General features: G+C 36.5%; 1 long non-coding RNA gene across 2 annotated transcripts; it reads right to left on the bottom strand.

Annotated features, from left to right (window-relative positions):
* Positions 1-50174: 50174 nt before the first annotated feature.
* Positions 50175-61335, bottom strand: LOC129145319 (uncharacterized). Of its 2 annotated transcripts, none has more exons than XR_008550738.1 (3): positions 61248-61335; positions 55810-55957; positions 50175-50195 (listed from the first exon to the last, which is right to left on the bottom strand). It is a non-coding gene; the product is annotated as an uncharacterized LOC129145319 (long non-coding RNA). The 2 variants fall into 2 exon arrangements; XR_008550736.1 differs by lacking the exon at positions 50175-50195 and adding an exon at positions 55644-55695.
* Between the last annotated feature and the right edge of the window lie 10754 nt (positions 61336-72089).

Here is a 72089-nt window from a genome sequence, read left to right as displayed (position 1 = left end):
TTCTTGGGATACAAGGAACATACCTCAACATCATAAAGGCCATCTATGACAAGCCAACAGCCAGTATCATTTTCAATGGTGAAAAGCTGAAAGCATTTCCATTAAGATCTGGAACAAGACAAGGATGTCCACTCTCACCACTGCCTTTCAATATAATACTGGAAGTCCTAGCCAGAGCAATAAGACAAGAGAAAGACATACAATGAATCCAAATAGGAAAAGAAGAAGTCAAACTATCACTATTTGCAGATGATATGATAATCTACATAGGGAACCCCAAAAACTCCATAGAAAAACTAATTAAACTCATCAATCAGTTCAGCAAAGTGGCAGGATACAAAATCAACACGCAAAAGTCAGTAGCCTTCCTATACACAAACAATAAATCTGAAGAAGAAGAATAAAAAAAATCATCCCTTTTATTATTGAAACAAAAAAAATCAAATATTTGGGAATAAATCTAACAAAAGAGGTAAAGGACCTATACAAACAAAACTATAAAACACTGTTAAAAGAAATAGAAGAAGACACAAAGAAATGGAAAGACATCCCCTGCTCAAGGACTGGAAGAATAAACATTATTAAAATGGCCATCCTACCAAAAGCAATATACAGATTCAATGCTATTCCAGTCAAAATTTCAATGTCATTCTTCCAAGAAATAGAACAATTATTGATGAAATTCATATGGAATCACAAAAAACCCCGCATTGCCAAAGCTCTCCTGAAAAAGAAAGAAGGGAATGGAGGCATCACACTCCCAGACTTCAAACTATACTACAAAGCCATAATCATCAAAACTGCATGGTAATGGAACAAGAACAGACACACAGACCAGTGGAATCGAATAGAAAATCCAGAAATAAACCCACAGATTTATGGTCAACTAATCTTTGACAAAGGAGCAAAGAATATGCATTGGAGCAAAGAAAGTTTGTTCAATAAATGGTGCTGGGAAATCTGGGTCGCTACATGCAAAAGAATGAAGCTTGACCACTACCTCACACCATACACAAAAATCAACTCAAAATGGATTAAAGAACTAGACATAAGACCTGAAACCATAAAATACATAGAAGAAAATATAGGTAAACACTACGTGATTTGCACATCAAAGACATCTTTACAGACACATCACCCAAAGCAGTGATAGTGAAGGCAAAGATAAACAGCTGGGACTACATCAAATTAAAGAGCTTCTGCACAGCAAAAGAGACAATAACAAAAACAAAGAGAAACCCCACCAACTGGGAGAACATTTTTGCACCCAACACTAATGATAAAGGACTGATCACAAAAATCTGCAAAGAGCTGATGAGACTCAACAACAACAAAGAAAATAATCCTGTCAAAAAATGGGCAGAAGAGCTAAAAAGAAACTTCTCTGAAGAGGAAATACAAATGGACAACAGGCATATGAAAAAATGTTCACCATCACTCGTAATCAGGGAAATGCAAATCAAAACTACCGTGAGATACCATCTTACACCAATGAGAATAGCACATATTAAAAAAACTAGCAACAACAAATATTGGCAAGGTTATGGAGAAAAAGGAACTCTCCTGCACTGTTGGTGGTAGTGAAAACTGGTCCAACCACTATGGAGAGCTGTGTGGAGATTTCTTGACCTACTAAATATAGAGCTTCCATATGATCCAGCAATTCCACTCCTAGGTATTTACCCAAATGACACAGAAACATCAACTCCAAAGAGCACCTGCACCCCTATGTTTATAGAAGCACTGTTTACAATAGCTAAGCTTTGGAATCAACCCAAATGCCCAAAAATAGATGACTGGATCAAGAAGATGTGGTACATATACACCATGGATTATTACTCAGCATTCAAAAAAGATAAACACGTGCAATTTGCTGCAACATGGATGGCGCTGGAAGGGATCATGCTCAGCGAAATAAGCCAGAAAGAAAAAGAAAAATACCGGATGGTCTCACTCATAGCAGGAATCTAGAAAACTTAAATAAGGGACCAGGAAAATGAATATAAGAAAGTGAAAATCATAATCAACAAACAACTATGAACCAGAGACACTCTATGAGGGGTGGGGGGTGGGGGGGAAGGGATTGCGATCAAAATAAGGGGGTTACAATTGTATGGGGAATATAAAAATAAAATTAAAAAAATAAAAAATAAATAAAATTCAGAATATGATTAACAGGTAATAACTAGACCTGAGGCTACATCTGCTAAGTCTAAAGTGATGTTTTAGTTTCAACAAACAGTACTATCCATGGCAGTATTCATTTTATTAATTTCACATTTTAAAGTTTGATAGATATTTTATTTGTACTTGGCTTTAGCATTCTGGTGACATACAGCTGTAATGTTTGAGTGTTTAGAACTGGTCTTTATGAGTATACATATGTTAATATTTTGACAAAAGTGACTTAGGTAAAACCTGGGACCATTGGAAATCTTTTCCTTCAAAAGTGATTTCTATGTAGTTGCAGCATTTTGAATTGTGTATCCCAAAGACTCTGTGATAGAAGTTTGAATCTCCAAAAGAAAGACAGCAGCCCCAATGCTTGACTTCACAAACCTTGGCTGCCATAGTTTCAACCTGAAAACAACTTAAAGTAGCAATATCAAAACTGCCTCTTTTCAACAACAATATCCCCCAGACTCCAAGAGCACCTTTGGAATGACCAGCTTCCAGCAAAGATTCATCCTGGCCTGTCTTCCAAGATAAACAACATTTAATATGTTGGCCTATATTATTGAATAAGGCGAGCTCTCAGTGGCATTCAACATTCGATTGTATTTGATTAAAACAAACTTATTGATTACAAAAAATATATATTTATTTTATTTATTTATGCACACAAGAACTCGGTTGTAGGCCAGAGGTGCTGGGGGTAAGAGGATTCACCAGAGATCGAGTTGGGAGCAGAACAGGCAGAGCTACTGAAATACACTGCTGAGGGGAGCAGCTGGCAAGGCAGGAGAGGTCTGCTGTGCCATGTGGGTCAGCTCCCCTGCTAGGGAAGCCTGGGAAGGAAGTCATGCTCCAGTGACTGCTGATAGTTTCTTAGTGCTGAGACCTAACCCCTTGTGCTACCAGGGAGGCGCTTTGTGTGTAATCTTAAAGGAAAGGCTTTTAGTTTCTCACTCTTTAATATATTAGCTGTGGTTTGTCATAAATGGCCTTATGTTCAGTTATGGTCTTTCTATCAAATCGCTGTTGAATTTTGTCAGAGGTTTTCTCTGCATCTGTTGATATGATCATATGATTTTTATCTTTCCATTTTTTGTGTGGTTGGTTACACCAATCGATTTTCAGATGTTGAACCATCCTTGTGTCGCTGGGATAAATGCTGCTTGGTCGTGATATATAATCCTTTCAATGTATTGTTGAATTCATTTTGCTAAGATTTTGTTGAGGGTTTTAGCATATAATTTGGCATATATATATATGCTACATCAAACCTATATATACATATATATATATACACATACACACATACATACTGGGACTGTTGGTTTGTGGTTTCTTTTTTCTGGTGATGCTTTGTCTGCTTTTGGATCAGAGTAATGTTGGCCTCATAAATGTGATTGGAAGCACTTCCACTTTCTTCAATATTTTGGAAGAGTTTGAGGAAAATATTAAATCATCTATGAAGGCTTAGTAGAACTGACTAATGAAACTATTTGGTTGCAAACTTCTGTTGTTTGGAAGACATTTGATTACTCTTTCAGTTTCTTTGCTTGTGATGCGTCTTTTCAGGTTTTTTATTTGTTCACTCTTGGAAGGTTTCAGACTTCCAAGAATTTACACATTTTTTTTCTAGAATTCATATTGTTGGCACATGAATGTTTGTAGTAATCTTTTTTTTTTTTTTTGAAGATTAATTCATGCATACAAGAACTGGGGTATAGGCTAGAGGTGAGGGGAGTGAGAGGATTCACCAGAGACAGAGTAGGGAACAGAACAGGCAGACTGACTGAAATAAACTGCTGAGAAGAGCAGTAGGCGAGACAGGCGAGGTCTGCTGAGCCATGTGGGTTGCTCACTGGCCGGCCAGGGATTGAACTCCATGCTGCAGAGGTCGCTGATAGCTTCATCATGCTGTGCTTAACCCCTTGCGCCACCAGGGAGGTCCATTAGTAATCTCTTATGAGCCTCTGTATTAGCGTTTCCTTCCTTTTTTGATGAGCCTAGCCAGAAGTATGCCTATTTTTTTTTTTCAAATAACCAGCAGATATTGGTTTCATTGATCTTTTGGACTGTCTTTTTGATATTTCTATTTTATTGATACAACTATTACATTTTTCTTTTACTTATGTTGTTTATGTCTTAATTCCACAAAAATCACTGAAAATTTTTGTTAGGGAAGAGGAGAGTTTCCTGCCCTTAGTCCAAATAATATCCATAATTTACATGTTGGGGTTCAATGTTTTCTACTTGAATGGTAACCTCGAAGTCAGAAAGCCCTTAAGATAAAATACCACAGAAGAGTTTTCTCTTTTGAAGGAAATGTAGCTTATTTTGATATTTATTCAAAAATACTGAGTTTTTACTCTTTGCAAGAAACTGAATCATGCTGAAGGATACAAAGGAGAGTTTTAAATAATTATTATTACATTATTCTTAGAGTTTTTATAATTACTGGTCTAGAGTACTGTAGTATGCCTTTTTAACTTTCTAGGGCTTTTAAAAAATGTTATCAAGCTAACTGTAAAATTATTTGGAAGTTTCGAGAGGAAAAGCTTAGTCCCTCAAAGCAACAAGAACATTCATAGAGGAAAGTAACTATTTAAATAAGATCCATATGTCCTTTTCAATATGACCTTATTATACCAAAGAGATAGACCTTTAACTCTATACATCAAACCAATGGATTTTTTTTCCAGGCAGGTTAAGGTGCATACCAAATTTACCGTAGTGAAACCTAGAGAACAGGCTTTCCTACATCAAGAACTTATATGCCATAAAATAATCATCAAAACATCTCCATTTTTAGAGTAAATAATGTCACAATTTCTTTCAACTTAATATTGGCTTCAAAATAAGTTTGTACTTTGTGGTGATTGTTAAAAATTAGTAAGATCTATAAAAGTCATACTCTATTGTATTTGTATATTGGGGTTTCTTGGGATTTTTATATTTAAATCAATATGAATTCTCTTACACAATACTTGTTTGCAGCAGGAGTTATAAAACATTTGAACAGTTATTTTCCTCAATGAAAATTCTTGTTTCTTTCAGGACCTAGGATTTTCCTCTTGAACCTTGTAAATCTTTAGAAAGAATATCAACCTCTGTTAATAGCATCTCTAAAACTATGATTAGGAAAAATGACTTTTATATCCTAATATGGTAAGAATACTCTAGCAATATAGAACTAATAAGAAAAAGAGAAAAAACAATCTCTAAGAATTGGCAGAACATACAGAAAACATAGCAATATGATACTTAAATCCTACCCTATCAGTAGTTACATTAAATGTAAACATTCTATGTATACAATTATCAGAAAACATTGGTCTAATTGAATATAAAGGTAAGTCAGACCTATATGATAATTACAGGAGACACAATTTAAGTATAAAGATATAAATAGATTAAAAGCAAATGGATAGAAACAGATGCCCAGTGCTAGCACTAACCAAAAGAAAGCTGGAATGGCTATATATTTAGACAAATTAGATTTCAGAGCAAAAATGTAATCACAACCAAATAAATCTGTTTCATAAAGATGATACAATACATTAAGATGACAATAGCAACTCGAAAAATTTGTCATCTCATAACAGCACTCCATATTACATGAAGGAAAAATCCTGTTGAACTACAGAAAAATAAAGACATCACGATTATAGTCAGATAGGTCAATTTTACATTCTCACAAAGAGATTGGAAAGGTAAAAATTGGTAGATTTTTTTTTTGGTATTTTTATAACCCTCCACGAAATAACAGCAGAATATACTTATTTTCTCCTGGTATGCAGGTAACATTTATAGATCATCTAGGCTATAAAACAAGTCTCAGTAAACGTAAAAATTTTCAAGATATACAAAATACATACTTTAAACAATATAATTAACATTTTTGACTGCTCAAAGACATTTTATGTTTTTTATTTTTATTTTTTTTAATTTAAACTACAATCTTAAACTACCAAACTATACTAGATATTATGAGGTGAGGCATCTATGGGGCATTCCGTGGGAGCAGGGAGACAGCTCACGGGATGGGGTGTCAGTAGCTGGAGGGGGCCCCACTCCCAGGCCCCAGGAAAGCCCCTGGCAGCGCAGGGCCTCTAGGGAGGAGCCCCAGGAGCACCAGGCTGACGTGGAGAAAGACCGTATTTGCCCTCCCATCTGGCCAGCTCCTGCCTGACGTGTCGTTGCTCACTTTGAGCTTCTGGAGCTCCATCTGCTTGGCCATGGCAGCCTCCAGGCTCTCCCGAGCCCTCTGCTCCCAGCGGCGGAGCTCTCGCCGGTGGCAGGCAGTGGCTCTCCGCAGGGCTGTGGTCTGGGAGTGGACGATGTTCTGGTACAGGTCCCGGGCCTGAAGAGCGGAGTCCAGGCCCTGGCAGGCGCCGAGCAGCAGCTTTACGATGGTCAGGTACTGCTGCTCCTCCTCCGCTCTCCTGCCCTCCAGCGCCAGGACCCGTTGATGGTAGGACTCCAGCTCCTCCTGCAGCTGCCCCTGCAGCTGCTGCATCTGGCCGTCCAGGTGGGCGTTCACGGCCTGCAGGTGAGCCTTGCGATTCTGGAGACCGAGGATTCCCAGAGTCATTTTCAGGATGCCCAGGTCGATGGTAGGTTCCTTAGGAGGCGCGGGGTCCGCGTCTGGTTCCTGGAGGGCTTCAGGGACCGCTGTCTCCTGGCTGGTCTTAGGGCCTTGCTCAGGGTACGTGTCAAAAGACGGTTGAGTTCCCAAAGGTCCTTGCCCTCTGCTCAAAATCTGTCTGATTTTGAATGTAAAGCCCAACAGGGCAAAGTAAAAGAGTGACTGCCAGGCAGTTGCCAGTGCTCCTGGAACCTCTGCCACGCAGTCAAGAAACACCAGCAGGGCAGCCCACAGCTGCTGCAGCAGCATCATGCCACACATGGCCATCACGGCAGGCTGTCAGTGGTTGGCCACCAACTGCCAGTATCTGTGGGCCTCACGGACCACACAGAACACAGTGGAAGGATCTGTCTCCAAAACTAACAGCTGCCTGGCAACAGGGCTCATCACCTTTGGCCTGGGGGAGGGGCAGCCAGTGGGTACTAGCCACCCCTGTCCACTCTTGCGCTGCTCATGCACAGAGAGAACACACATTGCTCGCTCTGTGCAGTGAGGAAGGGGCCCAGGACCATGGCTACTCTGGGCCACGTGGCTCACAGATCACCTGCAGTCAGTCAGGCCCTGCCGTTCCTTCTCTGCAGGAGAGCATGGTGCCTGTGATATCTCTTTATCAGCTGAAGCCCACAGCGTGCAGTTGGGGTCACTCCTGTGTGCACTGTCAGAGGGTTGTACCTAGGCCTCATCACCTTCTCCCCAGAACTCTGTCACACAGAACACTTTCACTCCCTAAATCACCTGTTTCAACCTCATCTCCTTTCCTGAGCCCTGAATTTTGTGCTCCCTGTCTCTGTCTGATAGGATATTAATGTGCATGTCCTGGTAACAACAGAGAGTTGTGGTTTGTGTATTTATTACTTTTTGTTCTGCAGTCTGTCTTTGAATTCATTTATTTACACCATGATGAGTAACTGATTCTGGATATATTTAGATTCATATCTACTTTATTTGTTAAAGTTCCACCAGTTGTCCTGTCCTCTCTACTTTTCTTGTCTAACGCTCTATGCCTTGTCAAGTTTAGTTTGTGTGGAAGGTTCTTTCTGATACATATTTTCAGTCAAAAAATATAGAAGTTGGGTGATGTGGAAAACAAAGCCTACAAAGTAAAATAGATTGCATTGCCCTCCTACATTTCACTGATTTCTTTTTCTTCTCTTTTCTAATTTTTTTTATTTTTTTACATCATTGTTCATTTTTAAACACTATTTGCTTCCCCCCACTCCCTCAAGTGTAATCACCATAGTTTCCTTCACCAATGCACCTATGCACTGTCATCTCAGTTCTCTCTCCCTCCTCCTCCCCTGCAGTATGTCTCTGATTTATAATTTTCTGTTTTTGCTTTGTTGTATGTTGTACTGTTATTTTTTTTATACTGATGTCTTATTTGGTTTCTCTATATTCCTGCTATAAGTGAAGCCATCTGATATTTTTCTTTTTCCTTCTGACTGATTTCACTGAGCATTATTCTTTCTGGCTCCATCCATGTTGCTGCGAATGGCATGAATATATCTTTTTTGATTGCTGAATAGTACTCCATTGTGTGTGTGTGTGTGTGTGTGTGTGTGTGTGTGTGTATATATATATATATATATATATATATATATATATACACATACACTAAATTTTCTTAATCCAGTCATCCATTTTGGGGCATTTGGGTTGTTTCCAGGTTTTACCTATTGTAAATAGTGCTGCAATAAACATAGGGGTACAGGTGTTCTTTTGAATCAATGTTTTTGTGTCCTTTGGGTAGATCCCTAGGGGTGGAATTGCCTGGTCATATGGTAGCTCCATTTTTAGTAGACTGAGGAACCTCCAGACAGCTTTCCATAGTGGTTCGACCAGTTTGCACTCCCACCAGCAATTTAGGAGTGATCCTTTTTCACCACTGCCTCACCAACATTTGTTTTTGCTATTGAGTTGTGTGAATTCTTTGTATATCTTTGTGATCAGTCCCTTATCATTTGGATGGAGTGCAAAAATTTTTTCCCAGTCAGTGGGGTGGGGGTGTCTCTCCATTTTGGTTAATGTTGCTTTTGCTGTGCAGAAGCTTTTCAGTTTGATGTAATCCCAGGTGTTTATCTTTACCTTGACTGTCTTTGCTTTGGGTGATGAGTCTTTAAAGATGTTACTGAGATGTATGTCTTTTAGTGTTTTACCTATATTTTCTTGTATATATTTTATGGTTTCAGGTTTTATGTCCAGTTCCTTCATCCATTTTGAGTGGTCTAGTTTCAGTTTTTTGCATGTGATTGTAGGGTAAATGACTTTCAGGCTTTTCTGCCCTCCCACCATTAGGATTGCATGCCTGATGGTGGGCACCTGCATTTGTTACATTGTTATAAGTTATGTTATTTACTTCTGTGGGTCATAGCCTCAGTATTGAGATATTCTACAAGAGAAGCAGAGGCAGGAGAAAGAGAGGAGGAGAGAAAGAACCTGAAGGAAACCCAGAGTGAAGACTTGCTGGGGGCATGGAGGCCTCCTGGCCTCCTTGCACCCCTGCCTGGCTTGTACCTTGTTGCTGCAATACATGTAAAAGCTCAATAAAAGCCTGAGAAAGCCACCAAGGGCTCCAGGACTCTCCTTTATCGTCTGCATAGGATCTTAGAAAACCTGCTCAGTGGCCCATCCTGCCACTACAATGGAGGTCCAGTTTTCCCAGCACTATTTATTGAACAAACTGTCCATGTTCCATTGCATATTCTTTGCTCCTTTGTCAAAGATTAGTTGTCCATATAAGTGTGGCTTTATTTCTGGGCTCTCTATTCGGTTCCATTGGTCTATTTGTCTGTTTTTGTTCTGATACCAACGATTTTAATTCTTATGGCTTTGTAATAAAGCTTAAAGTTTGGAAGTGTGATACCTCCTTTCTCCTTTGTTTTCATCAGTAGGGCTTTGGTTATTCACAGGTTTTTGTGGTTCCATATGAATTTCATCAGTATTTATTCTATTTCTTTGAAGAATGTCATTGAGATTTTTATTAGAATAGCGTTGAATCTGTAAATTGCTTTTGGGAGGATGGACATTTTAATAATGTTAATTCTTCCAATCCATGAGCAGGGGATGTCTTTCCATTTCTTTGTGTCTTCTTCTATTTCTTTTAACAGTGTTTTAAATTTTCTTTGTATAGGTCCTTCACCTCTCTTGTTAGGTTTATTCCCAAGTATTTGAATTTTTTTGTTTCAATTATAAAAGGGAAGGTTTTCTTGATTTTTTGTGCTTCAGATCGATTGATTGTGTGTTGATTTTTGTATCCTGCTACTTTACTAAACTGGTTGATTATTTTGAGTAGTTTTTAGGATTCTCTATGTATATTATCATATTGTCTGCAAACAATGGTAGTTTTACTTCTTTCCTTATCTGGATTCCTTGTATGTTTTTTTCTTGTCTTATTGCCCTGGCTAGGACCTCCAGAATTATATTGAAGAGCAGTGGTGAGAGAGGACATCCTTGTCTTGTTTCTGATCTTAAAGGAAAGGCCTTCAGCTTTTTGCCATTGAGAATAATATTGTCAGTGGGTTTGCTGTATATGGCTTTCATCATGTTAAGGTATGTTCCTTCTATGCCAAGAATTTCAAGGGCCTTCATCATAAATGGATGTTGGACTTTGTCAAATGCTTTCTTGGCATCTATTAATATGATCATTTGGTTTTTATTTTTCTTTTTGTTGATGTGTTGAATTACGCGGATCAATTTTTGTATGTTGAACCATACTTGTGCCCCTGGGATGAATCCCACTTGATCGTGGCGTATTATCCCTTTGATACATTGTTCGATTCTGTTGGCAAGGATTCTGTTGAGGATTTTTGCATCAGTGTTCATTAGGGAGATTGGCCTGTAATTTTCTTTTTTTGTGCTGTCTTTGTTTGGTTTTGGTACAAGTGTAATGTTGGCTTCGTAGAACGTATTTGGTAGTATTCCCTCTTTTTCAATTTTTTGAAAGAGTTTGTGTGGGATAGGCACTTAATTCACTGCTGAACATTTGGTTGAATTCATTTGTGAAGCCATCTGGACCTGGGCTTTTGAACAAATGTTTTTAATTTTGATATTTATTTTTCTTTTTTTTCCTGTTGTTGCTTTTCCTTTGCTGTACATAAAAGAAACTATTGTTTTAATCACAAAAATGTATGTCTCTGGTTTATCCTAAAGTTGTTGTAGTTTTACCTTACATCTAGATCTTTGATTCATTGAGTTTATTTCTGATTATGATATGCCAGATAGGGATCCAGCATCATTCTATTGCATTTGTCTATCCAGTTACACCAGCAACATTTCAATATTAATACAAATTTCCAGAAGTCCTCTTGGTAATTCTGACACATGTTAAGGTTTGAGGAATATTGCACTATGTATGCTAAATTTCTTTTCAGTTACTAAGAATAGGATGCTCTATGACAGAAAATTACCTATTCTCTTGGAAAATCCTATAATAATCAAGTGATTCACTGTAACTCTATTATGTATATTCAGTAAGGGAAACTATTCGATGTGCAATTGAGATTTTTTTTCTTCAAAGCTAAGCTAGAGAGTTATATATTGCCATATTCTGAATTATTTGTTTGCCATTGTTATTAATGTACATAGGAGCTCCATGCCCAGCTGCCCCTGTTAAGAAATGGGCTTAACATTTTGCATCAGCAAAGCCATCTTATTAGACCGTGTCAAGACTGTTCATGCATAGAGGTTAGGCCTAGGCAAAAAATCCAGTTAGTTGTATATTTCTGGAATCAAAAGAATCTTCATGAGACAGAAGATCTACCATTTTACAAGTGAGGCACTATAATTACCCAAAGTCCCCCAACTAGAGATTAATAAGATTTGAGCAAAGATTCTACACACTCCATAGGTCTAGTTCTTCTGGTTGAACTATAGAGTTTCACATATGTGTGTGTATATGTGTGTGTGCACACCTATATATACTTATGTGTGTGTGTGTGTATGTATATGCAATATTATAAACTAGAAATGTGGGGGGGGGATAAGCTTAGAAATATAGGATCTTCTTTAAAGAAATCATAAATTCTTTTACATAGTATGGTATATAGATGTTCATTCAAAGGACAAAGTTACTAGGTAAATATAGCTGTATATGTAATTTTAAATATAAACAAAGCACATAATTTTGAAACTTATAGTGATAGGTAAAATAAAAAAAAATATTTGTTTCTAGATAAGAGATGAACATATATTCCATTTGTTTGCTTAGGACAGTATTAGTTTATTTCTTTTGTGCAGCATGGTTAATAGCTTCTCCTTTATTCTGTACAGTGTCCTGTTGTATCCAGTATGATGTGTGGTTCCTTTACAACATGACTGCTACATGCTACCCATATGGTACAGTGTTTCTCATATAGTTCTAAGTCGTTATTAAGTTAATTCAATGCATCTTAAGTCTTTTCCTTCCACCAGCTTACTACAGAATGAATAATACACCATTATAATTATTTCTTCATGTCAACATAGTGGATCACCAAGATGGCCTGTACTGGCAATAACATGGGGTAGAAATCTGTTGTCAAGTGCTGCTTCGTTAGTATGGATTACTGATCAGTACACCAAATAACTGTGAAAACTGAGGAATAGGACTAGTGGCTGAAAAGCAAAGGGCTTTTCACTGAGATTCCCTGCTAGTTTTCATTTTGTCAAAAGAAACTGAAACTTGATTAATTAGAGGAGTAGGAAAAAAGAATGGCTTGAGTCTGAATTAGTGAGTGTCAAAGACTGATGTTCTTTAAATGTAACTCTCAAATCCAATATCACCTGTAATATTAGTTTATTTGATAACATTGAAGCATTTCTTCAAATGTTAAGTAAATTGAAATAGAAATCAACTTCCTTTTAGAAAATGGATCACTTCTATTTGGATTTACTGATCAAGCTGATTTCCCATCTCTGAATCTGATTTTAACCACCAATAGCTGGCCTGGAGAGCCATTCCTATGTTCCCAGAGAAATATTTTGTTTGCCACCATGAATAAGGACTGTTAGGGCTGAATCCACTCAGAGGAGGTTATAATTATGCACATAATACAAGAAAAAAATCAATGTGATAAAAAATATTCTTGCTTTCTGGTAGCTAAGAAAAATAAAGTTGATTTTAATGGAGGTTCAATGACACAGCACCACTAGCTTATTATACATCCACCTTGTAAGATTAAGTCAAGGTATCTGATTTCCTGTTTTTTAAAATTCCAAACATTTCTTCTAAATTAAGCCAATTTATAATACTTTGGATGGGTGGGGAGAGCACAGTATTTAGCCTTGGCTTTCTGCAAGGCAACTTAGGTCAAACTTACAAAATTCCAGAAAACTGTCCTTTGACATTCTCTTGCTTCCCCTCCCTGCTGATTATCTGCAGAAATCATCCAACAGAAGAAATTAGAAGACCTCACAATGTTATGTATTCCTCCCAGTGTCATGGGGCTCTTTTCTGTGTGCTCCTTCCTTTTCAGAGATGTTCCTTAACAATCAGAAGAAGACTTGTCCACTCATAGTTTAATGATCCCCATTCCATGCCCATGTACCTCTCAGGAAAAAGGGGAAATTTTTTAACTCAGCTCATATTAGTTCATTTCTTACTTTTTCACTATCACTCCCATAAATTCACCAAGTATTCAACTTCTTTCAAAAGGTCAGATGAATTTCTTTGTCTATATACTGTTCTGGTTTTCTTTTCTCACCCTGTATCTTGCCCTGTTAAACAAAGTACATCTCTCCTTCTGCCTTATCACCTCCTCTATACTTGTTACTTATTCCTTATAGCACCCCTTAGGAACTGGATAACCATCTTTCAGTATTAATATGAGATACAGTGGTGCTCTCCCACTCAAAGTTATCTAAAGTTACCAGGATGATCTTTGGACAACTGCTCAGCTCTAAGACTTTATCATAAAAATAGTTAATTTGACAATTTCTATAAGCAATAAGATTCTGACTGCTTTGCATATATTAATATCTGTCATTTCATAACAGCCAATGAATAAGCTGAAACCATCCCCAAGTTATAGACAGATTTGACACTCAGCAAATAAGTGCTTTGTCTAAGGTCTTAGAGGCAATAAGATATAGGGCTGGGCATGTACCCCAAGCAATCTAATTCAGTGGTGTGCCCTGCCAGCCTCACACTGTATCTATCACTAAGAGTATGATTCACATGAAACCTGAGCTTAACAAGTTATACCACTGTTAAATACTGTGCCTCACCATGAGGACTTTTTCTTCAGCTCTTAACTGGCTAATAGAGGAAAGAATAATAAAATTTCCTAATATTACCATATGAATCATAATACAAACACCAGAACAGATGGCACCCATCTAGGCTGCAAGATCAAGTCATTTTATCTACAAAGACAAAGACTTATTTCATGTATTTCATATAAGTGTCACTATTGGAATTTAAATTTTACACTATGCCTTTCTTCTGATCAACAGTTGCCCATGTTCCTTTTCCTAAGTAATATTGCTTAACATAATATTACTCCCTCCCTTCCATTAATCAGTCTGCCTATGTCTCATACAAAGAAAACGGTCTTATTGAAAAGGGATACACAGAAAAAAATCAAAAGTCTTTTATGTTATCATTTTATCAAATTTATGTTACCATTTTAACAAATTTGGCTGAATGGTTACTTTTTTAATTTCAACACTTCTTATAACAGTAATAATCAAATCTATTCAAACACTAATAGTATTTCAAATACATGGGATTTATTCCTGAATTAATTTATTTGATCAAATCTAAAAAGAATGCCAGTTATGTAGGTAATTTTATAAAGACTAAAAATTTTACAATAACACATGGTTTTATTATTCAATGTCTGAACACCATCACCCCCCTCACTGGATTCTACTTCTTTCCATATCAATGAATCCAAAAGGATGACATGCTCCCATAGTAACTCAAAGATCAACCAAATTTAAGTTTCCCTCAAAGCTCAAGCAAGTGAAGGACCTGACAGTTTTGTGTGTGACATTAATGCACAGAATACCCCTCAAAGAATACTTTCATAATTTGTCCTAAATTTATAGCTGTAAATATAGAGCTTTGGATAATTTAAGTTCACACAGTATGTATTTAAACTAAAAATCCTGTGTACTTTCTAATATGCTGCCTGGAATTTCCTCAAAGTCATATAGCTCCTATCCTAGGAAGATTCAAAAGTTTTAGCAGACCTCTGGGAAGACTTTCTCTGAGATCAGTCATTAGGAAGTATCTGAAATAATTTACCATCTGCCAGTAAAAACTAGGGAAAGTTATATGAGTCATTTTATGTGTCATGGGGCCACACATACTTTGAATATATAAATGGTTATGTTTCACTACATTTTTTTACCCTGTTTTTCTCACATATTAAACTGACTAAGTACAGGCATAATAGCAACATGAACCTGCTATTTTAACTTCAGTATCTATAAACAGTAACAAAATGTAGTTAGCTGGAAGTTTGGTGATTTCTCAGTAACTACAATAATGTCTTGAAAGATGGCCAATGTGTTTTGCCTCACCTAGCTTTCCCTAAACTGAGGACATGATCCAAATATAAGCCTCAATATTCTACAAGCAGAGACCTGAAATAGAAATATGAGTAACAGAAAATGTGTAAGAAGTGACTCCTACAAATATCATTAATGGTTCTAAAGAATGCTCCATTTAGAAAGATAAATAATGTCATTTCATTCAAATGTGATTAAATAAATGAATGAATAAAACAAAGTACTTTTTGACTATAAGAAGAAGAAAATAGTGGTTACCAGAAAGGAAGGGTAAAAAGGATCAATTATATGGGGATAGATGGAAACATGACTTTTTAGGGCAAACAACATAGTATAAATAATGTTGATTTATAAGGTTTATAACCTATAAATATTATAATCCAATGTTACTTGATAAAAATAGAAGCAGCAGCAGCAGCCCCCCAATAGAACTCTCCATTTGTCAATTAAAGCATTAATAAATTGTTTCAGAATGACATGTCACATCTCTGGGATAGCATCTGAATGAAGCAAGAGGAGTTGGATTTAGATGCACATGTGGAATGACAGTCATTCATACCACATTATGTGGCATAAACAAATAATAAGATCCAGCTCCTGTCCTGGGGAAACTCCTAGTGGAAAGAAAGAAATTTGACTTAACACAACGTGATCATTATCATTATGAACTAATTAATAGAGGATGTGCAATAGTAAAAATTGCCTACAGATATTGGAGAAACCTCTACAATTTAAACGTGTTATACAGGCGTGATGGAACATGCTACCACAGGAAGAAGGGTAAGACAATAGCAAATGCAAAGGTACCAAGATGAAAGGCCAGAGTGTAATCAGATAAATGGTCTCAGTGAGCAAGAGAAGAGGAAGAATAGATGAAAGTGCTAAAAATTTGGGGACAGTTCATTCCTATGAAGTCTTGATGCAAATCCAAGGATTGGTCGTAAACACATCTGAGGCATATGCCAGGGTAGTGAATTTAATACATTAAAAATATATGAAATTTGTGAGGATTAAATTAAGGATTAGGAAATAGAGACTTTAAATCTGAAGTGGGGGGCAAATCTGCTTTCAGTCAACCCAGGGGTGATTTTTTTTATATTTATATTTTATTTTATGTAATTCTTAAATCATTTTTCCTCTTTGCACAATGTATGCATTTTCATTTTGGTTATATTCCCCATACAATTCCCACCCCCCTTATTTTGACGCTAATCCCTCCCCTCCTCCCCCCCACCTCATAGTGTGTCTCTGGTTTATAGTTGCTGGGATTTTGATTTTTTCTTTATTATAATTAGTCTTTTTCCTGGTCCCTTATTTATGTTTTCTAAATTCCTGCTATGAGTGAGACCATCCAGTATTTTTCTTTTTCTTTCTGGCTTATTTTGCTGAGCATGATCCCATCTAGCTCCATCCACTTTGCTGCAAATTGCAACAAAATTAACCTACTAAAGATGGAGCTTCCATATGATCCAGCATTTCCACTCCTAGGTATTTACCCAAAGGACACAGAAACATTAATTTAAAAGGGCACCTGCACCCCTAGGTTTATAGCAGCACTATTTACAATAGGTAAAACCTGAAAACAACCTAAATGCCCCAAAATAGATGACTGGATCAAGATGATGTGGTACATATACACAGTGGAATATTACTCAGCAACCAAGGGTGATCTTGATGCAAATGACTGCAGGGTGTACTCTGAGAAACATCATCCTGAAGTTTCAAGGTAGAAGAGACAGACTCTGAGGCTCCCAGGCTCTGAAGGAGTACAAAGACCAGCATAGTTCCCAACAATAGTGGAAAACAGATCCCATTTCATCACTAACCACAGAGAACAGATTCAAGAGCTTTGAAGATTACCTCTTCCTGCTGTGAAAACAAAATTGCACCATCTATTAGAACAGTAATTTTCAAATGTCAGTACACATAATCACTCAGATGTGTTTAAAAATGCAGGTGACTTAATTTCTCACTTCCTGAGTTCTTGATTCAGTAGGTCTGGGTAAGGCCAGGGACTCTCTGCATTTTAAATAAAAAGTGACATCAGTAACTCTAATTGTGAGTGATCCTCAGAAGACACTGGGAAACTGTGCTACAAAGGGAGCTTTATAAGCATTTTATAAAAATGATCTCATATCAACTGATTATTAGGCATCTTATCTGATTTATAGCAGGTCCACCCTGATTTATTTAGGCCTTGAGTAGCTACACACATTTAAAATTGCCAGATAAAACAGATAATATATTAATTTATCAGATTTGATTATCCCTGACTATCATTATTATGATGATCACTTAATTATAATGCTGAAGAGGCAAAGCATTTATACATTTTATATCTAAGGGGTCATTTTCTTGACCACTGTCCTTCAAGATTGTCAGGTACTGAAATGTGGGAAACCTATTATTATGTAGCATGGTTGCTTTTAGTGAGAATCATGAACTCTAGCGAGTTAGAAATTTGTTTCATTTAGATGAATGGGTGTCAATTAAGGAATACATGTCAATATTTGAGATGCTAATTCCCGATTAAAAATTATAAAATAAGAAAATCATTGCACACTTCAATAACTCAATTATACAGAAGTTTACAACATAATTAAATTAGTCTACTGGGGAAAGATTTTGAAGGATAGATTTCTCAATAGCAAGACTTGTATTTGCTATTACTGTGTTGGATCAGAAGATAGTTTTAAAGTGTACTATATTCGCTCAACAAATTATGTATTAAGAGACCCAGAATGAGAACTAAGGTCTGCTCCCACTGCAGAGGTGGTTGTATTTGGGCAGTCATGATGGCAACCCGGCAAGGGGATGAGAATTCCTTCTTCTGCCAGGAAGTCCTGCTGACCTCAGTGTCTCTATCTATGACTCCAGTAAATACCACAAAAACAGAGATCATATCTGTCTTGTTGATACTCTATCCCCAGCATCTAACAATGAGCCTGACACATAAGAAGTATTTCATAAAGTTGTTGGATCAAACCCTCCTCCCACACAACTGAGAAACTATGAAGACCCTTTGATCTCTCAGACAATGTACCTGATGAAGCAGCATCTCTTTCTCTGGTATGGGATCAGAATACACAAGAATAATCAAGATATTGCTTCAAGAACAGAATAAGATATTAGTGGTCATGGGGAGTTAACCCCTGCCCTGAAGCTTAGAGAAACAAGAATTTTATTTTCAATGGATTTCACTAGAAAAAATTTGTACCAATTATGGCTTTAAAGGTTCATTTAGATGGGGTGTTTACTAATGTTTTTTCTTCCCGCCCCCCCACTAACCTTCAAAATAATTTATTTTAGACTTGCTTATTTAAAAAATGGTTCTTATGCTGGAGTAAGATTGTGGTAACAAAAATATCACAGTTAAATCTTCTGCTCCAAGTCCTTTTTCCATAACACCAAAGTGGACTTTTAATAGTGCATGAAAAACAATAATAATCATGTGTAAAGCTTGATAAAGTACAATGATCACAAATGCTCCAGAAACAAATTTTTCATCAAATTGAAAGAAAAATAAACTTTTAAGAAATATAAATTTATTTATTTATTTATTTTTTTGGTGGGACCCTCGCCGGTGGCTGGGGAACGAACCGGTGCTGCAGAGGCTGCAGGCAGCCTCGCAGCCCAGCGCTCAACCGCTGCGCCACCAGGGGAGGCCCAAGAAATATAAATTTTAAAAAGGAAAGATGCTTACAAAAAGTTAATTCAGATGGAATATTAGGCATTATATATTATATCAGGCATATATATATGTATATATATATGTGTGTGTGTGTGTGTGTTTGTGTGTGTGTGTGTAGTAACAATGGCTTACATCATTGTTTGTGTATTAGTAGTCAGGCTCTCCCTGCTCAGGTGTTGTTACCACACCACATCCACCACCAGGACACCCATAGTCCACTACCACAGTCCACTGTGCTCCCTCCCCACCTTCCTATAGGCCCCACCCTCTCCTGCCCCTCTAGAATCCTCGGTTCTATAGTCAGCTTTCTGGGGTTAGTTTGAGTTTGATTTTCTCTCACCTTTTGTTTCCTTTCTCTGTATTCCACATGTAAATGACACCACCTGGTATTTATCTTTCTCCTTCTAACTTACAGACATTATATTTATAGCCTTTTTGTGTCTATGGAATAAAAACTATGTATCATTCCTAATTAACTGGTCCACTGTGTGTACTTTATTTTCTTCTCTAAGATTTTGAGTGGATATATAAATTTCCCTGGGTTGATAGAGAAAATAAGACTTCAGTTCTTCTACAGTGGTCTGTTTTAGAGTTGGGAAAATGAGGCAATTGTCCAAGATATACTGTCCTAAAAACTAGAAATCAAACCATATCATACCTCTCCTCCTTGCCAAGTGGTTTTCTTAAACTGACCCCTGCTCTTGCAAAACACCAGGGGAAGCAATTAATTTTCAGGTTTTAATAATGGAGTATAAAGGTTGAAGGCAGAAAAGATTTTTTTTTATCTATTTCTCTTCTTTTCCTCTCTTTCCACCTAGGAAACAAAATCAATATACTTGAATAAAAAATGAATTTCAGTTTGATTATGCTTAAGAATGGAAAGAGGTATATAACTCATATTAAGATCATGAGTGAATTATCAATATTTCCCAAGGGGATTGAACCACCACTTCATTTCTTTATAAAACTTGAATAATTTAGATGAACCTGTAATTCAATATACAAATATTGACAAGTTTTCTTAAATTGAATGGAAAGAAGCAAGATTTAGGCTTAATAAGTGTATCACTACAAATTGATGATTTATTTTATTTCAAACCCAAATATAAGATATGATACAATTCAAAAGTGTTATTTGAAAAAAAAAAAGTTGATAACCAAATGTAACAAACAAACAGACCCCTAATGTGAAGATTTGCTAAAACATACACAAATCGTAACAGTACCTGTTCTTAAAAGCACATTTCCCTTTGAATGGTCTGAAAGATGAGATAAGATGAATAAGTAAAGGTTTTGCTCTTTCCTTATCTAAAATGATACATAATGAAAATGACACCTGACTTCCATTTGCCTCACACAATTAGCTTATTATAGTCCAAAAAGTGTTTACACAGTATCTCATTCTGGGTTCCAAGAAGAAAAAAATACAACAGTGAACTAGAACAGAATATCATGATGCCCATTTGGACATGTAGTAAGTGAAGATAAGAAAGTAACAGCTTGTTAAAAGCAAGCCTCAGGTTACCAGCATTTAGTCTTCCACGGAAATGTAGTAACTACTTGTTACAGTCACTATAGAGTTAGGCTCTCTGTAAGAACAAAATCAAAAAGCAAACTTGGCCTTCAATAAACCCTCAGCAACTTCCAGTCCACTTTCCTCTTTCCTCTTGTCCATGTGTACCCCACTCCAAACAAGACATATCAATAGCTACTAATGTGCATGACCCAAAGTCTGTTTGTCATTCAATTTTTGAAAAGTGGTACTATTTCAAAATCCATTTACACATTGTCATTTCTTAAGTCAAAAAATCTGAATACCATAAAAAAAATAGGATTCCAGTATAATTTTTTTAAATTTATTTTTATTTTTATACAAGAACTGGGGTATAGACCAGAGGCGCAGGAGGGTGAGAGGATTCACCAGAGACAAAGAGGGAAGCAGAACAGACAGACTGACCGAAATACACACTGAGGAGAGCAGCAGGCAAGACAGAAGTCTGCCACACCATGTGGGTATCTCCCTGGCCGGCCGGGAATCAAACCCACACTGCAGAGGCTGTGGACAGCTTCACAGCACTGCACTCAACCCACTGCACCACCAAGGAGGCCCATTCCAGTACAATTTACTAGGGGAAATATTCATTGAGATGATTATGAAGATTGGACCTTAAAAGATGTGAACCATATCATTAAATGTCTTAATAAAAAAATAGAATAGCTAGTGTTCTAAAAGTACACTAAGTCATGACATTTGCAAAACTGAAATTATCCTTTGGTTCAATTCAATAGGAAATGGCCATGCACAACGTTTCATTTCTACAAATAATATTTAGAAATCTTTATAATTTCCTTCTCAAATTCTACAAATAGAACTGGATTTGTTAAAAAATCATTTGAATAGACTTGTAAAGTGTAAGCATTTAAGAAATCACAGCATGTTTGTTATTAAGAGATCTACATTGAGTGTCCCAGTTTAATCATGATCAAACAATTCCCAGTAAGCTTATTTTTAAGAGTAAGATACATTGTCCTGCAAGTAAATTAACTATTTCCTGTATAATATTAAGTAAATTGTGTTTCACTGTCAATTCTCATGCTCTTTCAACAAGGAAAATCCACCTCCATTCACAGACAACACAGAAATCTCTTCAAAATTCCTAGAGATTTAAGAATATACTGGAGTGCAACAAAATAGCACACTAAGGAAGAGAAACTAGCTAAACTGTGTTTTGAACAAAATACAATTTTGTAAAACACAGCTTCTGAAATAGTTCACCTCATTCCTGTGACCATGTAGATAACTCATCCCTATTATTCAAATTGGGAAAGAAAAATGGTTATTAAAAGACATTCTGATATCCACAATGGCATATGGGCTTACCCTCACTTGCCTACTATGCCTGAGGGATAGTGGTTGCCCACAGTCAAGCTGAGAATTTTGACGGCACTTAAGTTCAGTCACAGTGAGTGTCCTGAATGCTTATGAATTTGCCTATCAGGGTGTGAAACAGAGGGTCCTATGTCAGGTATGTGAAGAACATGTCTTAAATAATATGGATATACCTTTTGCATTAATCAGACTTACTAAAAATACAAAGTCTTAATTTCATATTATATATTTTGGAGGTCAGTATTACTAAAATAAATAACTTTCCACAAACTTTCAAACTACTGTTTGAAAGATATATGCAATAGTTGGTATTTAAAAAAGGTACAGAAATCATACAAATAAGCCACAAATTTAATATTTAGGCATATAAAAACCTCATAATGATTAAAGGGAACTATAGGGAGACTACTTTTCTCCCAAAATATGAGGCTTAAATTGTTAACAACAAATAAAATTCTTCCTGGAATTTATTGTCACTAATTAACAACTATTAAACATTCTTTTTTTAAATATGATTTTTGAAAGTTTAAAAATATGAGATGTAACATGCATAAATGTGTCTGAATTCATTGTCAATTTTTCTGCATTTAAATTCTCCCAGATAACAAATATGGTTATGGTGTTATATAATTCCAACAGTCTGTGTTAAAATCAGATATATAAATACAATTTAAGGAGACAATGAATGATTAGAGATTTACACGCAATTTGAATTATGTTTCTTAGCAAAATCTATGTTGAAATTGTAAATACCTAAATAATGCAAACCCAGAAAATTTGACTTTGTGTCATTTAAAGTAGGAAATGATATATAACCTACTTACATAGTCATGATAAATAACCTTGTCTTTTTAATCAGTGGCTGTACATGGCTAATTATTAGTTTTACTTTAATCTAAATAAAAGTATTTGTGGGCAGGGTAAAGATTATGAACATTCATTTACTAACTATTTCCAGCATAGGCAAATCATTACTGTAAGTATGACTAGGTATGATAGTGGGGGGAAATACAGAAGATAAAAGAGAACCAAAAAATGGAATAAAATTAAAAGTTTACAGTACCTACATACCTTAGTTACAAGATAGTTACATAAGTAGCAGTATTTAAAGTTTGCATGTTGATAGTCTTAAGATTATACACATTATTTTTCTTTTTTAGAAAATATAAGCTACTTATTTTTTAAAGTTTTGAAATATAATTCACATGTGATTTAATCCATTCAGAGTACAATTTCATGTTTTTTATTATATTCACAGATATAAGCAACTATCACCTCAGTCATTTTAGAATATTTTCATCACCTCAAAAAAAAACAAACAAACATATTTTTAGCTTTCATTCCTCTTCCCTGTCCCTATTTTTGTTTATGAGTCTAAAAATTTCCCTACTACGGATATTCATATTAATGAAAGCATATTAATGAAAGCATATATTAATGAAAGCTTCTTTCACTTGGCATATTTTAAGGTTCGTTCACATTGTAGTATACATCAGTACTTTTTTTTTTTTAAAGATTTATTTATTTATTTATACAAGCACTGGGTACAATCAGAAGCGCGGGAGGGTGAGAGAGTTCACCAGAGCCAGAGCAGGGAGCAGAACAGGCAGATGGGCAAAGTACACTGCTGAGGGGAGCAGTGGGCGGCAGGAGAGGTCTGTGCGCCATGTGGGACCCTCCCTCGGCCGCCGCTGGATATTGAACGGCAGCAGGGGATTGAATGGGTGCTGCAGAGGCTGCGGGCAGCTTCCCAACCCAGCGCTCAACTGCTGCGCCACCGGAGAGGCCCTACATCAGTACTTCTTTTTGTTGAATACTTTTCAACTATGAGGATACACCACACTTTGTTTTTCTTTTTTTTCTATTGCTAGGTATTTGGGTAATTCGAAACCTTTCAGCTATTTTGAGTAATTTTACTATAACTATACATGCCCAAATAGGCCCACGATTCTGTTTCATTTTTCTTAGATATGTACCCTTAGCTATAGATTGTTGAGCAATAAGGTAACTATTTCTAATCAAGTGAGGAAGTACAGACCACTTTCTAAATAGGCCATAGCATGTTACATTGCCACCACTATGTGTAAGTGTTTCAATCTACGTCTTTGCCAAGATTTGTTATCTATCTTTGATTCTAGGCATCCTACTAGGTATGAAGTAGTGTTCAATTGTGGTTGTGTGTAATCTTGATGACTAATAATGCTCAGAATCTTTGCATGAGTTGATTTGGTTAACTTCATTATACATATTAGAAAGCATTTTACATATAAGAAGCTTTAGATAATTTCCTCAAAGTTATATACACAGAGAAAGTAAGGATTATAAACCTTTTCTCTAAATCTCCCTGCCTTGTTGCTTTTCAGCCAATAATTACTAAGTGGCCTGTCTCTCTCATGACAATGAGTCCACTCATATCAAGCCCAGATCTACAGGGAAATTTGCCAAAGAGCACAAAATTATTATTCAAGTGCTTATAAGACTTCTACATTTTCTCTATATCTAAAGTTTCTTAGCCATCATCCTCAATAAAGGCATTATCATCTCTTACCCATTAAGTTGATAACCCCAGAGTAAATATTACTTTCTATGGTGCTCTTTAAAGTGACAATAAGTTTTTAAAAGCCAAATAATTTCTTAAAAAAGAAATAAAGAGTGCTCACTTTGTGTATTCCTAGATGTGTGATGATAGAATTACAGTGGTTGGAAAGTTTTTGATATAGCCTAGGAATAGGAAGAAAGATGAAATAAATAAAAATGACTCAGAACAAGTTTCACTTGAGGCATAACATGGAATCTTTAGCTGCATTCCAAGAGGCTGTCAAGTTACTTCTATTCTCCTTATCCATAAAGCCACACTAATACTAGTAGAAAACATTTTCAAAACAGCCACTGTGTTATTGGTTAAAATTTAAATATCATCACATTATTAGGTTTCCAGAAAGAACATAATAAAATATTTCAATTCAAGAGTAACACAAATGCACAAATGAATAGTTTCATTACTCTCCTCAGGTTTTTCCTGCTGGCAAAAAATTAAAAAAAAAAATTAAGTAAATCCCTCCAGTGCATCCTAATAATCACCAATAGCAAAAGTGTATTCTGTTCTTCCTGGAAACATATGACTTCCAAAATACAGAATGAACATATGGTTAGAAGAGAAATAAGGATGTTTCACGCAGAAGTGCTGAGGCAACTCACTTCCCCAACGGCATCCAAGACAAACTGAGCAAACAGGAGTATATTCTGTGTAATATATCATCCTTGATACTAAGAAAAAAACCATAAACACTAAGTGAACTGTACTAGAGTATGCTAAAATCAAAATTTTGAAAGGAATGAGTACAATTAATCCAAAGTAGTCATAGAAGTTCCCCTTAAGAAAAAATATGAATTGGGCCTCCCTGGTGGCGCAGCAGTTGAGCGCTGGGTTGCGAAGCTGCCCCTCAGCCTCTGCAGTGCTGGTTCAATCCCCGGCTGCTCCCCGGCCACCAGAGGAGGGTCCCAAATGGTGCGCAGACCTCTCCTGCCGCCCGCTGCTCCCCCAGCAGTGTACTTTGGTCCTTCTGCCTGCTCTGCTTCCCGCTCTGGCTCTGGTGAATTCTCTCACCCTCCCTCGCTTCTGACTGTACCCAGTGCATGTATAAATAAAATAAATAAATAAATAAAATCTTTAAAAAAAAAAAAAAATATGAATTGACTTTACTTGAACTAAGAAACAAGAGAATACTCAAAATCAGAATTGAGAGAGGAGACTTTTCAACTGATCCTAAAAAATACTTAAGGTAATAAAACTATGAACAGTTACATGCCAACAAATCAGACAACCTAGGGAAAAAAAGGATAAATTCCTATAAATGCACAAATTACCAAGGCTGAATTAGGAAGAAATAGAATATCTCAGCGAATTATAAGGAAATTACTGATTCAATTAAAAAATAACAACAGAATCTCCCAATTCCTTTCCAAAAGATTGAAGAGGGAACTCTCTCAAACTCATTTTACAAGGTCAACATTACCCTGATTATCACAGCCAGATAAAGACTGTACAAGAAAACTATTGGCCAAAATTCTTATAAAATAGATTTTAAAAAAATCCTCAATCCTCAACAAAATATGAGCCAACCAAACTCAACAACACATTAAGATAATTACACATCATGACCAATTGGACTTACTCCTGAAATGGTTCAACATAAGCAAATCAATTAATGTGATCCACCACATTAATAGTGGATAAATCATATAATCATCTCAATAGATGCAGGGAAAGCACTTGATAAAATTCAGCATCCATTTTTACATTGCCAACAAAGTGGGTATAGAAGGAATACAAGCCAACACATAGCAGCCATAGTTGATAAGTTCACAAGTAACCTCCCACTAAAAGTTGAAAAGTTTTCCTGTAAGAACAAGTCAAAGTTACCTGCTCTCATTACTTGTATTCAGCATAGTACTGGAAGTCTTAGCTATTCAGGCCAAATAATGAAGTACAAGGGATCCAAGTAGCAAATGAAAAAGTAAGGTTGTCACTATTTGCACACAATACGTCTTATACAGAAAATTTAACAGACTTAACAAAAAAAAATTCTTGCAAGTAATCAGCAAAATCAGGAAAATTATAGGATATATAAATCAACATATAGAAATTGGTTGCATTTTTATATACTAATAAAACATCTGAAAAAAGCAATAAACTATTCATAATAGCATTAAAACTATACAATGTAATAGAGGAGTTAATGCTTCAGTGGTAATCATGTGGCAACACAAAAATGTATCGAAGCAGTACATTGTATGGCTTAAATGTAAACAACATAATATCAATCACATTTCCATAAAAAATTTTATAACATATCTACATAAAGTGAATACCAGACATGAACAGAAAGAAGTGAAATGGCACCCAGAAAATCAAAATTCGAAGACCTTTTAAATTGTACTCATTGTCAACACACATTTTTCACATTGCTATAAATTTTTAGTCCGGTACACATTCTGGCAAGATTTAAGATCCTAGCCCACTAGTGTATATTAATAACCACAGTCCAGGCATAGATCTCATATTTATGATGCAAAATATTAGCCATACAGTAACTAAATATGGGTAAACATCTAATTTAATACAAGCACAACTTGTACTAAAGAACATCTTTTATTTAGAAATAGGTACAGCTTTTCCTAATATGTTTCCTCCAGGCTGTTTGTTTCTTGCTAGATTCATCATCTGTGTTAATAGCACATAAGTTCAAGATCAGAATAATTTTCTTTTTTAAAGACTAAATTCAGCACCTTCTTTCACACAAGAATCTAAGGTAAATATCATAAATACTTCATCACGCTTTAAGAAAAATTAGAGCAGGACTCGGGGGGAAAAAAAACAGAACATCATAAACCAGAGACAGTGATCATGTCTTACCATGGAAAGAAAACAAAAAGTAGCTTTTGGCCAATAGTTCTAACCACATAGAAGTTCTTTCTTTTGCTAGTGCTTCTAACAGGTCCCCAGGGCTACTAGCTTTGTACAAAGCAGAATGGGCCATTTTGTGACAATTTCACAATAAGCTGAGATATTTAGAAATTCTAGCATGATTGTAATATATCACTTAGGTATTTAATCATGAATTAATGAATCCAATTGGTTTTGAGTTGCTTTGGTGAATATAGTGTTATTTCAGGGTCCTAAAAATATCCCAGGATTCTAAAGAATCTGAAATTGTCCCCACACCCTGCCCTATCTATTAACCAGCCTCACAATTTCCCCTGCAAGTGGTGGTTCATATTATTTATTCTATATCTTTGTGTGAAAGGGGTAGGAGAAAATATTTCATAAGAAAGTGTTGAGAGGAATTCAGACTATGAGGTATACAAAGTGTGCAATTTGGCATCTGGGATGTCAGTAATGGTATCATGGGAATCCTATTTTCACATCCTCATTTCTATTGTACTCCAGCAATTCCTTTATGGATCATGATTATATCCCATTCCCCGGTTTTTGGCAACTTGAGAAAGGTGAGTTTATTGCTTATCCAGACTACTACTGACCTTTCTACTTCAAAAAAGAATTTGTCAAAGTCCTGGCAGATACAGGAGGATGAAAGGAAGCAAATATCTGCACAAATATATTGGAGAATGAATTATGTTATTAATAGTCGTCAAATCTTAAATTTAAGAATTCGATAATTGAGGAGAGAAAAGGAGCAGGAAAGTAAGAACTTGGGCACACATGTCTCTAAAATGATCCTGCACACTGCCCCATTCTTCAGGATTATTCCCAGAATGAAAGAAGACAGACATCATGAACTGTTACATATTTTACTCCTTAAAAATGTGGATCAAATAGTACCAGGTATCTTTTTTTGGAAAGCTGGGTAGGGATACCTTGGAAAATATTTCACCTGTAATTAAATAAAAGCAACAGATTAGAGAATGCTCAAAAGGCTGTTTACGAGCACAGATGGCCCAAGGCAACCCAGAGTCTTCTGGTGGCCTTGAAAAAGAAGAAGGGAATCCAGCTGTACCTTCCATGTGTTTCTGAGGAGAGAATAAGGCCATGGATTCTAAGACATCTCAAGGTCACACTCAGAAAAAAGATCTGAGCAAATGAGCATGAATGGTGGTATTAAGCCCTGGTGAAAATAAGTATATCTCACCATTTGCCAACTTCAAAGAGGCCAACACCAGAGAACAAAATGGAAAACAGAGCACCTCACTTATGCCAGTTTGCACAGAGGCTGAGAACAATCAACAGAAGCATTTTCCTAAAAAAGGACTAAGATACCACCTTAATATATGAGAACTGATTACATTTTCTGGCAAAATGTAGAATACAAACTTGAAATAGAAATTAAACTGTAGAAAAATGAGTTGAATTTTGCACATCTAAATTTATAAAATGACTAAGACAAATTTTAAAAAGTGACCAATACTGTTTCCTATCATCAGAAAGGTGAGATGACTAAGAGATTGAGTTAACTTAGTTATTTTTTTACATCCATTTACAGGTTAATAAATCATACTTGAACATATAGTATTAAAAACAAGCCACAATTTTGTATAACCCTCTTTTGGCATAGCTGATATTTTCAAATGTAGAAGAGACCCTGACATCAAGGTAGTGCGATTGGTCCCATTCTGCTCTTTCACTGAAATGAGTTTGACTAGTAATTGAAAGTACCTCATAGAATCTATTGGAACCATCACAGTATTCCCCAGAGAATAGAAAGATATGATGATGAAAAGGAAGTTTAGCACCGTTTGACTAGAAGGACATAATGTTGGTTAAAAAGCTTTCCAGTAGAAGGTCTCAAAAGCAACAAACAATAGTCTTCATTTCAGAACTGCTATCACCCATTCTTAAAGCTGGATACATTTTAGAGAGTTAGATGTTAGAAGATCATCTTCATAAACTGAATTCTATATGGAAGAAAACGTGACCAGTGATACATTATTGTTTATATTTTTATAAACCAAAATAAGTCAGTGAGATATTTACTGCCACAACTTCCTGAGAGGTCAGAATTTTGTACTGAATCTCATAGGGAATTCATTTTAAATCAAAGTTTAAACACTGAATCTAGATACAGAGATGTTCCAAGGTGTCTCAGAAATCAAGTTTAAATTTCTACCATCTGCTTCAAAAATATTGTTTAAGATGTCTTAAGACCCTTTCTATCTGCATACCTTTCCACAAGTTCTCCAGTATGTAAATTGATTTTATGAAATATTGTTACGTGCTCCAAGTTTTCCTGGCTGTACTCTTAATATCAAAATTTAAGATAAGTAGCCTGTATACCCTCTTACATCAGATAAAACCCTGAAATGTTTAACTTCCATTATTTGGATTGATTTTTCTTCATTAATTATGGAAAGAGACAGCGCTTCATTCCCTAGTGGTCTCCACTCTATACTTCATGCAGCCACTTCAATCATTTATCTTCCATAATAAAAGAAGGTCTTGAATCTGCTAGTAATTTTAGTGCTCATTCTCTCATTCTCTCTCTCTCTCTCTCCCTCCCTCCCTCCATCCCACATTCCCTCCCTCTAGTAATTTTAATATCATTGTCACCACAGTTATATTATTGACTGTCAGTTTTGTGTTTAATTTCATTCAACCATGAGCCAATGCAAACGCTAGATTTTACTGCCTGTGCAAATGCTAGATTTTACTCTCCTATTACAATGGAAATATTGTTTGAACCAATTCTCAAACTATCCATACTCATTTCAGCTGATAGTATTTCAAGCAAGAAGGTGAGATTTATATCAACCCAAAGTTTTAAATTTTTTGGATTGTGTACATAATAGAGACATTTGACTAAAGAACTCAGATCCATTAATGAGATGTTATTCATATGCCCCAAAATAGAAAGTTTATCAAACACTTTTTTCAACACATCACTCATTCTGTTACATTGCTTATTTTTATCAGCATTGTGGACAATGGGTTACAAAAACAAATTTAAAAGTTTATGTTATTAAACTTTTATAGCAGAAGTGGTTAAAGGATTATGGTCAAAACCAAAAATGATTTTGTGCAACTCAAAGGAGGTATCTTCTCAGTCTTGTTAAGCCCATCTCTAAATAGCATCTATGAATTTTGTTTGATCTCTGGCATCTACTATGTAACAAAGTTCTGTAAGAGGTATTTGGACAGGCATTTCTCCAGGCGTTAATCTTTCAGATAGTGATTGGCATTTATCTCCACTGAATTAAAGGAATGTATGGAGAGCTCACTCATCCAGGATATCACTCATATCTCTAGGAAATAAGTAGGTTGAAAAGACAGTGCGTACTAATACTGTTCCCTGAATCAGACTTGGAGCTAACGAGCCAGCAAGACTTGCTAGATCACCTTATTAAGTCACTTTCTAGATGAGATTGCCCCATGCCTTAACTACCTTTCTGAAGTCTACAGATTTTAATAGAGCATTTCAAAATAAACAAAAACATGTTTTGATTACTATTCTATCTTGGAGTCTTCAATCATTTTATTATAAGAACAAATTTCTGCAATGGAGCTGGACTAAGTTGATCTTGCCAGTGTTCATTCAGTCCTAATATCTGTGTCAATGAAGATCCAGAAGGTTAATTGACCCACATGATATCTAAGTCTATCAATTTAGAAGGCATTTCTATGGAGGGATTTTTAAGGCGAAATCCTAGAAAAGCTTTCTTTTTTTTAAAAAATATTTATTTATACAAGAATTGGGGTACAGGCCAAAGCGCGGGAGAGTGAGAGAATTCACCAGAGATAGAGTGGGGAGCAGAACAGGCAGACAGACCGAAAGCACTGCTGAGGGGAGCAGCAGGAGAGACAGGAGAGGTCTGCCGCACCATGTGGGTGTCTCCCTGGCTAGCTGGGAATTGAACCGGTGCTGCAGAGGCTGTGGACAGCTTCACAGCGCTGTGCTCAACCCGCTGCGCCACCAGGGAGGCCCTAGAAAAGGTTTCTTGATAAAGAAGTTGGCATTGTGACTAAAAGATCACAAAAAGTATAAGTACAATTACAGCATTTGAGTTTGCTATTTCTCTATACATTGAAGAAAAAGTCTTTTAAAGATTAAATGAGTATATTTCTTTTACACAGCAGAAATAATTCTATGACATGATTATGTAAAGTATTTTAATTCTGTGTTAATATTATGAATTTGTAAATTCATGTTATTGCACAATGAAAACTTTTTAATAAGTTGTGTGCTACACATATTAACTTTCATCATACTGGCTACAGAAATAGCTCCTTACCCTAGTCTATTGATCACTGTGTATTGTACATATAAATGTACATCTATATGTACACTTTTAAATTTTCATATAAATGTACACTTTTAAATTTTCTATATATGTTTAAGTATTAAAATGTTTCCTCCATAGATAACACAAATTTCCTGTTGCAGGGTAAGTTTATTTTCTATTGATAATATTTAGTATTAAGAATAAGTTAAAAATAATTAGTATATATCTTTTTTGAATGGACTTTTCAATGGAATTGAACCCCTATTTTAATGGATATGAGCAATGCTGAAATGTGTATTATTTTGAAGAGGATATTTTACTTACAGGAACTGCAGGTCTCATTCATAAAATGAAAGAATGACATTTCATAATACATTACTTTCTAATATTAAAGTTTTATGTAAAGCCTTAGCCTTTGGAATCTTCCAGTTTCAATACATTGTCCCAGTTGACATTTAAAGTTTCCACATTCATGTGGCATTTAAGTCCTGTCATTCTGTTGCTTTATAGGAGATTTTCCTCAGGAATGAACCCACTGCCCTAATAGCACCAAAAAAATAGGAACTCAGTAAGTCCAAGGAGCAATAACAAACCAAATCTTCCCAGAAATCTTTTGTCTCTAGTGGTTAACTGTGATAGGTGATCATTCAGAAGCATTTTCAAAAAGGTCATTCCACAGAAACTTAGTCTAATTAAAGTTATTTAAAACAGTATTCTATTCCTCCCTGCCACCCCTGTGGGGGAGTTTAAGAACTTTTAAGTGTTTTTTCACCGAGGTTAATAAAGAAACATTAAGGATAACCTTATTCAATTATACCTTTCTAAACAAGCCTTTCTTCATTCTATTCTGTTACTAACTACTCATGTCCATGTGTTTCTGGAATTTCTGTACTTGACTCTTTTCCCCCATTTCCATCACAAATGATCTCAATTGCACCCATTATTATTTTCAGTTTTGCCTTTTGCCTTTTTTCTCTCCACCCACAACCCATGTGCTTTGTTTTTCTTTTCCTAGATCCCTAAAATGTTTCTTTAAAATTGTACTCTTTAGAGATACGCCAGTGAATTCATGGCTGCAATTACTAGATTCCAATTATTCACATTCAGGTTTTGCTGAACCATCATCCTTAACGATCTCAAAATTCTTACCATGACCAGTCACAGCATGACAAATAATAAAACAATAACCAGTATTTATTAAATTTCATTTGTGCCCAACACTTTAATTAAGTGCTTCACATTCAATTGTGTGTGTGTGTGTGTGTGTGTGAGAGAGAGAGAGAGATAGGTGAATGTCAGATAAATGATTGTCTACCTCACAGATGAATGGTGAATCTTAGTATTATAGTATTATTTATATTTCTTTTTAAAAATGTTCTTGAATCATTTCTCATATGTATTTGTTTTTCATTTTTATTCCATAAACTTGGAATAACTTGTCTTTAATGCAAATTCTCTTTGCATTATAACTCTCAGATTACATAGTTGTAATATGACTGTTACAGTGGCATTCCCAAAAATGGGGGGGGGTACCATGTTCCCTGCCCCACTTAACTGGGCAGAGCTGAGCAGCCAGGTGAAGCCATATAACACGGAAGGTAGGTGGGGTCTGGGGAGATATGTGAATAAGAACAGGAGAGAGTTCTTGTTCCTGCAGCCCAACTTGTACCCTGGTACTGCTGGAAGGAGCCTAGGGGAGATACATATGGAGGAGAGACATGTAGAGACACTTGGAAAAGAAGTGTGGCTGGGAGACACGTAGGGAGGCTGACAAGAGTAGGCACTATCTTGATTTATACCTTGATTTTGCTCCTTTCACCCCAGGCTTGCTGGGCCCCTTTCACCCCCTTCCTAGGGTTCCCCACCAGAAGGTGCCTTAGACTGTGGCAAAATTTTAGGCCTCAGCAGCCCGACTTTGGGCCAATCCTGTTGGCTGGGCATTTACCCGTGAGGCGATGGGAAACTTCCAGTGTTTTATGGGAAACTATTATCCTTTCTTCTCTTCCCTCTCTATGCACACTGTTCTAATAAAGTTCTGTCACACTAAGTCTGGTCTGTCTTTGTGCACATGGACAGACAGACCCTTTTAGAGTGTGCAAGTTTGGGGGTGTTGGGGCACCCCTCAATCTCACACTAACATGACTATGAGTGTTTTAAGACAGAACTTACTTTCAATTATTAACCTTTGCTCATTGAAAGGGAGGAAAATTGCTTTTGAACCTGAGACTAAATGTTACATTGATCTCAGATCCTAAAGTACAAGAGAAAACAACTTATCTAACTTTCTCTTTGGGGCTTTTATATACAGATACTCTTTTACTGATAGGACCTGAACAAGTAGAGATAAATTAACTTGAGTTGAGCTCCAAAGTCTCTTCATACTTCATATATAAAGTGCCTGTGCACTAATGAAATTCAACCAAGTCCACATTTCTTTGCCCCTAACCTGCTTGACAGCCAAAAAAATTAAGTCCTTTGCTTTCAAACCTGGTCCCAAAACTATATAACTTCATTTCCTATCTTAATAGGGGAGGCAGATTTGAGTTTTTTTCTTTTCTTCTCTCCTCTCTTGTCCACCTACAATAAACTTTCTCTGCTCCAAACTCAGATGTTTCCATATTTGGGTTTCAATGGAATGTCAGACACACGAAAATTATTTTATAAGGTTGGTAATGTTTTTACCAATTATTTTAAAATAATAATTCTCCAACCTACTACATGTATACATGGATACACTGCCCCCTCCCCTGCCCCAAGATCTCACATCCTGAGCAAGAAAGAAGTACTTTGAGACCCTGTGTCTAGACCTCCTTCCATTCTCTGTAACCCAGGCACTGTGAATAAGAAGGACACTAGAGTAATTAGTGACTCACACACACGCTTTTTCTGGTGAATGGGAAAAAATTCTCCAATATAAGATGCTCTCTGCTGCATCCTAACAGACCCCCACTTTCTTAACTCACTGGATATCCATTTAGTAAAGGTATATCACTGATCATCCCTCCTCATTTCATTTCAAAATAGTATGAAGTAGCTGATTCACTCTTAATGCCCACAATCACTTTGTTGACCATTGTTCTCTAAAACAAAGTCATTATCTTCCAAGAGCAAAGGTGAAAATTGAGCTGCTAACATAATCATCTGAAGAGCTATTAATTATTCTATTTCCCAACTCCTCCAATATTTAAGGGCAAAAGTTACATTTTACCAGCTCTTTCCTCTTCAAAGTGGTAAAAATAAAAATGGTATTTAAAGAATATGACAATTTAAAAACTATAACAAGATAAGATATTGTAGATTCGGCATATTAAAAATGTTGTGCATCAATTTGCATTCAACAACTCATGCACTGTCATAATCTGCACAACAGATGCTCTGCATTTTTCTTGCTTTGGAGCAGTGATTCTTAACCATGGTTGATTTTGCTCCTCTTGGAACATTTAGCAATGTTTACAGACAATTATTTGGTTGTCCCAACTGGGGGGCCCCAAGTAGGGTAAAAATGACCAGAGATGCTGCTAGTCATCCTGCAAAGCACAACACAGCCCTCCCCCACTCCACGACAAGGCCTGCTACAGGGGCAAGTCTGTAATAGATGTTTCATTATCTGTTAATATTAGAACATGTAAAGAGAAATAAATGGAACTTGTGAGTAGTTCAATATAAGAAGATGGTGATATTTCCCTTTTTGTCATTAAAAAGTATTTGAAGAGGAGGAAAATGTTCAAAGGAGGCTGCACGGGAGAAGAAGACATGTTTATCTACCATCCATGACAGCCCAGAGAGCAGGTGGGCATTTGAGTGATGACTAACAGTGTGGGCTTGGAGGCAGCATCCTGGGCTTGCACTCCCGCTCTCACACAGATGCATTACATTGCTGCACTTTAGTCCTTCATCTGTAACACCTGAGCAAGAATATTATCTATTGCACAGGATTGTCTGAAGATGAAATTATTTAATATAAGTGAAATGAGTGAGGCAAAAAAAACATTTTACAGGTGTTTACCTTTTAGTACAATGTATAATTATGACTACCATTATTGTCATTATTCCATATATTAAAAAACTGGGGCTCACAGACATCTAGAAAAATAACATGAATTGGACTACACACCCACCTGACTCCAGTCTCAGAGATATGGTGGCATGACATCAGGCATCAGACACCTCTCCAAGGTCAAGGTGTTAGCACCATGTTTCTTGAAGGTTCTATCACATCAAATGATTAACCTACCTGTGGAATTTTCTTCCCCTCTCCACCACCAAGCAACCCAGGCTTTATTTAAAACTTAAATATTTCGTCTTCAAAACTCCTATTTTGGGTTTACCAAATAATTCAACATCTTAACACAGTTTAGTATAATAATTCCTGCAGCACACTAAGTGTGGTATATGGTGCATTATAGTTAACGTGCTATCCTGTTAACAGACATATTCACTAAACTTACTGCTACCTCTACCTCCTCTTCAATCTCTCCCTACCCTCTCCAAGTACACCCTTATCCTCACCCTCCCCCAGTTCTTCAACCATTCAATGAGAAAATAAAAATAATGAAGGAAGAAGTTAGGAAATGGGTACAGGCTGTCAGGTAGGAACAGGGTGCCCCAAACCCCAAGTCCACTTATCAGACTGATGAAGAAACACTTCGTTGGAAACAGGAAGGTACCTTCTCCCCCACCCCAAGTCATAGGTCCATTTATCAGTCTGATTGGAGAACAACTTGGCCCTGAAGATGCACCTCCCACCCCTGACCCCCAGCCCCAGCCAATAAAAATCAGAATGTCCAGAACACCAAAACAATGACACAAGCAATGATAGTTTCCTAAATGTAGGCCAGGTAACATGGGCAAACTCAGTGGGCCTCGGTACCCTAGGAGACGCCCACAGGCCCAGCCAATCAGCAAGAGACACAAAGCAGAGACACTAAACATCCAAACCACCGCTCTTTGCCCACTATATCCATATAAGCACCTGCTTCTAGCCACCTCAGTGGCTGCTCAGTCAGCCCCGTCTCTGCTGGGAGAGCTTACCTGTCCTTCCTCTTGTCTATCAACAAACATCTTGCTTTTCAGTAACTTTGGTCTCGACATTGAATTCTTTCCTCCCCTTAGACAAGCACCGGGGAAGAGCCTGCTTGGGGTCCTCAGACTCGAGGCCTGCTCTAAAAGCGTCTATTCAAAACAATTAAATTATTGGTCTCATTGCTAGGAATTAATTAGTTCAAACAAAAAATAGAATGATTCACACCACTCACCCCATCTACTATGCCCTTATTACTAGTGAATGGTTTGTCCTTGTTTGACAATGGGGCTTCTGCCTCAGAAATAACCATGAGATTATGACATGCTAACTTTAACATGTGATAAAAGCCAAATTCAACTTTTTTACTTTCTGACTCAGACAAGTCATAGCCTCTTGACAGATCTCAGCTTCTCCATCCAAATATTCTTTAAAGGTTATAGCCCAATACCCACTGTTATTGTTACAGCTTCAAAATTAAGTTCTATTTCTTAATTTTGACATTTCCTTAATATTACCTTATTGACACTTCTAACTGATCATTCAAAAACTGAAAAAACAACCAAACAAATGAACCACAATGCAAAATCCCTAGGTCCTCATGCCAATATATAGATTCTGTTTCCAGTTTTTAAGTCACAATAAAGACAAGTTCCTCAGCATAATTTCCATTTTAAGAAAGAGTAGCTTCATAGTAAAACATCCTATCTTACACAAGTGTTCGTAAGACAATCAAATGCCTCTTTACCACCACCTCAGCATCACAAAATCAGCAACAAATATAACTGACAGCTGTAAGAACCTTCCTCTAACTAGGGGTAGGAGAGGAAATTGGAGAAAGGGATGAGAAAGGTGTCTACTCACAAGCCAAAAACTGAGCATTTCATTTTTTTTTTTTCACATTCCACCTCATACCAACACTATAACCTTCCTGTTGCTACTGTAACAAATTATCAAAAACATACTGAGCCAAAACAAAGCAAATTTGTTCACTTACCATTCTAGAGGACAGGCATCCCAAATGGGTGTCCCTGGGCTAGCGTCAAGATGTCCGCAGGCTGCTCCCACCAGATGCCTTCTAGAGATGACCTGTATTCCTTGATTTTTGGACCTTTTCTCAGTTCCCAAAGCACTTAACTGTCCACCAAGTCTTTTATAGACTGCTCCACTCCGACAACCCTGCCTCTCCCTCTTTCCCTTAGGAGGAGGCTGGTGATTATTGGGGGCTCCTCCCTAGTCCAGAGGAGGCTCCCCTCACCAGGTCAACTGATCATCACCATTAATTCCACCTGCAACCTGAATCGCCCTTTGCTGGAAACACAATTTCACAAGGTCTGGGGATTTGGATGTGGACATCTTGTGCCAGGGGGAGGGGGTTATTCTGCCTACCATGTGCTTGTTTGTCTTGGTTTTTCCTTTTTAGTCACTGTAGGGGGAGGATGGACACAGATCAGGATCTCTATGAGCAGATGGGGTAAAGGAGGAGTCCTGGGTTCCTTGATGGCTTTTCCAGGCTTTTGTTGGGATTTACCAGGTACACAGCAGCTAGGCAGGACTCCCAGCCCCCGGCAAATATTCTGGACTCTCCGGTGTTCTCTCATGGTCCCGTTCTCTGATTGGCCTCCTCTGGTCTGCTGGCGTCCCCGTGACGCAGCCCTTATAAGCCCAGTCTCAGCCCAGGTGAATCCCATCTACATATGCCCACACCACACTCCAGGTGCCCGCCATCAGGCATGCATTCAGGACCGCAAGGATCCATCATCAATCCTAATGGTGGGAGAGCAGAAAAGCCTGATATTTTTTTACCTTACCCTACAGTCACTTTTTAAAAAAGATATATTTATTCATGCATACAAGAACTGGGTTACAAACCAGAGGTGTGTGGGGGGTGGGGGCAGAGGATTCTTCAGAGACAGAAAAGGGAACAGAATAGGCAGATGTACTGAAAAACACTGCTGAGGGGAGCAATAGGTGAGACAGGAGGGTCTGCTGCACCATGTGGGTCACCTCTCTGCCGGGGATCAAACTCATGCTGCTGCAGTGGCTGGAATAGCTTCACAGCGCTGTGTCTTAACCCCTTGCGCCACCAGGGAGGCCCCTTTAGTCACTTTTAAATGATATGTTAGATAATAGAACTGTAAATGTTTTCCTTCTGGCAATACCTCTTAAAGCCCCAGCACTTTTGCTCTCACTTTCCGTGACCTCTTGCTCTCTCCCTCAGAACAAAAATTTGAAGAGACTGTATGGAGTAATTAGCAGGGATTTTATGAAATGGTAAAACAAAATGAATGCCAAATAAATGCTTAATAGAACTAAACTGACTTTAGCATTTAACTAATTTTTTCCTCATCAATATTTTTTAAACTTTTAATATAAGTAATAGTAAAATAATTATAAATACAAATAAAACAAATAAAGTTAGTGTCATTCCACCCCACTACAATGGAAAGCAATTATCTTTTTTTATATACAGTCATCCACACCATATTATCATGGAAACATTTTTTTGTTAGTAACTACCTGTTTAAAATTATGAATGATACATATTTTACTATGTAAATATACCATAAATTATAGTACATATTCTGGGGATTGGGGCCACTTTCAAAAGATGTGATAAATGTCCTTGTATGAATAACTCTGTGTACTTTATCCTTAAGATAAATTGCTATGAGTAGGCAAAGGCTAGAGGTCAAAGATTATGCTCACTTTTTTGTTTGTTATTATTTATGCACATTACATAGTTTTATATAACTGTACATTCATGAACTTCATAGTCTATAAGTGAAGCTTAATTTTGTCCCATAAAATAAAGCAGTGCAATTTTTCTAATGTTGTGATTTCAAGAAACCTATCAATGCAAGTGACAGCATTATAAACATGAATATAAGTACTTAGTAAAGAACAAAGCACACAGTATGTAGTCAGTACATGTTTTCTGAGCAAATGGATGCATGACCATGTTTGCTTAGGGTTCTGCAGGCTGCAGACTCTTAATCAGCCTGCAAGGCACAAGCATTCTTATCTGCATACACTGTGCAGCACCACTATCTAATCTCCATAATATTTTTTTGTCAAATGGTAGATGATATTGTTTTGAAGCAATGCGTTTCAGCCTTGACAGCACATTGTAATCACCTGGGAAGTTTTAGGAAGTGACTGCAGATGAGTGAAGCACTGATTTTTAATAGTTCTCTGGGGGATCCTACTGTGAAGTCAAGTTTTTAAATGCCACTACTCAGACTTTGTACCAGACCAGACTACTAAATGTGAATCTCCAAAGGTTGGGAACATGCAAGAGTGTTTTCTAAAACTGTCCAGTTGAAGGCTTTGTGCCAACCAGAGAACCACTGAAAGGATTCTCAGGATCAAGTCTCCAGCCCATTCATTTTACAGGTGAAGATAATTGAAACCTGAGTGCTCAATAGTCTCCTGAGGTGAAACGATTCTATCTATTCCATGTCAGAAATTAGGCCACATTTAGCAAAAGGATTCAAAGCATACAGAAATCATTTTAAAAGATAAAGGCATATTTTGGAGATTGAGCGCATTGTGGAACTCCTGTCCCTTTCAGATTCTACATAGTTATCCAAAATCAGCAGCTCACCAGAAGGCTCATAAGGAGTGACCCCTCCCAAACAGAAGAGGACTTGATCAGTGCAGTCTCTGCACATGCTCGGGCAGCACTCCGTCTGCCCACCTGTGCCTATGCAGGTGCCTCTTCACCAACTCTCTCCCTCTAGAGGGGAGCAGCTTTCTGGCTGCCGGTGACCTGTACCATGTCGGGACTTCTCCTCACTGACCTCCCTTAGCAGAGGCCGCTCTCTTCAAGGCCACCACCTGCAACCATGCAGGCCTCTCTTAGTGAATCTGTCCCTTTTGGGGCAGCTCTTCCTGCCCGCTTGTGTCTATGCAAGTTTCCTTTATTCCTCCGTCCCTTTCCCTAATAAACCTGCTCTTTAAATATTAAAAAAAAATAATAAAAATATATATAAAGGCATATTTCAGTCTACCAGAAATAGATAAAAATATGGCATTCTTTAGAATCTTCTAGTAGAAGTAGCCAATTATGCATCTTATTATTGCCTCTACACTCTGTTCATATTATTTTCTGAGTCATGTAGGACCAGTCCACACTGTAGGTGATTCTGAAAGGACGTACAGCTAAATTTGAAGAGAGTCTTAGGTCTGTGAGTTACACCCCTGAGGGGCCCCAGGTCCCAATAATTGGTCCATTAATGTGTTAATGGTTGGAGTTGAACAAATGAAAACAATAGGAAAAGAGAAGATCTATCTTCAGAGTACTGAGTGTTCAGTGTTGGGTTTCCTGTGTGGAAAATCAAATGGCTTGCTGCTAATTGTTTATGTGCAAAGTTTTTGGCAGTGATGCCAACAAAAGCACTGGTTAGTGTGTCTGCTCAAAGCAAAACACGTCAAATTATGTATTCAGCAAATCCTTATTATCAGAACCCTGGTCATGTGAACTATTTGCTTTTTAGTTAGGCTTCAGGAGGCCCTTCCTGTGAACAGACTGTCTGGCCCATTAAACACAGAGCTGCCAGGACGGAGCCACAGGTGGCCAGGACTTGGCAAGTGATAAAACGTCAGACACACTGCACACAACAAAAAATGGACAGGATTCTCCATCTGGTTTTCACTACATATATACACTCTAAAAGCATTTGTTGAAACTGAGTTTTGCACATGAACAGAAAGCCCAGTATTTCCCTATAATATCAAGGTCATACTTAAGATTCGGGAATATTTCTAATTCAAAGCAACTGATTTAAAAGTCTACAAAAAGACTGTTTTAGCTGAATAATAGTATTCCTTTACATTTCCCCTTGATTTTTTTTCCCCAAAGATTTATTTTATTTATGCATGCATGCAAGAACTGGGGTGTAGACCAGAGGGTGTGAGGCAGGGGTGTGAGGATTCACCAGAGACAGAGTGGGGAGCAGAACAGCAGGATCGACTGAAATACACAGCTGAGGGGAGCAGCAGGCGAGACAGGAGAGGTCTGCTGCCATGTGGGTTAGCACCCTGGCCGGGGATCAAACTCGTACTGTAGGGACTGGCAATAGCTTGACAGCACTAATACTTTAACCCCTGTGCCACCAGGGAGGCCCTCCCCTTGATTTCTTATGTGTTTAAGAATTCGTCATTGATGATTTACATTCTCTGTAACCTGAGAGAAAGAGCACGTATAACACATGTACTGAGCACATGACCACTCCGGAGTAAAACTTCACCTTCTATCTCACTCTTGGCCATGCTACACAACCAATCGGAGGCTCACAAGATGTGATTCACCTAAGTCTACAGACCTTGGCACTCAGTATGTTTATTGGATTTCATTATTAATTTGATTCTTCCCAAGCTCCTGAACTACTCATGTTAACCCAAATTTTATTACAGTACCGTTATTGAATTTCACCCTACGTTCTGTTCCATATATGATTCCATCTCAACACGTATAATTCCTCTCCTAGAAATCCTCCAAGTGAATGTATGTAGGATAAAGAGCATTCAAAAGCTCTCAAACCTGTGTCTGGAAGTGTATTTCCTACCACTATTCTCTAGGGTTATAAACTCCAACCCTGAGAGAGAGTAACTGAAAACTAAAATCAATGCCAGTGAAACTGCAATCTCTTCCAGGCTCTGCCACTTTATAAACTAACCAGGTGCAATAATTTCAGAGTCCATTTTCTTTCCAACATAAAATGTTAAAATTTTATAGCTTAGTGTTCAGAATGGTTAAGATCAAGTAAGGTAATGAAAATAAAGCATTTTAAAAGGCACATGATTGAAATTTTGTGCCATACAGAAGAATCTCAATATTTTAGAATTTAAATACTTTGTAGTTGGAGGAAACTTAAAATATAACCAATCTAACAATAAACTACAAAACATTTATTCTTTATCCTCTGATATATGGTGCTTGGTTTCTGCTTGATGAATTTAATGATGGAAACTCTTTGTATTTACTTATTTATGATTTTTGTCTGAAGATAACATCAGTTTATATTTTATATGATTCAGAAATACAAGATCCCACCTTTTTGGGTGTATGTTATCACACTACACCCACCACCAAGTCACCCATCATAACCCACCATAGTCCATTTGCACCTCCCATGTCTTTCCTTCCTACCCCCCAACCCGCCCCGGTAGCCTCAGTTTTCGAGCCATATTTTCTAGGGTTTGTTTTGGCTTGGTGTTTTCTTTGAGTCTCTTTGACTCAAAACAAGTTCAATAATATCCATCAAAACATAGACAAAGACAGACATAGACCTTTTATTCATAATTGTCCAAAACTGAGTCTAACTCAAATGTCCATCAATAATAGAATGGTTAAATAAATTGTGGCATTTTCACAAGAATAATGAAAAAAAAATTGCTATGTGCAACAACTTAACTGACTCTCACAGACATAATGTTCAAAGAAATCAGAATCAAAAGAGTGAACAGCATATATTCCATTTATATGAATTTCAAGAAAGGAAAAGAAGCCGACTCATGTTGGTAGTGATTGCAGTAATGGTTACCTTTGTGGGCTAAAAGGGAAGAGGTATGAGGGAACTTCCTGAGGTGCTGGAGATATCCTATATCTTATCATGTATATACACAAGTCTGCTAATTTATAAACATTAATTCATTTTTACACTTAAGAATTATCCTTAGATAACTACCAGTATAGGATTAAAACTTTATAATATTATATTCTAAAATACATTTCAGCCTCTTTAGAACACTCCAAAATTATATTGTGTTTGATATAGTCAAGTTGGAAAGAGTTGCCAAGAGAGTTCAATCTGAATTATGTCTGCAGAAGAAAAGTTATTCTATATTGGTGTATTTTGACAGCAAGAAAATGCATTTAGCTCTTCTGAATGTCATTCTATCTACTTGACATAAGAACATAATAAAATGAGTTCCAGAGTTTCATTGATGAGAGCATTTTTGAAAAATAAGAGTATCTTACATAGTAGTTAATTTATTCACTATTGGAGCAAATTAGGTATGACCTGGATCAACAAATGGATTTAGTTGAGAACGATTTTTTTTTTTTACAATTTTTGGAATTCTATAGCAAACTGGAATTAAAATCACTTGTACCATATTACTCTTGAAAAAGCATTCTAACAAATATGCCTGAGGATCACAAATTCAGGGATCCAAACTTTCCAGTTGCTAATTTCCAGAGCAAACACTTTGTGAGAAGTAGTGGGTCATACTGCCCATGGTCTCCCTTCTCTAAAAACTACAGCTGCCCATGCACCCAGAAGCACTCAATATTTTCACTTACTGAAAATTATTCTAATATCAGCCACCTCCCTTAGACAACAATATGAAAACAAAAGTAAAGTTACCCTTCCATGGTTAAGAAAATAAAATTAAAGAAAAATAGAAAAGATCAACTACCTAAAACATTTAGTATTTAAAAATAAGTCACATTCAGGGCCTCCCTGGTGGCGCAGTGGGTTGAGCGCAGCGCTGTGTCTTTGGTCCATCTGCCTGTTCTGTTCACCGCTCTGTCTCTGGTGAATCCTCTCACCCTCCCACGCCTCTGGCCTGTATCCCAGCTCTTGTATAAAAATAAATAAATCTTAAAAAAAAATAAGTCACATGCACATCCCAGAAGAGGAGAGAGGGGAGAGAGACATAAAAAAATCCAATCCCTTCCATGAGAATTTTTTTTTAAATTGTGGAAAGAGAAATTAATCAGACAAAAGCAAGAGAAAGGATCTATTACATAACCATCAAATACTTACACCTTTTATTATATTATTGTGAATTCACTTGAGTGCAGCAGGTGGAAGTAAAAGGAACATCCCAAGAAGGGTACAGAATATCCTTCTCCATGGGAGAGTAGGGTCCAAGTGTACCCCAGAGAGCAAACTTTAGGAATCTGCACTGATATGAAGGCACTGCTCCCACTCAGCTCCTCCAACCTCCTCTTTCACCCCTGCCCTCCATGTCCCTATACCATGCTTGGCTGTTTTTTTTTTTTTTAATTTATTTATACATACAAGAGCTGGGGTATAGGTCAGAGGTGTGGGGGATGAGAGGATTCACCAGAGAGAGAGTGGGCAGCAGAACAGGCAGATGTACTGAAATACACTGCTTAGGGGAGCTGCAAGTGAAACAGGAGAATCTGCTGCACCATAAGGGTAGCCCCCTGGCCAGCCAGGGGATCAAACTCATGTTGCAGTGGCTGCGGACAGTTTCATAGGTTGTGTCTTAACCCCTTGTACCACCAGAGGCCCCAGTTTTGGGGATTTTTTTTTAATAGTTAAAAAAAGAAGGTACACTCCAAGAGGCCAGGTAATGCTCCAGCTTCAGGTGAGTAATCCAACTCTTTTGTCTCTATTCAATAAAATTTTACTCTATGTCAATATTGTGGCAGATCCATCAGAGGAAAGACTATAAAAGGGAAATAAATAAAATGTATTCTTTGAGAGATTGGCTTCAAAGAGCTTACTTAAAAATCTGCAGGGTGGTGCTGATGTTTGGGGGGGTGGGTGCTGATGTTTGAAACTAACAGAAAAGAATGAATTCAATTAAGGAAGTAAAAGAGGGAAAGGATATCCTAAATGCATCATATCTGGAACAATCCAACTTTACTTTTCCAGTGGAAATAATGGCAATTTAAAACAATGAAGACCACTTTAAAATTTGGTCCCAGTGACATGACAAAGCTGAACACAAAGTTCCTGTGAAAAAGTAGTTATATTGTAAAACAAACAATTCTGTTTTTAGGAGGCTATTGAAATCCATTCAGCTATTGCCTGCACTAATTACTACCTTGGAATCATAATCCTAGAGAAATGGATGTAGAGGAGTAATCTGGTTGAAAGAGAAGATAAGCAGACTTGCTTCAAGCACAATTTTCATAGTAAGCAAATTAATTTTAGTTGCATGTTTGTTTATTTGGCATGACTTAACAGAGGCTGATGGATAACAGTTCAGATACTAATCCCTGCTCCCCTTCACACACTTCATTTGGTGCTTCTACTGTTCACAATCTATTTTCTTAGTGTATATCCTTATATTTTTGTAAAATATCTTTCACTCTAAAGGGAAATACAGAGGTGACTTGTAGATCATAATCCCAAATGAAACTCAGGAATTTCTGTAGGATTTTATTATTTGGGGTTTGTTATCATCATTAATTTTATTTTTTTAAGAGCAATAAAGAAATAGGAAAAAAAGAATCAATGATTATTTGATAAAACATTTTTACTTTGGTGGCTGTAACTGGCTACCTTTCTAGGCTATGGATTTTGAGATGTCTGGTAATTTAAATAGAAGTAAAATATTAAGGTAAAAGAAGTTTATCTCCCAAATGGAGTTCTATTAGTAAAAAATGGAGGTCTGAAACCAGAGTAACAACAGTAATAATTTATTTGCTTTAATAACTTCTATCAAATTTACAAATGTAAACAAGAGAAATAAATATATGAAAAATCTTTTTCCTTCTAAATATTTTATTTATAACCAAAAAAATTCAAAGTTATAACCCAAGAGAAACTACTTTCAATATATTTAATATGTGTACCAATTATAACAGTTCTTTTGGAAAAATATATCTTGAACATAATCCTATGGGCCAAATTTTGACAAGAAAGAACAATAGATTGTTAGCATTTAATAAAATACTAACATTTAATAAATACTAATTTAATAAAATACTAACATTTAATAAAATGTTGTTCCATACTCCTTTTGAGGATTAGTAGTTTAAAAACATTAGAACTCATTAGGATTGAACAAAGAACCTGAATAGATGCTTCTAAAGTCACCTCCCATACTTCCATTACCAAGATGTTTAACCACATAATATTTTGTTCCATGGAAAAGAATTACAAGTATTTTTTTCTCTTCTTAATTAAAAAAATTAACATAACATATACAATAAATCCCCTTGCTGTTAAAGTAGAATCTCCAAAGGCATCTATCACCTACATTTTCTTCTATGTATTTCTGAAGGTTCTCAACCCAATTTATGCAGCTGACTTCATGTTACCTGTTCATATATGCATATTAAAACAGAAGCAAACATTTGAATTTTGATGCACATCTTAATGTGACTTCAAATTCTTGTTGCTTCCATAAACAAATCTCTAAACCAAGATCAGTTGTCCTTACCTAGGTCATTTTCACTATTTTATAATTTCATTTCTTTATCATCATTGTGTGTGTTGCTTAAATCAACACATCAAGAAATCTAAAAATTTTGAGGTGTTCCATGTTGCATGGCAAGTGAAACTAATGCAAAGTTAAAAAAAATTGGGACTACATCAAAATAAAAGACTTTTACACAACAAAAGAAACTATCATCAAAATGAAAACATAACCAACTAAATGGAGAAGATACTTGTATATCATCCATCTGACAAGGGGTTAATCCAGAATATATAAAGAACGCATAAAATTCAGCAGCAAAGAAATAAACTGATTGGAAATTGAGCTGACACTTCTCCAAAGAAGAGGTACAAGTGACCAACAGGCTTATGAAAAGGTGCTTATTATCTCTTATTATCAGGGAAATGTAAGTAAAAACAACAATGAGATATATTCTCACACATTTGATATCACATATTTGATACAGGATGGCTGTCATCCAAAAAGAGAACACACTAGTGTTGGTGAGGGTGTGGAGCATGTAAACTGTTGTTGGGAGGAATGTAAATTCACGGGAATGTAAATCGGTAGCAATGTATATTGGTGCAGCCATTAGGGAAGGCAGTCTGAAGATTCCTCAAAACAGAAATTCCGTACAATCCAGTTATCCCACTTCTACATCTCCAGCCAAAAAATATAAAAGCACTATTTTTCTTTAATTACTTACTTAATTTTTTTTCTTACATCATTGTAGTCCCCATAGTTCTCCTGCCACTATATCACCCGTGAACCATTACTCTATTCCCTGTGTTCATCCCTCCCCTCCCCCCCTTTTGATGTGTGCCTCAGTTCTATGATCACCTTTCCAGTTTTGACGTTTTCTTGATCTTTTGTTTGGTTTCTCTATATTCCACATATAAGTGAGACCACCCAATGTTTATCTTTTTCCTTCTAATTTCAGCTATCCTAATCCTTTCCAGCTCCCATCCATGTTGCCGCAAATGGCATGAATTTGTCTTTTTCGATTGCTAAGTAATATTTCATTGTGTATATATACCACAACTTTTTGATCCATTCATCTCTTTTAGGGCATTTGAATTGTTTCCATATCTTGTCTATTGTAAATAGTGCTGCAGTAAACATAGGTGCCGCGGACCAGCGCAGCGGTAGACTTGCAGGACTGTCTCAGGATTGAGAAACTGTGAGGATGCTCAAGGAATCGGTGCATAAATGACAGACAGACACACTTCAAGAGTGAAGATCTGAATGTAATTTGCTCAAATCATTACGTATATTTATACATTTTCAAAAGGCATTAGGTCACACAAAATCTATTTTCCCAGCATAACAATGTTTCTTGTTACCTAGGCATAGAATACAATTTTCTAGCAATTGGTTTACAAGTTGCTAAGCATATGTGATTATAATACATTTCCTGAAACTGATTTTTACATATATAGAAAAAGTCAGGTAGGTAAGAAAATAGTATAATTATAGACAAGTTGCTAAGTTACTACTTATTCAGAAACAATGACTAACTGGTTAATGGTTAAACTGCTTTGTAGGTAATTCCATCAGGCTTGTTTGTAGGCAACGCTGTTAGCAGCCTTGTTTTCAAGCAAAGGAGGGGTTTTTTACTGCGGGCTTATTGCCTAAATTAGGCTTATAGGCATGTAGGCCTTGTTTGATGTGAACGCCAAAGTTTATCATGATGAAGCCCCTCGGGGAATGCGCCTGTCTTAGGTCGTCAGGAGTCACAGACATGAGGCTGGCCAGTGCCTTCTTTAGTCTGCCCCCGATCTTACCCGTCATTGACTGTCCAGTCCAGCGCACAGGGGAAGGGGGTCTTATTCACTCTGATGTGTCTGAGTGAAAGCCTCCCTCTTTCCAGTAAGTTCACTGGCGTTCAGCGGCAGAGGCTGCCGCAGTAGGAGTGCAGGTTTCATTTTGAACCATTGTTTTTGTGTCCTTTGAGTAGATTCCTAGGAGTGGAATCACTGGATCATATGGTAGATCAATTTTTAGTGACCCGAGGAAACTCCACACAGTTTTTCATAGTGGCTGGACCAGTTTACATCCCCACATCCTCTCCAGCATTTATTGCTTCATTTTTTTTTTTTTTTTAATGTGGGCCATTCTCACTGGTGTGAGGTGCAATTTCATTGTGATTTTGATTTGCATTTCCCTGATAACTAGTGATGTTGAACATTTTTTTCATATGCCTGTTGGCCATTTGTATTCCTTCTTTGGAGAAGTATCTTTTTTTTTTTTTTTACCCATTTTTTGACTGAGTTGTTTGCTTTGTGAGAAGCACTAATTTGCAGAGATATAATATATACGGCATTATTTCCCATGTTCAATGCAACATTATTTACAATAGCCAAGCTAAGTGCCCACTGACAGACTATGAGATAAAGAAAAAGCGGTATGTATACATAGTGAATTCTATTATCTACTTATCTATCTATCTATCTATCTATCTATCTATATCTATCTATCAACCTATCTATCTATCTAATGAAGTCCTGCCTTTTGCAACATGAATGAACCTAAAAGGTTGTATACTTAGTGAAATAAAGCAGGAGGAAAAAGACAAACAACATATTATTTCATTCATGTATGTATATTGGTACATAAAGAAACCAAACAAACAAATGAACTAAGTGAAACAAAAACCTTGAGACTAAAAGACCACTTAGTGGCCACTGGAAAGGAAGAGAGAACAGTCAAGGGTTGGCTGGGGAAATCAGGTGAAAGGGGCCAATGGCATGGTGAGGGATAGGTTTGGGCTTTTAGTGGTGACTTCATGTAGCATACCCAGATGTTGATTTATAACAACATGTGTGCCTGAATCTTAAATAATGTCAAAATACCATGTAACTCCAATAAAATTATTTTTAGAAAGAGTTCCATGTTGTACGCTTTGGAAAGTAAATGTCTAAATAATTTTCTTAGGTTTTTCTCTTCATAAATCTTCATAAATCTTAAATTAGTCACATTAACAAAATATTTATGATAAAACATTAATTGATTAGTCATTTTTAAAATGACTTAGGTTGATTTAGGTTTGATTGTTCTGAAAGGAGAACTCACTGGGAGAGAATGATTGTTAACAGGAGGTATCAGTATCAGAACAAAGACTATAGGATACATAACTGTGAGAGAGCCCAAATAAAAGACAATTAATTTGTACTTCATGCTGGCAGCATGGGCACCTTGCACACTACTTGGAGGATTGCTCCTGGATGCCACTGCCCAAATCACTTGCTGTTTCCCGTCAGGCAGCTTTGGTTGTTGGTGAGCATGTGCTTACTTAGGTCTGGCTGCCAGAGTCTTCTGCTAAACACACTGGTCTGAATTCAGCATGGCATCAGATGGTACTGCCCTGTCAATTTCCTGTGCCTGTGTGACCTGGAGCAAACTAGAACAGATAGAAAAGATAGACCCTGAGAATTAAGAAAATATTGATGAGAACCCTCCCCTTATATCTCCTAAACAATACAGCCAAACAATGGTGGGGTTGGAGGAGCGATAAGAAGGTAAAGATAGGAAAGTGACATTATACAGGTAAACTAACAGTAATTTATACAGACAATAACCTTTATCAACTTTTTTTTGCTCTTTGTAATGAAGGTTGTAATTCATCAAATTGCAATAATTGCCAAATTTGAAAAATCAGGCTCTGACTCCACCCCAAAACTATTCACTTAAAAAAAAGGAAAGAAAAAGAAAAGAAAACCACACAGGCTGCAAGTTCATCATAACAATAGACAGTATTTATTGCATACTTACCCAGTGCCAGGTTACATAGATTATCTCATTCAAAGCTCACAACAATGCAAAGAGACTGGTAAGAATCAATACTTGGATTTTCAGGCTGAGGAAATACAATCTTAGATAGGTTAGATAACTCACCCTGAATTTGAACCTCATTGTCTTACTCCAAGTCCCATGTTTATGAGGCCAAACGCTGCCCCTTTCAAATCAGTGCTGTGTCCTAAAATATGAGCAATGAGACTGCTTTCACAGTTACCACAAAGCCTAGGAAATAGCCTCTACTAACTAAGAGCCCTAGAAATGTGCATGACAGACAATGAATCACCAGGTATCACCTTAGAAGGAGCAGGTAATTTGTGGGAGGAAAATTCTCTTCAATTTTCTTATGCTTTACGAAGCTTAACCTTGACAAAGGAAATAGGGTGAATTCTCTGTTTTTCACCTGCAGTGTGAATACCTGTTTGAAAATGCAGCTCTAATTTTCAGTTACCAAAAAACAACAACAAAAAACCCTATTTGTTATCATGCCTCTTCAGCATATTTTAGAGAATGAAAGATGCAGAGAAACTTCATTTAGAAAGCTATCATAGTTACAGAAATATTTGCTGTATTCCCCTTAGTATAAATTCTAAATAAGTCACAAAAGTTTTTCATCTTTAAGTGGAATGGAACTTTAAATAGTCTTTTTAGATTTATACTTTTCTGGAGAGAATAGAAAGCCAGCATCAATCACTCATCACTAATGTATAAAAATATCAGATTCAAAAAGCACAAAAATTTTTAAGAATAAAGCCTGAAATGATTAAGCAAATGATTCCATTTACAGTATTCACTTACGCTACATATTAAACACAGTTGATTTGATTCACTACAATTTCCAGTGTGAGTGTATATATATGCAAATTAATAGTAAATGGCATATTTATACAGTTTCCTTATTGTTAAAATAGGAAAATTCCCCTGTGATCTCCTGCTCTCACAGGCTCATTATCATTATGTTGGGTAGTTGCATCTGTGGTTCTTAAATAAATCAATGTTTGAATTGTATAAATTAAAAACTTTTTTAAAACCATGCTGCTAGTACATTAGTTAAAAAAAAAAAACTGTTGAAAATGGCAATTTCATTATTCATATCCCCCTTTTCTCCTAAGTCTCCTCATTCCCTTGAGATATTCTCTGTGAAGGACCAGCCCATTCTAGTCTTTTTAGGCACAGAGATGATGACTGTGATCAGGTAGAATCTGCTGGAGATTTAAGTGACAGACACCATGGAGTTTGGAATGGGTGGTTCCTTGTAATGTCAACAACTCGAATTGTGCTCTGGGTTCTAAAAACATTTTTGAAAGGAAATAATAATTAGAATTAGAAAAATTTGTATTTTATAAATAAATTCAACACAGCAAGTCCTGCTATGTCCTCTACTAAAGATGCAAATAAAAACATGACTAAAGAACAGTTTTGCTTTCAGGGAAGGCCTGGGAGACTCCCTTCAGCACCCACAGCCATGCACTGGGTATTCCCTATGAGTGTTTACGGCTAACCACAGAGACACAAATTAGTAGAGGCCAAAATCTTGCAAGTGAGGGTAGAATGAGAAACACCATGTGAGTCTTCAGAAAGGCAGAAAATAGAGTTGGGAAGACTAAAGAGATGGCAAGAGGACAAGGACTTTTGGTGTGGCGGACACATCAGGTGCCGTGGCTCGGAGGACTGAGCATGCAGGCGTCCTGAGTGGCAACTTGAGTGATTTCCAAAGGGAGGAGACAAGATTGAAAATTTTCAGATTAGGTGGCGCAGCGGTTGAGCGCTGGTTTGCGAAGCTGCCCGCAGCCTCTGCAGCGCTGGTTCAATCCCCGGCTGCTCCCCGGCCACCAGAGGAGGGTCCCACATTGTTCGCAGACCTCTCCTGCCGCCCGCTGCTCCCCTCAGCAGTGTACTTCGGTCCTTCTGCCTGCTCTGCTCCCCGCTCTGGCTCTGGTGAATTCTCTCACCCTCCCGCGCTTCTGACTGTACCCAGTGCTTGTAGAAAAAAAAAAAAAAAAATTCAAATCCTTTAAAAAAAAAAAAAAGAAAGAAAAATTACAGATTAATCATGAAAGCCTTAAATTTCATGCCAAGAGTTGGATATTATCCTCTGAGCTATGATGTGGTGGTTAATTTTATGTGTCACTATTTCTTTGGAGAAACCCAACTAATACAAATGAGAAATGAGAAACTACCAAAAGATTGTAAGCCAGGAGTAATACGATTAATTTTACATTTTGAAAGGTAATTTCAGAGATGGTAAGTAGAATTCCATTCTTTCATTGATTAAAAAAAAAAAGAGTGTGTCTGCACATGAATGCACGTGTGCATTAGTTAACTATATGTTAGGCATTAAGTTTATAAACATGAATAAATAAACCCTTGCCCTCATGAAGATAGTCAAAGTATTTACAACATTTTTATTGTCAGGGCAATCCAGTAGGAGAGTATCAGAAAACTTCATCGTGAAATAATGGAAACAGAAATGATAGACTAGTTACCAGACAGGACACGGGAGCTAACATTGGCAAGACTCCAGCAAAACAATCATCTGAGAGGCAAAGGTGACTTAAGAGAAAAAAATAAATATAAGGTGATACCCAGGTCTTTGTCTTGAGAACAGTAGAAATAGCACTAAGAGTGGGAGATAAAGCCACTCATTTAGAAGGGCTTAATTACATAACATAGAGATTAATGCCCTTCAGATAGAATATTCATTTATAATATATATATTTTAAAAAGATTTATTTATTTATTTATACAAGCACTGGGTACAGTCAGAGCGCGGAAGAGTGCGAGAATTCACCAGAGCCAGAGCGGGGAGCAGAGCAGGCAGAAGGACTGAAGTACACTGCTGAGGGGAGCAGCGGGCGACAGGAGAGGTCTGCGCGCCACGTGGGACCCTCCTCTGGTGGCCGGGGAGCAGCCAAGGAGCGAACCGACGCTGCAGAGGCTGCAGGCAGCTTCGCAACCCAGCGCTCAACCACTGCGCCACTGGGGAGGCCCTAGAATATTCATTTAATTTGCAAAACAATCCTATGCAGTAGATAATATTATCCATGGTTCTTTTGCAGATCTGGAAACCAATGTGGGGAATTTTAACATGCCTAAACTGATCGTCTTGCGTGTGGCAGAGCTGGATTCAAACTCACACAAGGTTGATTGCGTGAACTGTAGATGTGGAGTTAGAAATTCCTTAAAAAAAATAAGGTGACTTTTTTCAGCACCACACATAGATTTAAATAAGAAGTCTGGGGCCTCCCCTGGTGGTGCAGCGGTTGAGCGCTGGGCTGCGAAGCTGCCCGCAGCCTCTGCAGCGCCGGTTCCCCGGGGAGGGTCCCACATGGCACGACAGACCTCTCCTGCCGTGCACGCTGCTCCCCTCAGCAGTGTCCTCCGTCTGTCTGCCTGCTCTGCTCCCGGCTCTGTCTCTGGTGAATTCTCTCACCCTCCCGTGCTTCTGACTGTACCCAGTGCTTGTATCAATAAATAAATCTTTAAAATTAATAAATAAATAAGTCTGTAGATCACCAAAAGCATATTTTCCCTAGTTGATTCTTCTACATGCAAATTTAGCACAATAAACTAATAATCTTTTCAAAGTAATAACCCAATACATACTTGCTCTTTGACTGACTTATTGAACTAGAAACATTTTCTTGGAATAAATTGTTTGTAAATCTTTCACCCAACACTTCTACTTCCTTCAAACTATTTCAGTCACTGCAATGATGTCCCTTAGTTATATTCACTGATCATATGTGCGTACTTAGTTCAGATTTACACATGATAAACCTATTGCAATAAGGTTATAGTTTGCAATAATTCGAGCATGTTTAACATAAATTTGCTCTACTACAGTTTTGTACATAAATTTGCTCTACTACAGTTTTGTACATAATCTTTAGCCATCAGAAAGATGCCACTATCTGCTTCACTACCTACCTGCCTCCAACGACCTAACCAACCACCACTGCTGCACACAGAAAGGGTCTTCATTTTTAACTCTTGGTCATCCACTTCTAGACCCAGCCACATTCTTTCTTAAGGAATATTGAATAGCGATTGTGATGGAATTCTTATAAGTCATAGAATAAAGACAGGAAAGAGACTGGAATTCTATGTCACCACCATCTATGCAGTACAGATTTGGAGGAGAAGCTGTATGGATCATTTGTTCCTTCCATATAAATCCAGGATCTGAAACCTTGTGTGGACATCATGGCCCACCTTCTGATCACGTTATCCAGTAAAAACAAAACTAAATTTCTTCCTGCTACATAGCGGGCAGTGCCAGAGCAGACCAAACTAAACAGGATGGTGGCTATGAAGAGACTAATAACAGGGATGAAAAACACAACAAAGAAATTAGGACACTTGCCAATGCTGACAGTGACCGCACTTTTAATTGCAAGATTGAAGCAGCATGTGTCAGAGGAAAAGAGCAAGTTTTACATCTAGACAAGCCTGGGGTTCAGGCATGGTCCTGTCAATTAGCTTGGTGAGTGACACATAGAATATATGTAACACCCCAGAGTCTCTGTTTAGTCATTTGCAAATAGGAGATAAAAACTATTTTACAATATTGTGGACCTCCCTGGTGGCACAGGGGGTTAAGCATAGCACTGTGAAGCTATCCAAAGCCTCTGTAGCACAAGTTCAATCCCTGGCCTGCCAGGGAGCTACCCACATGGTGCAGCAGACCTATCTCACCCGCTGCTCCCCTCAGCAGTGTATTTCAGTTGATCCACCTGTTCTGCTTCCTACTCTGTGTCTGGTGAATCCTCTCACCCTCCTGCAGCTCTGACCTGTACCCCAGCTCTTGTGTGCATAAATAAATAAATCTTAAAAAAAACAAAACCCTATTCAGAAGAGATAGAATCTTGCAAGTTACAATTGCAACAACCTTCTTCCTTAAACAAAGCAAAAAGTATAGTTAAGTACTGAATTATAGACTCAATTTTTGGTATAAAACTTTGTAGCTCCATTTTTTGAAAATTTGAATGTTTCTGCCGCGCCATGTATGTCACCTCTCTGATCAGGGATCGAACTCCTGCTGCAATAGCTGCGGACTGCTTCATAGTGCTGAAGCTTAAGCCCTTGCACCACCAGGAAGGCCCCTGAAGAAAATAGTTTTAATGGCAAAGGTCAAGTACACTTAAACATATTTATTGTTTCAGAAAAATAATTCCAAGTAAAATCTAAATGTAGGTAACAACCTTATGAAAACTTACCTCAAGCTGATCTCTTTTTGATGCTTTGTGGTACTCCAAATATGAGCTTTAAATTTGGAATAAAAGGGTCTGAAGAAAACACAATGAGTTCAAGATAATAGCAGCCTTCAGAAAGTGAGAAAGTCCAGAGTTGGTGGTTGAACTCCATCTGCAATGGACAAGCTTCATGTATATTAATGTGGAGAAAGAAATGTAAAATGTACAGAGAGATAACGATCAGGTTTATCAATAGCATCTTAATAACCATAACTAAACCAAACCATAACCAAAACAAATGAAACATGTTTACTTCCCTTTCATTCGAATATGAAATACAGATTGTGCACAACTGCAATGTTTAAAAATGAGTTATTTCGGGCCTCCCCGGTGGCGCAGCAGTTGAGCACTGGGTTGCGAGGCTGCCCACAGCCTCTCCAGCGCCGGTTCGATCCCCGGCCGACGGGCTAGCATCCCACATGGTGCGCAGACCTCTCCTACGGCCCGCTGCTCCCCTCAGCAGTGTACTTCGTCACTCTGCCTGTTCTACTCTCTGCTCTGGCTCTGGTGAATCCTCTCACCTTCCCGTGCCTCTGACTGTACCCAGTTCTTAAATAAATAAATAAATCTCTAAAAATAAATAAATAAATAAAGATGAGTTATTTCTCATGTACTTTCTAAGAGAAGAAATACACAAGGAAATATTTCTGAATTGTAATATCAGTTAAAAATATATATACACATGACATAAAACATTTTCACAAAACTGGTCATGTCCCCCAGTTGAGAGATACTCATTTCATTTTTCTTTAAGGTTTTGAATAGATTGCCTCCTGTCACAAAAAGACATGCTATTGCATTTAATGCTGTGACAATATCAAAAAAGACAAATTCAGACACATAGCATTTTCCTTCACCACAGATGTAGCTGCAGGGGAGAAAAAGGCCCTGGGTGGAGAACACGTTGTGCGACTGGTGTGGTCATGTGAATACCAAGATGAGAACAACAATGCAGGCTTTGTTGGAGATCAAATTCAAACATGACATCTGCAGGTCGCTCTTTGGGTCCTGGAGTCTAAGCAGTGATTGCACTGACCCCACGCTGAAAATGTTCTCTATAAATACTATTCATCCTCTGTTTTGGAGATTTTATAATTGAGTGTGAATGTAGATCTCACATTGATGACTTTCTAACTTTGAAGTTGGACATTGATAATATCGTGTCATGTGCATTAAAAAATACCCAATTGGATAGCAAATACTTTCAGAAGTATCTCTTTCATAATAGAAGGATTTTTTTGAGCTGGGTATATTTGAATTTTTTTCTAATTATTGTCTCTTATATTTACCTGTTTATTTATTAATCAACCTAGGGAGGTATCCTTCAGATAGGAGGTGTGACCAAAATATTATTTACATATAGTTATGTGATCATTAAATATTCTATGTCATTAAATTATTCTATATGGTAGGGCCTCCCCGGTGGCGCAGCGGTTGAGCGCTGGGTTGCGAAGCTGTCCGCAGCCTCTGCAGCGCCGGTTCGATCCCCAGCTGCTCCCCGGCCACCAGAGGAGGGTCCCACATGGCGCGCAGACCTCTCCTGTCGCCCGCTGCTCCCCTCAGCAGTGTACTTCGGTCCTTCTGCCTGTTCTGCTCCCCGCTCTGGCCCTGGTGAATTCTCTCACCCTCCTGCTCTTCTTACTGTACCCAGTGCTTAAATGAATGAATGAATGAATAAATAAATAAATAAATCTTTAAAAAAAAAAAAATTTAATAAAAAAAAAAAATTATTCTATATGGTATATTTCAGATAAAAATCTTACCTATCCCTGCATCTCAAAGAAAGCTATCATGAAGCAATAGGAAAAAATCCTTAGGATATATTGGTCTGTTTAACTAGAGTTATAGTTTACCTACAATTCTTTTTTTAATCTCTGAATGTAGCTTCTAGTATAGGATATTAAAACATCTAATTGTGAAGGAATTATCATTATTCTCTATGACAGTGAGGGTAGCAGAATATGCCACCCCAAATATGCCACTTGGCCTATTGATTAGTTTGAACTGTAGACACTAGAATATAGCCATTTCAACAAGAGAGTTTCTCTAGCTTCCCAGTATCTGTCCAAAGATACATCCTCTAAAAAGGAACTCAATTGTAAATTTTCTCCCTGGGAATTTCCTCAAGCAGGGAAGAATCACTCTTATTACAGGACGAGACTATAAGTCAGTACCATATCCAGACAAATTCCATCACAAACTGTCATGCATCCATGTACTCTCCGAAGGATTCATTTATCTATAAGCAAATTGCTATCCCTTCAGAGGCCTACATCGCCCCTTTCCCTTTCCCTAGTAAGATGGTATTGAAGACTGAATTCTAAGGCATCTCTTTGAGTTACTCATTTTTCCTGGGCCCATGTATACATGAGGTGTACATGTTAGTAAATGTCTATTTGTTTTTATCTTGTTTATCAGTCTCTTATTACAGGGATCTCAGTAAAGAACTTGGAAAGGCAGAGGAAAAATTATCTTTCTTCCCTATAGCATAATACCAAAAAAAGGTGTAAGTATTAAACAATAATATCACTTATAATGAATAAAGTATAGACTATCTGACAGCCTCTGAACCTTTTACTACTGTTTGTGTTGAAATGGGAATGGGACAGAAGTCATTTGTTAGGAAATCCATGTATGTCCTCATGAGAGAACTTTCTTCTATTTATACTCAGATATCTGAAAACCTGCCCCAATGACAACTACTAAAATGAAAATTTAATTTTATTTGGTTTCTTGCAAGCTAATAAAGGGTAATACATGTGATGTCTTCTCTGTAATAATTTAATAGTACACTAGGACCACTTTTTATTTCATGAGAACAATAAAATAGAATCATAGTAAAAATTTCAAACTGTTCACAAGAGTAAAAATCAAAAATGAAAGTCCTTTTACCCAAAAAAAACCTGTAGTTTCACTCCACAGAGGTAAGTACTGTTGACAGTTTCCTTTATCTCTCCAAAATTCTTTAACTTGAGATTAATTTTTAAGTTTCCTTAAAGAGTATAATTATTTACTCTTGGACTAAAATGAAAAGAAATCAGTCGTGAATATGATGTAATTTATGTATCTGTTTTACACAGAATCTTTTGTGTGTGTGTGTGTACATGTAGACTGCCTGTGCAAATAATCAGATAGCAATGATGTAACTACCACAAATGAGCCAACTTACTCAAAAGAAAATCTTACAAGTTTGCAGAAAATTACTGTTTATTCACTGGAGAAACTTTCTCTTCTATTGGCAAAATTTAAAAAAAAATTATTCTAAATATTAAGTTTAGAGTACTAATACATATCTTTATTATAATTTCTATTAACAGAAAGTAACAATTGTTCAGAAATTGGATAGAGTCATAACAGCTTTTAAAGTAAATTGTGGACATTTTAAGTGTTTAATAGATAAATGTTTGCCCACTCAAACCATCCATAGCATCATTTAAAAATATTATAGCAAATGTCAGTCATACTTCCAAATCACAAGTAGTCCAAAGATTTCTGGAGAGCAATACAATTAGCCTAAAAAGGAGGAGGTATCTTTAATGATGAACAAAAACATACTAAAGAAAGCATTTTTTATCCTAATATAGGAAGAAAGGAAATGTATGGTGGGAGTGGGGGAGAAAAACAAAGAGGCAAGGAAGCCTAATGGTCTATGGGAGTGGAATATGAGTGAGTTGGTGGAGGGTACAGGATGGTGGTAATAACTGATGGGGGTACACCAATATTACCTCTGTTATAAATAAATAAATAAATAAATAAATAAAAGACAACCTGAAAAAAATTATTAGAATAGGATGGGTGGGATTCCAAGTCAATGAGATCCAATTATCTTCATTTTTCCATGTGTATAAATTTCAAACAATGATGTATATAAATTGAAACATTCCATGTATATAAATTTCATATTGAAGCTCAGGTCTTCTCAAAGTTACTAATGACTACTACTTCTCACATAAAAACAAATGATAAAATACTTGACTTTCTATGTGTTAAAATGAAACTACTTGAGAATAAAGACAAAATAATAAGTAATCAACAATGGTAAATAGTTTCCTTCTCCCCTCCTAAGAAAAAGAATTTCCATTTTTAGCTCAATAAAAATCTTAACAAAATATTCTCAGTTCTGTGTGTCTTTCATTTTGCAGCACATACATTTATGATAGCTTTTTCTCTGTTAACTTTTTGGAGAACCCATTTGGAAATTATATCATCATAAGCATACAAACATACACACACACACACACACACACATATACACACATCCCTTCGCCCTGTTCTTTTATCACAGAAAATCACTAGAAATCACAAATGCTGTTTGCTGAAGGACATATATATCAACCTGAGCCTTGAGAAGACATCTGGTCTCTAGTAAAAATCATCTGGACAGAGGGGGTCAATGTCTAAAAACAAAACTTGTACAAAAACCAAGTTATCCAAATCTTGTTTTTGCCATTAACTTCAAAGGATTCCTGTATGGGATAAGCCTTGGGAATACAAAAGGAAGAGAAGGATTTGGCTAAGAGAACAGAAGGATAGGATCAAAGTATAAAGCTGCGAGAAAGCCTAAAACACACTTCACTACACTCAAGAGTCATCAGTTAAGCACTTTTAACAAAACCAAATTCTCTGAGACTTACTAACCAAGTGGGGAAGCACGTGAGACTAATGATGGCATTTTAATAGTTTTAATGGAATGATTTAACTAATTTAAGCATGAAGAATTTTTCTTTGATCTAAAGCCAAAATAAATTGATATATATGTTTGAGTGATGCAAATTTCTATTCACCATTAATTTATCATGTGGGGATTAATTAATAAGGATGCTTAGGGAAAAAATATCAATATAGTGCTATTTGAACTTTTAAAAACAAATCAACATTTTACATATAAATAAGTATAGTCTACCTTAAATTCAGTCTATTTACATTATGATATCGTATGCTATTATTCCAGTAATGCTACTCTCATTTAAAATATTTTTTTTAATTTTCTTCAAAATGAGATTTTGGACTTCCAAAGAAAATTACTTCCAGAATTTCCATAGTTCTCTTAATGGAAATATTTTATTCTGGATACAAAGATATCCCTTGCACAAAAAATTTTAAAAAGTAACAAAAAATAATAAATGTAAAAATAAATAAAGTAAGTTCACCATAATTCCTTTACCACCTCAACCTTTTAATATGTATCCTTCCAGAATGTCCCTATGAATTTATTACAAGGAGATAATATTTTATATAATGATATCATGCTATATATGCTTTATTTCACTTAACCTAATATATCTTACATATAACATACATATACATCTATAATGAATATACATGCAATACATATTTAGCATGTCACTAGTAACACGATCGACTATATTACTAAGACTTTCTATGTTAATAAATAAATTTACCTCATTAAATTCTTTGCTCATCAGTCAGTAGAGATTTACTGAGTGGATCGTACACTAATTTTTTTCAGATTCGGTTTTCCAAACTACTTTCTGAAAATTCTTTCATGTGTTTCCAATCATGGGGAGGAGAGAGGAAGTGAATGATCTGGATCAAACAGAGTTAAAAAGTTATTAAAAAATATTGCAATTGTAGATTTCTGCAACCGTTTAACAGGCTATTTCAAATTGTAAAATTTAAAATGTGGAGTATTTTATGATGCAGTCTAAAAACAAAATAAGTCATTAAACTTTTTATTTTATAAAAACCTTTTAAAGTTCTGAATGTTATTTAAATTCCAAGGGCCATACCTGAGAAAACTCTGATAAAAAAAAAAACCAAAAAAACTTGCTTTGATGTTTTTAAGCTATTTTGGTTCACTAACCTTTGTTTATAATTCTTAGAAAAACATTTTCAGATACTTGATTTTGAGCATTTATCTGATTATTTCCCTATGTAAATTTTGAGATATACTACTGGTTGGCTTATTGTAGGGTAAATGGTTTTCAGGCTTTTCTGCCCTGGCACCATTAGGGTTGCCCTGCCTGATGGGGCACCTGCAGTTGTTACATTATTGCAAGCTGTCGTGTTTACTTCTGTGGGCCGTTTGGGAGAGGTATTGAGATAGTCACCAAGAGAAGCAGATGCAGGAGAAGCAACAGGAGAGAGGCGGGAGAGAGAAGGGGAGAAAGAAGCCAGAGAAGCCCAGAGTGAAGACTTGCTTGGGGCCTGGAGGCCAGGTGGCCTCCTGCATGCCATGTACCTGTTTGCCACATTACATGTAAAGCTCAATAAAAGCCTGTTAAAGCCACTGAGGGCTCCAGGACTCTCCTTTACCCGTCTGCTTGGATCATAGAAAACCTGCTCAGTGCCTATCCTGACCCTACACCTGTTCACATATTTAAAGATTTGATATGGATCATCAAATTGTCCCTAAAGATTTTATCAGTTTACATAGAACATTTCTACATTAACCAATATCTATTATTTTTCCTTAAATGCACTTTTTTTCCTAACACTGATTAATTAGCTACTTTAGTCACAAGTCTTATTTCTAAATGACTGTCAGTAATCCCTTATGTAATACACCCCGCCAACCTGGGGATAGAGATAAGACACAAGAAAAAATTCATCTATAGATTATCACAAACTGCCATTCTTTCTCCCCCAACCTCATTCCCCATTACTACTGCTGGTTCTTTCTGTTTCATAAAATTAATTTCTATGTCATGCAGGAAAGCCATACAAGAAGTCACCGCTGTCTAAGTTATGTAAGTTAAGGGCACCATGGTGAAACTGCAAGCATTAAAATTAAAAAGCATGTATTGGAGGTATAAGAAATTCTGATCTTCAGCTGAAAACTGTACCTGTTCAATAGGTACGGTTCTCTTCAAACAGTGGTCTACAAATGGTGCAGGAACTGATAGGTAGTCTAAGAGTGAGTCTCAAGGAAGAATCTAACTCCCAACCAATGATTTCCAATCATTCAGGGAAAGTCAATATTATGAAAGAGAGGCAGTGGACTAAGAGAGTACGCATTTTTTATATATAAAACACAGGTAATAGAATAGGCAAAATAAGGGTTTGGAATAGTTACTGAAACAAAAAGCAAAATAGTAGAAACTATAAGCAAAAATAAAATTTTATATTTTCAAAAGGAGCAAAATACAATAGGCAGATCTAAGAAGATTCATAAAGAGAGATGGCACAAATAAATCAACTATAGGGCCTCCCTGGTGGCGCAAGGAGTAAAGCACAGCACTGTGAAGCTATCCACAGCCTCTGCAACATGAGTTTGATCCCCGGCCAGGGAGCTACCCACATGGCAGCAGCAGACCTCTCCTGTCTCACCCACTGCTCCCCAAGCAGTGTTTTTCAGTCAGTCTGCTTGTTCTGTTCCCCACTTTGTCTCTGGATGAATCCTCTCACCCCCTGCACCTCTCACCTGTACCCCAGTTCTCGTATGCATAAATAATTTTGTTTAAAAATTAGTAAATAAATAAACTGCAATGTTGAAGACATGAAACCATAAAATCATAAGAAAACAATATAAACAACTCCATGTCAATTAAATTAGATGAAATAAATACTTAGCAAGGAAAATATAAAAATAGCAAAAGTGACAAGCAATAGAAAAACTGATTGGACTTTTTTCAGAAAGTGAATCATTAGACAAATATCTACTCATCATAATAAGTACCAGCCCTGAATAGTCTTACCCAGAATATACAGAATCTATAAAAAAAATTAATACTTACCTTATATAATTATTCTAAATTATAGGAAAAAATAGAAAGACTAGCCAAAACTTCATTTTATAAGGTTTTTCTTACATAGGAATTAAAATCAGACAAATGCTGCATAAGAAAAGAATATTATGAACATAGATTTAAAAGTCATGAATAAAATATTAGCAAACTGAATACAGCAACATGTAAACATGTAAACAAATTAATATATTATGACAAGTTATAGTTTATTCAAAGAATGAAAAGATGATTTAACATAAAAAATATATCACTATAATTGCTACATCAAAAATTTATTTTTTTAAGATTTATTTATTTATACAAGAACTGGGGTATAGGCCAGAGGCACGGGAGGGTGAGAGAATTCACCAGAGACACAGCAGGGAGCAGAACAGTCAGACTGACCAAAAACACTGCTGAGGGGAGCAGCAGGCGAGACAGAAGCAGTCCGCCGCGCCATGTGGATATCTCCCTGGCCGACCAGGAATTGAACCTATGCTGCAGAGGCTGTGGACAGCTTCAAAGCCCTGTGCTCAACCTGCTGTGCCACCAGGGAGGCCCTACATCAAAAATTTAAAGGTGAAAAATATTTTTAGTCACAGAAGCTGATACAAAAAAGAACCATTCAATAAACTGCAATGTCCATATATGTGAAATAAGAAGACCTCTTAGCAAACTAGCAATAATAGGAAATCTCATACCCTTAAAAATCTGCAGCCAACACTATAGAAAACAGGTAGATAAACACATTATGTTTAATATCATGAGCAACCCAAATTTGTCACCACTTACAAATTTTTTAAATATAGTTGATCCTTGAATAATAGTTTTGAACTACAAGGGTTCACTTTTATGTGGGTTCTTTTCAACCCCTCCTCTTGCTCTTCCTTCTTATCTCACTCAAAACAAAGACAATGAGGATGAAGACCATTATGATGATCACCTTATGGTTTCTTAATAAGATTTTCTTTTCTCTAGCTTATTTCATTATAATAATACAGTATATTATAAATATAACACAGAAAATATGTAACTGTTTATGTTCTTGGTAAGACTTCCTATCAACAGACAGCTATTAGTCAAGTTTCTAAAGAGTCAATGTTACACAGATTTTCAACTGCTCATGGGGTTGGCACTCCTAACCCCCTCATTGTCCAAGAGTCAAGTACTAAGAACAGCCAGGACATCTCTCTATATCTCTCTATTTCTGAGATAGTTAGGGGGGGGGGGGGGGGAGGGGAAGGGTGGATTCTGAGGTGTCAGTTAAAATAAGAAAAGTGCTTGCTGTATGACTTAGCAATTCTCTTCACAAACCCAGAGTAAAACTTGCATGTAAGAACAAAGAGGCCAGAACAAGGATGTAAACCACAAAATTGCTTATGATCATTAAGTGTTGGAAATAATTTATATGTCCAAAATAGACCTATATTTGAATAATATAGATAGTAGATATACCTATTAAATTATGAACATAGAATGGTCTCTGAGATATATGTTTAGGGAAAAAAGAAAAAAAAAACAGAAAATGATGTGTACTATGCTATGATTTAAATTTTAAAAGAAGAACAAGTAATATCATCCATTTCATAAGCACATAAATATGTACGTAAATGCTTACCAAAAATTCTGTAAGAATCCCCACCCAACTAATAGCAATTTGATCATAACTGCTAAGCGTAGGTGTGTTGTCAGAGAAAACTCTATTATTAAAGGTACCTGGAATTAAAAAAGTAACATGGGAACAAGGCATGGCACAGGCATTATTTGTCATAAATACTCAACCAGAAACAGTAAGCGTATTGTATTCACATGAACCTCAACACCTCTTCCCTTATAAAGAATTATTTGTATGAAAGAAAAAGTTTCTCAGCAGTTTTGTTCACAAGCTCTCTTCTGGATTTCTCAGGAGGGATTATTTTAATTATATTTATTAATTTATTTTTTATTTCCTCACATTGTTGCTCATTTTTGTACAATTTTTGATTTCTCCCCTCAAGTGTAGTCCCCATAATACTCCCGCCACCAAGGTACCTGTGAACCATCACCACAGTCCCTTGTGCTCTTCCTCCTCTGCTTGGAACTTCTCCCTCCCCCTCCCCTATTGTATGCCTCAGATCTAAGGTTTCTCAGGAAGAAATTTTGAACAAGTGTTTGGGTTACTGACGTATAGTTGGCCTTTCTCACTGGCAAGGAGAGAAGTTGGTTTCAGAGAAGGCAAGAGCTTACCTGTCCTAAAAACAATTCCTCTGAGGGCTTGCCATGGCACCAGCACCTATCTTCTTTGGCTCCAAATTGTCTTTCCCAGAGTCAGTTCATGGTTGAGAAAATGAGTGTGAGCAACTGGAGAGCAAGAGGAGTTAGCCAGAGGAGTTAGCACGAAGAACAATGCTTGAGAGGAATCTTAGACTGCTAGGGAATAGCATGAGGTGTGGAACAGGAAGTGAAGGGACCCTCGAGGAACATCAGGCTGTTAACTTGGGGAAAATGGGCCTGTCCTATGGAACAGAAGGTAAAATAGAACAAGGTGTTTGAAAGTAAATGCTTGGTAAGTTGGATCAGAGTAAGGAGAGGAGATGCAAGTCTCCTCAGCTTAGGGCTAACCTCTCACCAGAGGCTGTAATTAATTTTAATCATTTCAAAAAACATTTTGGTAAATTATTTTTTTGGTTTTTGTTTCACTACCTCTCATAAGAACAGCTGATTCATTAAGATTAATGCCACCTCTAGTGTTTTATGATTTTTTTCTCTTAAATGAACAAGTTAGCATCACACAAAGGGGCTTAATATCTAAAAAATAATCTCCCCATTGAAAGAAAGTAGTACAAGTTTGTCAAAGTACACAATCACTCACATAATTGCATCTTAGCTCCCGGTATTTTAAATGTAACCACCACCTCCACAACTCACTCTGCCTTTGTAATAGTTAAGGAAAATTAATGATAGCAAAATCACTGCCAGTAGTCAGAATAGATATAAAAGCAGGATGTAAACATCATGACTACTTACGAAAAAAAAATTATATAATTAAATGAGAGAGAGGGAAAGTGTGTGGTGTACATGTGTTTATCCAAGTTAATGAAGAACTGGATCAAATTTTGGGGTTAGTTGCCATCAATAACTGAACAAGAGAGTATCTATTTAATACTAAACCCTAGGCAAGGAAAGACTAAATTAATTCATGATAGATTGCTGTTGTTGGCCCAAGTCTTTTTGTGTTCCCTTGATAACCATCTGGAATCCATGCAGACAAGTCGACTTGATGATTTACCTAATACTTACTGAATTCTATTGACTCTGGGAGTAAAATGTGATATATTCACACATAAAGTTATTTCTATGGAATTGCTTCACCAAAAAATTATCTATTGAAGTCATTTTATTTTTTTAAAGATCTATTTATTTATGCATACAAGAATGGGGGTCCAGGCCAGAGGTGAGAGGATTCACCAGAGACCTAGTGGGGATCAGAACAGGCAGATCTACTAAAATACACTGCTGAGGGGAGAAGCAGGTGAGACAGGAGAAGTCTGCTGTGCCTTGTGGGTTAGCTCCCTGGCTGGCCTGGGATTGAACTCATGCTGCAGAGGCTGTGGATAGCTTCACAGTGCTCTGCTTAACCCCTTAACCACCAGGGAGGCACTCTATTGAAGACATTTTAATTAGTCTTGTCATCAATGATTTGTACTGACCACCTTTAACTTATATATGCTAAAGTTAGTTTAATAAGTTTTTTCAATAATTTTGCATATCTAAATTTCATTAGTCTCTCTCTTCAATACTTGAAAGCTTAAATTCCATCAATTCTTAGTAGCAATGCAGTTCCCAAGTGAAAGTAAGAAATATTAAAATTCACTTATCAAACATGCATTTCCTTTAGAAAACAATCATTGTGCTCTTTTTTTTTTAAGATTTATTTATTTATACAAGAACCAGGGTACAGGCCAGATGCACGGGAGGGTGACAGGACACACCAGAGACAGAGCAGGAAACAGATCAGGCAAACTGACAAAATACACTGCTGAGGGGAGCAGCGGACAAGGCAGGAGAGGTCTGCTATGCCATGTGGGTAGCTCCCCGGTTGGCCAGATCAAACCCGTGCTGCAGAGGCCATGGAAAGATTCACAGTGTGGCCCCGCCTGCTCCAACACGTAGGCCCCATTGTGCTTTCTTGAGCACAAAGTTGCACCCTTTCAAGTCCCCATGTTTAAATGACATGATTATTTTTATCTGAATTTAAGAGTTTGCATCATAAACCCAGGAGGAAAACAAAGATAAGAACAACTATATAAACAGATCTTCCCAAAGCAGTTAATACTACACTTAATTTTGCTTTTACTCTTGCTTGCTCTCCAACTTTCTTAATGTTACTTAAATTGAGAAAAACTTCTGAATTCTGGGTTTAATATTGAAATAACTAAATAATATAGAAATAGCAATACAGAAATAGCTATGCACTAAAGCAAAGAGGCGACAGGAAGAAAGGGTTTCCATTCCTACTGTGCTCTAAGTCCTTCTGTGGCATTACACTCTCTGTAACTTTAAAAAATAAACATAACGCAACCTGTTCTCAGAACACTTTTTAGTAAATGAATTTGATACACAATATATAATGGCACACAAAGCCTAAATATTATCATTGTATATTTTGTACTGAGCCTTCCTATATCAAGACTAACTACAGATTTATAGAGAAAATTAAAGGCCTCAGGTGATCACAAGAGAAGGCAATTACTTGCATGTTGAGTACTCAATTACATATGTTAAAATAATACAAACACCCACATGCAAAAAAAGAAATTAGACACCTACCTCATACAACTCAGAAAAATTAACTCAATGTGGATCACAGTCATAAATGAAAGCTCTAAAACTATAAACAACATCAAAAGCACAAGTTCCAAAAGGAAATACAGACATCATCAAATTTTAAAGCTTTTGCTATATTCAATATCATGAAGAAAATAAGATATTATACAGAATGGGAGAAAATATTTATAAGTTATATACCTGATAATGGTCTAGTATTCAGAAAATATAAGGAACTCATAATTTAATTTAATCCCAATTAAAAAAGGACAAATAGTTTTAATAGGTATTTCTCCAGAAAAGACACACAAAAGGCTAACATCATGAAAAGACACTCATCATCATTTTCACTAGGAAAATGCAAATATAAGCTATCCAGAGATGGTTATAGTCAAGAAGACAGAGAATAAATTTTTCATAAAGATGTAAAGCAGTTGGAACCATCAAACATTGCTCGTGAGAATGTAAAATGGTACAGCTACTTTGGAAAGTGCCTCAAAATACTAAAAAGTGTTACTGTAGGCTCTAACAATTCAACTCTTAGATAATAAACCCAAGACAATTGAAAACCTATATTCACGCAAAGACTTGTCCATGTGCATTCATCACAGCATTATTCACAATGGCCAAAACAATGGAAACAACCCAAATGTCCAAAACCTTGTGACCACGTGAAAAAATGTGATATATTTGTACCCTTACGATGAAATATTTGTCAACAAAAAGCCAGAATGCAGTATTAATACATGCCACTCATGGCTCTTTTTGCTAAATAAGTCAGTCACAAATGACCATATAGTTCACAATACCATTCATGTGAAATGTCCAGAATTAGCATGTCTATAAATACAAAAAGGAGTTTAGATATTGTTGATGGCTGAACCGCAGCAGGAGAGAAGGGAAGAGAGAGGAACTGGTGGAAATGACTGTGCAGATGCATATGCTTTATCTTGGTGGGAAAGAGATACTGGAAATGTCCTAAAGTTTCATTGGTTAATAACTGCATGATTATGTAAATATACAAAAAACGATTGTACATGTTAAATTGTGAAGCATATGCATCAAATTATAGTTCAATAAAGATCTTTGTTTAAAGGTATGCAGAAAAAATAATGCAGAAAAAAGCAAGGATCATGCAATGCCGCTAGAGCTTACACTCTCACACTGTATTTTCCTCATACAATGTTGTATACATGGAATTCCATTCAATTATATATGCAGGTCCCTAAAACATTGTTACATCATGATTTACAAATTATTCTACTATTCAACTACTAAGCAGAACTAAATTCCTTGGCTATAGGAAAACAATAAAAGCTACATTTTTTCCTAAATTATGTTAAGAATACTGTTAGAGGGGAAGTTAAAGGTTCATGATGCTGTAAGACACAGGGTTTTATGGTTTAAGGTAGTGGAATGGTCTTCTTGAATCACTGTAATTGCATCCTGTAGAGACTTGGGGCTAAGTTAATGAAGAGCCCTTTTGGAAGATACCAATGCAGCTATTCATAAACGGGCACTGATCATCTTACTAGCGCCAGCTGGCACAATGACATGGCCAAGCCCACAACTGGATCCACATATGTCTGGGCATGGCTGATAGATCACAGTTTTGGCTCCACAGTGAAAGTAAGTTATTCTGTGGATGAAATCCAAAGACAAGAGGGCATTAGGCAGAACAGATTAACCCAGTAATTAAGCTATTGATATGTCAGGAGGTGAAACAAACTACTCCATGGTCTCTGGCATTATTATTTGCTTTCCAATCTCAGCTCCCAATAATTTATATCTGATACCTGTAATAGAAGGTCCGCTGTGAGTTAAAGTTGAAGAAAACAGGAATCATAAGCCTTCTTTCTGGTCTTATCTTTTAATTTCTTCATCTATGAATTTGTAACCTCCCCCAAATAAAGTACAGAACAGTGTTTACAACACATTATCATTTGTATAAAATGTAAATGCATTTATTTTGTATTTACTTCTGTATACATGGAATAACTGAAAGGGTTAACAGGGTCTGACTATATATTAACTCATATGAGGGGACTTTGGGGCCTGGGATAGATGTGGGAGGGAGTTTTTTTTTGTGCTTTTCTTTTTTATGTCTTTTGTACATTCAAATTTGTAAGACATGTGACTATTATGTGTTCAAAAATAAGTTAAAATTAAAAAGTGTTAAGTATATGTGCAGATACATACATGTAAAGGAAATACACAAACACATTTATATACATATATCATACATATAAGTGTGTGTGTGTGTGTGTTTGTGCAATACAAAAGATGAAATGGTACTCTTCAAAAAAGCAACTCAACTATACAATAATAGAAATAAACAAGTAAAATATTCTGAAGCATTTAGGTAAAACTCAAAAATTTCAATAAGGAATAAGTAGAAATAGAACTATTTTTTGATTATAAAGACCCAATATTGTAAAGATAGCAGTCTTCCTTAATTAATTCATAATATCAACATGATTACCAGAAAAGTACAAATGAAATTTTATATTTTGAAAAGAAATCTATAGGAAGGATGGGAGAAAAGATAGAGAAATATATTCATGTTAGGATAACTAGAACAGAAGAAAAACGAATAATGATGGAGAACTATTCCTTTTTGTTGGTGACACAGATATTAAAATATGACAATACTTCAAGAACAAATAAATCTTCAGGACAGAATCAAAACAGAGCCAAATATAGGTGATAAAATTTAGTATATGGTAACGTGATTTAACAATCAGAAAGAAAAGACAGGATAAATCAGAGATGATACTGAAAAATGGAAATGACAGCCAAATCTGTACAAAAATAAATTCCAAATATATATTTCAAAATAAAATATAAAACCATACTATGAAAATAGCACACACTTGAAGAAAAACACTTGGAATTGGATGGTCCTTCTACAACAAACATAAAATCCAGAACCTAATAATGATGAATAAGCTAGCTTTCATAAATATTGCAAATTCCCACATGACAATAAATTTAATTAACAATTCAAAGGTGAGTAAACATGGGGAGGGTTTATTTATGACTCATGTAAATATGCTTTAATTGCCTTAATATACAACATTCCAACATCTCACTAGAAAAATAAACACTGAATCAAGACAGAGAAAAGAATGACAAATTTTAAAAAAGACATATATATTATATATATGCGACACTGAAACAGACATGAAGTATATATGCATCTCTACCATTTAATGTGATCATGATGAAAAATATTGATGCATAGTGTTATCAACAGTGTGAAAAACTGGGAAGCAACATCATTGCTAGAGTGCGTGAAAATGGTGCACCCTCTTAGAGGGCAATTTGGCCAGTATTTATATTATCAAAATTCTAAATGCAAACATCTCATTAAATTCTACAGAGAAACAGTATCTGTAGACAACAATGGAAGAAGTTACTCATTTCAGAATCTTTTAGACCAGTACTGGATAAATGATACAGAACTTATTAAGTAAATAAACTAAGATTATGCCACTGTTTTTACACTGAAGTAGAATCCAGGAATCTTAGAAAAGAATCACAATAAAATATAGGTTAAAAGGCATTTTTATATTTATTTACATATATTGTGCATATTTCTATTTTTATAAAAATTGTATGATGTTACAAATATATCACATTTTTACATATATGGAAAATTCTGGAAAAAATGCATAAGGAACCATTAACAGTGGTTGCTTCTGGAACAACATCAGGATTGGAAAAATGATGACGTAGGGTGAGAACAAG

Source organism: Talpa occidentalis, unplaced genomic scaffold (genome assembly GCF_014898055.3).
Source record: "Talpa occidentalis isolate TD23 unplaced genomic scaffold, MPIMG_talOcc4v2.1, whole genome shotgun sequence".
In the NCBI taxonomy this organism is placed as follows: Eukaryota; Metazoa; Chordata; class Mammalia; order Eulipotyphla; family Talpidae; genus Talpa; species Talpa occidentalis.
Note: the sequence above shows the minus strand (reverse complement) of the source record. Positions and strands in the feature narration are given on the sequence as shown.